Source organism: Triticum dicoccoides, chromosome 2B, assembly GCF_002162155.2.
Source record: "Triticum dicoccoides isolate Atlit2015 ecotype Zavitan chromosome 2B, WEW_v2.0, whole genome shotgun sequence".
NCBI classification, from domain to species: domain Eukaryota; kingdom Viridiplantae; phylum Streptophyta; class Magnoliopsida; order Poales; family Poaceae; genus Triticum; species Triticum dicoccoides.
Window position 1 is genome coordinate 169,873,773 of NC_041383.1, and position 72,089 is coordinate 169,945,861.

The 72,089-nt window shown below is 48.6% G+C and overlaps 1 protein-coding gene and 1 long non-coding RNA gene across 2 annotated transcripts; one reads left to right on the top strand and one right to left on the bottom strand.

Moving 5' to 3' along the window:
• Window positions 1-39,520: 39,520 nt before the first annotated feature.
• On the bottom strand, window positions 39,521-40,558 carry LOC119367469. The gene is made up of 3 exons (XR_005176320.1): window positions 40,455-40,558; window positions 39,857-39,985; window positions 39,521-39,578 (listed from the first exon to the last, which is right to left on the bottom strand). It is a non-coding gene; the product is annotated as an uncharacterized LOC119367469 (long non-coding RNA).
• Window positions 40,559-62,057: 21,499 nt separating this feature from the next.
• On the top strand, window positions 62,058-64,156 carry LOC119362834 (H/ACA ribonucleoprotein complex subunit 4-like). Its single transcript, XM_037628099.1, has one exon. It carries the CDS (start codon window positions 62,074-62,076, stop codon window positions 63,898-63,900), a length of 1,827 nt encoding a protein of 608 aa, XP_037483996.1. The 5' UTR covers window positions 62,058-62,073; the 3' UTR covers window positions 63,901-64,156.
• Window positions 64,157-72,089: the final 7,933 nt, after the last annotated feature.

Below are 72,089 nucleotides of genomic sequence, written 5' to 3' on the forward strand. Positions count from 1 at the left end.
CCGAGTCTGGATTACCTGGCGAGTGCTTCCATTAAGCTGCCGACCCGGCTTAATGTGCACGTACTACGGTGAAAAGGACGACCCAATGTGTCATAGCCCCGATGACTTACCAGAAGACGTGGTGGAAGCCATGGCCCAATCGTTGTTGAAAGAAGGCACGGTGATAAGTAATGTCTTTGGCTTACTATCCTTCCACAAGAAGAACCCGGCCCCTGCTGTGAGTCACCAACCTCTGATGAATACTCTTTAATATATTATGTCTTGCCTTTACTCATAATCTCTTATTATTTTTCACAGGCCAATGATAACTTCTAGAAGGTCAAATATAACCATGAAGCAGCCAAACAAGCCAGAGCGGCCAAAAGAGCTGAAAGGAAAGCCGCCAAAGCAGGAACTTCAAGAAAAAAGAAACCAAGTGCTTTAGATTTACTCAAATTGGATGACACTTCTGATGATGAAGAAGAGGTAATCCTTTAACTCTCCTGACTCCTTTGTCATTATTTTATTAACACTCTATCTTTTCAGGAGGATACGGGAAACATCCAAGCAGTGGACGAAGAGGTAACTATAATATCCTCCAACTCAGAGCCTTTGCCAAAGCAAAAACTCCAAAGGGTGACCCGGAAAGTAAGATTTTCACATCCTCTTGCTTATCAAGATCCTCAATTTCTTTTGAAGCAACAACAGTTTGAAAGCGGGAGGCAGACCCAGAACAGCAAGGATGTAGAACTTTCCTCCAGTTTACCTGACGCAACCAGGAAGCGTCGGACTGAGGTTATCTCCAATTTACGTTGTCATTTTCCTTTGGCGGGTTTATTTCGCCAACCTCTCAATTCATCTGACTCCAATTATCAGGATACCTCTCCTTCCTCCGGCAAGTCTATGCAATCTAACATGTCGGCTTTCAAAACTGCCCCCGGGTAATATATTTTTGCTTACCTTATGTTATTTCTCTTACTCATGCTTTTGTACTCATCCTTCTGTTTTTGTTTATAGCATGCAAGCGAAACCCAGTAAGAAGGCAAGAAAAAGTAAGCCGTCCTGAGACCCGGTCGTGACTGAACCGGAGCTTGGCGCGACTGCTCCTGATAGTTCTACCCACCAGCCGCCGCCTGAACCGACCCATGACATTCCAGCACCAACCTCTGATCTGCCCATCGAAGATACTCTCAACAGTTCTGATAACCCGGAAGCTCCTAGCCCGGTCAAGACATGATGTGTCCACTGATGCATTAGCAAAATTTGATCAAGGCACAGATTCTAATATTTTAATGCTGGGTACAATTGCACTCAAAATACAGTCATCGGAACCTAAGCCGGACGAGGTTAAACCTAATTTTAGGACTCCGCCGCGTCAGGTTATGCTTGGATCATTATCATTCCAAGTTTGATCGGAGTTGAGGCGTCCAGGAGCAACCCATCACGTCATGTGCGTTCAAATTCCTGATGTGATATACGTGGAGTTAAATCAAGGCACTAACGTACAAGACAAATCAACATGGATCAGGAAGCCAGATTATGTGTCGTGTCCTATTATGCAAGTAGTACTAGTTGGTACGTGAGAGTTTTTTTTCTTTAAGGTTTAAAATAGGAAGCCAAGTTGAATTAGGAAAGTAATACTAGTTTAGGACGGTTTGGGGTCAGGTTGACGTCGCCTATAAAACAGGCCGGCTTCGGCCAACGTAAGGGGGAGTTTTTTTGGTTTTGGTCGTCAGATTTTGTATCACTCGGGAGTTGAATAAAAAAAGTCAGAAAACGTCCTGTGATGGGGGACACCAAATATCGTCTTTGTTGCTGATCCGTGAGGATTTTGTTGCTGCTGTGCGTGGAGTCGATTCAATCTACTTGACGCAAGTTTTCGATCTTACGGTCTTGCATCTTCGCTCGACCGGAATTTCTTGTTGCTGCTAGTATCGTGAAAGATCAGGTCGACGAACGACTCGCCATCTAGTCGAGTCTTTATCAAGTGGTATTCAGAGCTAAGGTTGTTCACGGTATTGTGTTGATCAAGATGTCGACCTCGGTCAACAAGGAAGACGAGGTTGTTGCTAATTCTCAGGAAATTGTACGTCCAGTGTACGCGGATGATATTCCTCAAAATATTCGGGATGGTTTTGACCACACATGCAACTACATCAAGCAATGTCATGATGCGCTCGGCAAAAGGATAGATGTCCTGATCACTCGGTTTGATGGTTTGGCAGACATCATCAATATGCCGACATCGAATTCTGCACCACCACAGACTGCTCCAGCTGCTCCACTACATTATGCACCACCAGCTCGCGATGGACATACCGGCGTGCATGATCGCCGTTTGGCGGCACACCCTCATGTTGGAGATGATGGTTTCGATGATGGCATTGACCATGCGGGGTACGCGCCACGACCACGACACTATGAGCCTCGTCCCGAAACATCCGTTCGTGGTGGAGTGCATGACCGAGTTGGTCAAGCTGTGCGTGTGCCTTTGGATGATGGAATTGGGCGCATAAAAATTTCAATCCCTTCATTCTCCGGCAAGTGCGAACCAGAAGGCTATTTGGAGTGGGAGATGCGTGTTGATCAAATTTTTGATGCCCATCATTATAGCGAGGAGAAGAAAGTTCAACTTGCTGGAATTGAGTTCACCGGATACGCGCTAATTTGGTGGAATCAAATTTGTCGTTCAAGACATCGGCCGACGACTTGGCGAGGTATGAAAGAATTCATGAGGCGACGTTTTGTTCCTGAGCACTATAAAAGAGATATGTACAACAAGTTGCAGCGGCTCTCTCAAGGTAATATGAGTGTTGATGAATATTACAAGGAGATGGAATTGCTTATGATACGTACAGGGACAACGGAGGATCCGGAGGCAACTATGGCTCGTTTCTTTAACGGGCTAAATATCGAGGTGCAGGATCGTGTTGAGATGGTGGTCTACTACAACATACAAGATCTTGTGCACCAAGCTGTGCGTGCGGAACAACAGATTAAGCGAAGCCAAGTCAACATTGTTCCCACTACCACTTTGAACACATGGCGACGCTCGCAGTATAAGAGTGAGGATGTCGGTCCTAACTCCAGGGCGACATCATCAAATCGCTCTCATGGTTCCGTGCAAAAGGATGCTTCAAAATCAGGACTGTCGATGGTTGATTCTAGTGCACAGTCGACCGGACGCACTAGTGTCATAGAGTGTTTCAAGTGTGGAGGAAGGGGACATATGAAGCATGAATGTCCTAATGAGAAAAGAGTGTTGCTCACGAGAGATGTCTATGCATCCGCTAGTGATGAAGAGGCAGTTTCTGACACTTCTGGTGAAAAATCTGAAGATGTTGAAGATGTGGTTGTGAGTTTTGAAGCTGCTGAATCATATCCGTCTTTGATGGTGCAACGGGTGCAAGAAGATCGCATTGAGGATAAGGGGCAGCGATGGAATATTTTTCAAACTCAATGCAAAATCAACAACACTAATTGTAATTTGATCATAGATGGAGGAAGCTACACCAACGCGGTTAGCAAGGACTTGGTGGATGCTTTAGCTTTGCCTACCTGGAAGCACCCACAACCCCACTGCATCGAATGGTTATATCAGTCGGGGAAACTGAAAGTTACTCACAAGGTGCGTCTCAATTTTTCGGTTGGTAACTATACTGATATAGTGATTTGTGATGTATTGCCGATGGATGCATGTCACTTATTGTTGGGGAGACCGTGGCAATATGACCGTCATGCCACACATGAGGGACGGTCCAATACATACTCTTTTTGGAAAGCAGGAAGACGACATGTTCTGCGATCTATGTTTATGGCAGAAATCATGGTGGACACAACTGCTTCACTGAAGAAGTCTATGAAATCTACCGCAAAACCGAGGACGGTTTTGTTTCAAGGAGGAGGGGATGATGTGTCCACTGATGCATTAGCAAAATTTGATCAAGGCATAGATTCTAATATTTTAATGGTGGGTACAATTGCACTCAAAATACAGTCATCGGAACCTAAGCCGGACGAGGTTAAACCTAATTTTAGGACTCCGCCGCGTCAGGTTATGCTTGGATCATTATCATTCCAAGTTTGATCGGAGTTGAGGCGTCCAGGAGCAACCCATCACGTCATGTGCGTTCAAATTCTTGATGTGATATACGTGGAGTTAAATCAAGGCACTAACTTACAAGACAAATCAACATGGATCAGGAAGCCAGATTATGTGTCGTGTCCTATTATGCAAGTAGTACTAGTTGGTACGTGAGAGTTTTTTTTCTTTAAGGTTTAAAATAGGAAGCCAAGTTGAATTAGGAAAGTAATACTAGTTTAGGACGGTTTGGGGTCAGGTTGACGTCGCCTATAAAACAGGTCGGCTTCGGCCAACGTAAGGGGGAGTTTTTTTGGTTTTGGTCGTCAGATTTTGTATCGCTCAGGAGTTGAATAAAAAAAGTCAGAAAACGTCCTGTGATGGGGGACACCAAATATCGTCTTTGTTGCTGATCCGTGAGGATTTTGTTGCTGCTGTGCGTGGAGTCAATTCAATCTACTTGACGCAAGTTTTCGATCTTACGGTCTTGCATCTTCGCTCGACCGGAATTTCTTGTTGCTGCTAGTATCGTGAAAGATCAGGCCGACGAACGACTCGCCATCTAGTCGAGTCTTTATCAAGACAACTGACCCAGACGTTGAGATTCTGAAGACTCACTTTGTTGAGCCGGGGCAACCCATTGTTCTTGCCAAGTGCTCTGCTAAGGAGTAACTTCTGGAACACCAAAAGGCCAAGCTGGATATTGCTGATTATACCCATTTAAGTATTGGAGATATAGTCTCTGGCTATCTCAATCAAGTACATAGTAGTCGTGACCTGGAAATTGGCATGGTGAAGCAAATACAGCAAAAATCTGAGGTACAACTTATGCCTCTCTTCTGAATCATAATTACTGTATCAGCCCCCGAGTCTATTGCTTATGAATCAATATGTTGTAGACTTTAGAAAATTGCTTAACACTGATTCATCCGTCTTTTGAAAAAAAATCTAACCCGGTTATTACATGATACTTTAAACTTGCAATACACATTAGCCCCCAAGTGTCAAGTATCTTTGCTTGCAAAGTGCTTGAGACTTAATTTCCATGAGCCGGCAAAATAAAAAATTCTTCAGCACACATTAGTCCCCAAGTGTCAAGTATCTTTGCTTGCAAAGTGCTTGAGACTTAATGTTATTTTATCATGATTCTAATCATAACCCGGTCTTAATGCAGACCACCATAAATCAATTTGAGTTGGAGATGACTGACCTGAAGAGCCGCCTGGCCGCCTAAGAACTTGAAATTCAAAAGGCCAACTCTAGGTTTGAATTTAGTATCTCTGAACAAGAAATACTGAAGCAGAATTTTGAGTCAGAGAAGAAAATCTGGGTTGATGAAAAGGCTTCCCTGGTAACCCAGGCTGAGACAGCAGAGGCATTACTTGCAGAAGCAACGTCGGAGCTATCCGGCTTAAAACACCAGATATCCCAAATGGTCTCGGCAATCTTTGGTAAGTTACCCACATAAACTTTAAACCTTGCAAACCTCCTTTCAATGATTACTTCAAACGTCAGCTCTGGCTCACCTTATGTTTTAATAATGCAGGCCCTAGGAGCACAAACCTCAAGAAGAAAACGTTGATCAAGCTGAAGACAGTCTATACTCTTGTAGAACAGCTCTACACCGGGTCACAACGTGCTTTGGCCGTTGTATCTTTATCAAATGACGTTCCTCACCTTCTGCAAGACGTGCTGAAACGGCTTGCTTTACTACCTCAACGGGTCCAAGAGCTAAGGCGGGCGTCCGCAAGAGCCGGGGCTATATCCGCGTTGAGCCGGGCAAAAGCATGGCTTCCAGAACTTGACCCGGCCAACCTCGCTCTTGGATACCCAAGTTTGAAGGAAGACAGAACTGAATTTGACGACCATAATTTCACCGCCTGTGTCAAAGACATACGCCCCGTGGCTACTCTTATCGGGAACGATACTGATCTCACCAAATGTCAACCGGGCTATGACAGCGAGAACTAAAGAATCCCAACCCCTTCTTATGATGAAGTCAGCCAGATCCCTCCAATTCGTAAGCATACCTTTGCCCCTGAAGTGGACCCAGTCGGTTTAATTGATGATGAAGCCGAGTTTGAAGCTTTGAGCGGCATTGACTGGGCCTCATCAACTTTCCAGGACAAAACAATCGACGGAGGCACGGAGAAGGATAACTCGGAGCCTTCAAGCCCCCCAAAGGAGTGAGCCGCCGGGCGTCTTATGACTTGCAAAACAATGCTTCATTATTCAGACTCGGGGAGTCTTGTAATAGAGTAGAAAAAACCTCTCAATTTTGTCATGCCTTCGCGCATGTTTATGACGCTTTAATACTTTCGTAAGCCGCCATCATTATATACTTCTAGCTTATATTGATCTTTTATTTCCTTGACATGAAATTTACCTATCTTATCCTGCATATAAAATAAATAAGAATTCCTTTGGCGATTTATCGCATCAGGGGTCACATAAAATTTGACAACCCAGAATACGAACCAAAACATCATATAAAGGCCAGGTTAGGATTATATTTGTTTAAACATAATCATAATGATATACCTGCGGTCTCTTTGATGATCTCTCCTGCTTATGCGAGTAAGTCTGACTTCTGAAGGTTGGCACATATAATACCCCACCTGGTACTTAACAACCTAGGGTGATTTATACTAAGCCGGAAAAGCAAAAAACAACCATCTCACAGTGTTGCCAAGAAAGTCTCGAGATAATCAAATAACTATGCTTATCAAAGATGATAGATAATATAAAGGCCTCTGATTCGAATATGATTAGTAAACCGTTCCAAAGGGGTTAAGCTAAGATTCGAATTCGATCATATAGCCCCAAATGGCCTTGGCGATGCCAATCAAGTGGGTATCGATAGCTATGTCCTCTTTGGTTCGAATACGACTATGTTTGAACAGGAAGCCCCCAAGTGAGCATAAAAATTGTTTAATGACGCTGATTCGAATACGATCCATGTCAGACCCAAAGGGGTTAAGCTATGATTCAAATATGATCAAGAAGCCCCCAAGTGGGTTTGGTAGTATGCCAATCAAGTGGGTATCGATAGCTATGTTCTCTTTGGTTCGAATACGACCTATGTTTGAATAGGAAGCCCCCAAGTGACCATGGCTAGATTCAGATATGATCATAAGCCAGACTAAAGGTAAAGCCGGATTCAGATATAATCCGCTCCATGTTGGTTGTTTCCACCATCTGATAAAAAAGACATATAAACTTTTAAGGGTGAAAAAAGGACAGAGGTCCTGCTTTATTGCTTTATATAATATGTACATCATCAAAATATATACATCTTGAGAGCCGGTGGCTTAAGTATAGTAAGGCCGAAGATGGGCTATATTCCACGACCGGTGGGTTTCCTCCTCCGACTTACGTGAGTCCTTATGCTCTCGAATGTCAATGAGGTAGTATGACCCGTTGTTCAGATTCTTGCTGACCACAAAGGGTCCTTCCCAAGGAGGGGATAGCTTGTGCATATCAGACTGATCCTGGATGAGCCGGAGCACTAAGTCACCTTCCTGAAAGGTTCTGCTTCTGACCCGGCGGCTGTGATAGCGACGAAGGTCTTGCTGGTAAATTGCTGAGCGGGCTATTGCCAAGTCTCGCTCCTCATCCAACAAGTCAAGTGCCTCCTGGCGAGCTTTTTCATTATCAGCTTCAACGTAAGCCGCCACACGGGGTGAATCGTGCCGGATGTCACTTGGCAGGACTGCCTCTACTCCATAGACCATGAAGAAAGGTGTATAACCTGTGGATCTATTAGGCGTAGTGTTGATGCTCCACGGGACAGAAGGTAACTCCTCCACCCAACAACCCGGAGTCCGCTGTAAGGGGACCAAGAGCCATGGTTTGATACCCCTCGGGATCTCCTGATTAGCTCTTTCTGCTTGACCATTGGATTGAGGATGAGCAACAGCCGAAATGTCAAGCCGGATATGTTCTCATTGACAGAACTCTTCCATGGCACCTTTGGAGAGATTAGTGCCATTATCAGTTATGATGCTGTGTGGAAAACCAAAACAAAATATCACCTTTTTGATGAACTGAACTGCTGTGGCTGCATCACACTGACTGGCCGGCTCTGCCTCAACCCACTTTGTGAATTTGTCCACTGCCACCAGGAGGTGTGTCTTTTTATCCTTAGACCTCTCGAAAGGTCCTACCATGTCAAGCCCCTAGACTGCAAACGGACAAGTAATTGGAATCATCCTCAACTCTTGAGCTGGCACATGAGCTCGTCGTGAGAATTTTTGACATCTGTCACATTTGCTGACAAGATCCTCTGCATCAGCATGGGCCGTTAGCCAATAAAAACCATGATGGAAAGCCTTGGCCACAAGGGATTTTGAGCCAGCATGATGACTACAATCTCCTTCATGGATCTCTCGAAGTATCTCTTGACCCTCCGTAGGCGACACACAATGCTGGAATGCCCCTGTGACACTGAGGTGATGTAACTCGCCATTAACAATTGTCATGGATTTGGACCGCCTGACGATTTGTCTTGCCAAAGTCTCATCCTCAGGCAACTCTCCCCGGGTCATATAAGCCAAGTATGGCAATGTCCAATCCGGGATGACGTGAAGCGCGGCCACCAACTGTACCTCCGAGTCCGGCACTGCCAGTTCTTCCTCTGTAGGTATCTTGATAGAAGGGTTATGCAAAACATCGAGAAAGGTGTTAGGAGGCACCGGCTTACGTTGAGATCCCAATCGGCTTAACGCATCAGCCGCCTCATTCTTTCTTCGATCAACGTGCTCCACTTGATACCCTTTGAAGTGCCCAGCCACATCATCTACTTCACAATGGTAAGCTTCCATAAGGGGATCCTTAGAGTCCCACTTGCCTGACACCTGTTGAGCCATGAGATCGAAGTCGCCCAAGCATCTTACCTGGCTCAAATTCATCTCTTTGGCCATCCAGAGACCATGGAGCAAGGCCTCGTACTCAGCTGCATTGTTAGTATAGGGGAACATAAGCCGGAGCACATAATGAAAATTTTCACCTCGAGGAGAGGTTAAAACAACTCCAGCCCCCGAGCCTTCTAACTGCCTAGACCCATCGAAGTGGATTGTCCAATATGTATTATCTGGCTTCTCCTCAGGTGCCTGCAACTCTGTCCAATCATTGATAAAGTCCACCAAGGCTTGAGACTTAATGGCAGTACATGGCATATACTTCAAACCATAAGGCCCAAGCTCAATAGCCCATTTGGCGATTCTTCCTGTGGCCTCCCTGTTCTGAATGATGTCTCCCAAAGGGGCAGAACTTACCACCGTTATAGGATGACTTCGGAAGTACTGCTTCAGCTTCCGGTTTGCCATGAACACGCCATAAACAAGTTTCTGCCAATGTGGATGTCTTTGTTTAGACTCAATGAGCACCTTGCTGATGTAGTAAACCAGCCATTGAAGTGGATGCTCCTTGCCTGCCTCCTTACGCTCCACCACGATGGCAACATTGACAGCTCGTGAGTTAGCAGCCACATACAACAGCAGCGGTTCTCTATCAATGGGAGCCACAAGGATCGGTGGCTCAGACAACTGCCTCTTTAAATCTTCAAAGGCAGTGTTAGCAGCATCACTCCAGACAAAGGTGTCTGTCTTCTTCATCATTTGATACAGCGGCAGGGCCTTCTCACCTAACCGGCTTATGAACCGGCTCAAAGAAGCAACACGACCCGCCAGTCACTAAACATCATTGATGCACGCCGGTTTAGCCAGAGAGGTAATTGCCTTGATCTCCTCCAGATTAGCTTCAATGCCCCTGTTTGAAACCAAGAAACCCAAAAGCTTGCCTGCGGATACACCAAATACACACTTCTCTGGGTTAAGCATCATTTTATAAACCCGGAGATTATCAAAGGTCTCCTTTAGATCAGATATCAAGGTTTCTTTCTCCTTGGACTTCACCACTATATCATCCACATAAGCATGAACGTTGCGCCCAATTTGATCATGGAGACAGTTCTGCACACATCGCTGATAAGTCGCCTGAGCACTCTTTAGCCCAAACGGCATAGATACATAACAGAAGGCTCCAAATGGAGTGATAAAAGATGTCTTCTCCTGGTCCTTAACTACCATCTTGATCTGATGATAACTAGAGTAAGCATCCAAAAAGCTTAAACGCTCACAACCCGTCGTAGCATCAATGATCATATCAATACGGGGGAGAGCAAAGAGATCAGTCGGACAAGCTTTATTTAAGTCTGTGTAATCCACACACATCCGCCAGGTGCGGTTCTTCTTGAGCACGAGCACCGGGTTAGCCAACCACTCCGGGTGAAAAACTTCAACAATAAACCCGGCGGCCAAGAGTCGGGCGACTTCATCTCCAATAGTGTGTCGCCTCTCTTCGTTGAATCATCGAAGAAACTGCCTGACTGGCTTATACTTTGGATCAATATTAAGGGTGTGCTCAGCGAGTTCTCTTGTTACACCTGGCATGTCAGAAGGTTTCCATGCAAAGATGTCCCGGTTCTCACGGATGAACTCGATGAGCGCGCCTTCCTATTTCGGATCCAAATTAGCACTGATACTGAATTGCTTAGACGAATCACCCGGGTTGAAATACACAAGCTTGGTTTCAGCAGCCGATTTAAACTTCATCGCCGGGTCATACTCGGTGGTTGGCTTTTTCAGAGAGGTCATATCTGCAGGGTCAACATTGTTTTGATAAAACTTCAGTTCCTCCGCTGCGCAAACAGACTCAGCATAAGTCGCGTCGCCCTCCTCACATTCCAGAGCTACCTTCCGACTTCCATGCACGGTGATGGTACCTTTGTGACCCGGCATCTTAAGCTGTAAGTAAACATAGCACGGTTGTGCCATGAACTTGGCATAAGCCGGCCGCCCAAACAGAGCATGATATGAACTCCTGATTTTGACCACTTCAAAGGTTAATTTTTCAGCTCTGGAGTCATACTCGTCTCCAAAGGCCACTTCCAGTTCGATCTTACCAACTGGGTACACCGACTTGCCAGGGACCACTCCATGAAAAACGGTGTTGGACGTCTTCAAATTCTTATCAGTTAACCCCATGCGTTGGAAGGTCTCGTAATAGAGGATATCGATGCTGCTACCTCCATCATGAGTACCTTACTGAATTTATAGCCACCAACCTGAGGTGCTACTACCAAGGCTAACTGACCCGGATTATCAACCCGGATGGGGTGATCCTCCCTGCTCCACACAATGGGTTGTTCTGACCATCTTAAATAACGAGGAACCGCCGGCTCAATAGAATTTATAGCCCTCTTATGAACCTTCTGGTCACGTTTGCACAAGCTAGTGGTAAACACATGATACTGCCCACCATTCAGCTACTTCGGATGGCTTTGATAACCCGATTGATGCTGCTATTGTTCCCCTTGACCAGATTGTTGTTGATTATGACCACCCTGATGTCCCTGAAAGCCGAAACTGGAACCGCCACCCGGGCCATGAGAACCGCCAGCTCCTGAGCCGCCGCCCGACCCATGATTGCCACCAAATGTGTTAGAATTCTTAAAAGCCTTCATGATCGCACAGTCTTTCCATAAGTGGGTGGCGGGTCGTTCCCGGGTGCTGTGTTTTGGGCATGGCTCATTGAGTAACTTCTCAAGAGATGGGCTGACCCGCCATATTGGGCGGCTTGCCCTTACGCCTCCGTGCATTGGCATTGGCTACAAACTCCGGGTTACCCTCGGCCTTACGCTTGTTGCCGCTTTGATTCGTCGAGTTATGATGCTGTCCTTTTCCCTTACCGTTTTTCGTTCCCTCCCCTGTCTTTTCCTCATCAGACGTGGGGTCCTTGGTACTATCAGAATCGGCATATTTAACTAAAGCAGCCATCAACATACCCATATCGTTGCAATCACGCTTAAGATGCCCCAGCTTCTGTCTCAGTGGCTCAAAGTGACAATTCTTTTCCAACATAAGGACTACAGAGCTAGCATCCATCTTGTCAGATGAATGTATTATCTCCTTAACCCGGCGCACCCAGTGAGTCGTGGACTCACCCTCCTCCTGCTTACAATTCGTCAAATCCACAATCAACATGGATTGCTTGCAAGTGTCCTTGAAGTTCTGGATGAAGCAGGCTTTTAGCTCTGCCCGCGAATCAATGGAATTGGGGGGCAGGCCCTTTAACCAGGACCGGGCCATTCCATCTAACATCATTGTAAAATACTTAGCCATTGCTGCATCACTGACCTCCAACAACTCCATGGCCATCTCATAGCTCTCGATCCGCACTCCTGGCTGTAAGTCGGCTATGTAATTCGACACCTTTCGAGGCCCCTTGAAGTCCTTCGGAAGGCGTACATTGCGTAGAGCTGGCATCAAACAAGGGACGCCGCCGGTTCTAGTGGCCACCCCCGTCTCAACGGAAGCCATTGGATACTCCGGGTAATCTTGATGAGCCGTCTGTTGAGCCGCCTGCTGAGCCGCCCGCTCGTCCTCCTGACGTACCCGATCTTGCACCGGGTTATAGCCACCGGGCGCATTCCGGCGCTGGGCATTGCTCGACAAAGCTTCTGACTCCATGTGCCTGCTGTAACTCGAGCTCCGATTTTGACGAGGTGGTGCTAACCAAGGCGGAGGAGTTGAGTGAATCCTGTCCCGACTATAAGAATAAGTCTCTTGCTGAGCCAGGGCCGTCTGGACAAGTTCCTTGATCCTTCGGGTCTCCACCGCTGTTAGATCATCACCGTCCACTGGGAGAGCCGCCAGACGCGCTGATGCTGCAATTAAATTCTCCATGGGGTTGGAAAAGTGACCCGACGGTACCGGCACATAACAAGGCGGCGCCATGTTTCCACGAGGAGTTACCATCTCCCGAGGCTGAACCGGTCCTCCTGTTCCGGCTGTCATAAACTTATTTGCATCTGGCGGGTTACTTGGGCCGGCTCCGGGTGTAGCAAACAGAACCCGAGGGTCGTAAGTCGGAGGCAAACGGGACTGAGTTTTCTGGTGCCTCCTTCTCATCACCTCATTAGATGCGTGCAGGCTCATCGTAAGCTAGAAAGCCTCTGACTGGAGCTGCTGCGCCCGTGCATCCAAAGCCGCCCATTCCGTGGCTAACCTGGTATCCTTAGCCGCTAAGGTCTCCTTGGCCCTAGCTATTTCTTCACGCACCCACACCACCTCTGCATCATGCTCATCTTTATTCGCAGGAATAACTGTGGTGGTTAACAGGGACATAAGATTATCCATGAGATCTATCAGCACTTGAGCCGGCGGGTGCACAGGGCCTCCTGCCCCGGCTGCCCCTATCCTGGACGTAATTGCTGCAGCGGCTGTAGAATTTTGGCCGGGCTGAGTCCCAGCCATGAAAACTCCTACCCAATTTGGCGACTCACAGGGGTCCGGAATACTGGAGCCATCAGAACAGCCCCCAAGCATGCCATCTTGCACTTGATACAGCGAATCTGTTGAGCCGGCGGACGAATCACCGTCAGAGAGAACGGCCATCTCACCACCACCTTCAGATCCTTCAGAAAGTTCTTCTGCGTGGATGCAACCCACAAAAACACGCTTCGCGCCGGGTTGAGCTTGGGCGGGTTTCGCATGCTGAGCCGTCTCGACGAGGTCGGTGCAGTTGTCCGGCTCAAGGCCCGGCTCACCAATCCGGCCGATGAAGACGTGGATTCCGCCGAAGGGGACCCGGTATCCATACTCAATTGAGCCGCCGTCGGGGCCCCAGCCTTCGTCGTCGATGTAGATTTTGCCGCGACGACTCTTGGTCATCCGGCCTACTATGTATCCCTTGAGCCCCTCGAAGTTGCCCTTCAAGAACTCAAATCCACCGTGCGCTGGCCCCACGGTGGGCGCCAACTGTCGTGGAATTGTCACGTCAGATGTCCTAGTGAAAGGACTTAATCGTGGAGCCATTGCAACTAGGAAGCTTGAAGGGGTTAATTGGGACAAGAGACACGAGAGGTTTATACTAGTTCGGCCCCTTACGATGAAGGTAAGGCCTACATCTAGTTGGGTTGGTATTGCTTGATGTTTCGATGACCACGGAGCGAGATACGCTATGCCCGGTTCTCGATGAGTTGTTTCTTACCCTTAACCACCAGCGGGTCACCCCCTTATATACACGGGTTGGTGCCCTGCGGCTTACAAAGTCCTGGCCGGCTTATAACAGTGTCCGGCTCAGTGACTAGTTAAATCTACCTTACAATACAAGTCATGCCATTGTGTTGGTTTACTACAACGGGCCTCCAGTCGCCGGTGGGCTTTAGGCCCTCCATTGAACCGCCATCTTCATGCTGGGTCTTGGGCTTCTTTCTGGTAAGTCCTCATTTGCGTAACCCGGCCACTCCTGGGTGGCTTACACAAATAGTTATATCCCCAACAGACTCCGTTTGATATTCCTTTCCTTCGAAACACTGAAATAGGCAAAAAAATAGCAATTCGGGCTGGGCCTCCGGTTAGTAGGTTAGTCCCAAAAATGATATAAAAGTGTAGAGTAAAGCCCATAAACATCCAAAACGGGTAATATAATAGCATGGAACAATCAAAAATTATAGATACGTTGGAGACGTATCAAGCATCCCCAAGCTTAATTCCTGCTCGTCCTCGAGTAGGTAAATGATAAAAACAGAATTTTTGATGTGGGATGCTACCTAGCATAATTATCAATGTAATTTTCTTTATTGTGGCATGATTGTTCAGATCCAAATGATTCGAGATAAAAGCTTATAAAACATAAAAATAGTAATACTTCAAGCATACTAACAAATAATCATGTCTTATCAAAATAGCCTAGCCAAAGAAAGCTCATCCCTACAGAATCATATAGTTAGGCCATGCTTCATTTTCATCACACAAAATACTCCCATCATGCGCAACCCTGGTTTCAGCCAAGCAATTGGTTCATACTTTTTAACGCGCTTCAGCTTTTTCAACTCTTACACAATACATGAGCGCAAGCCATGGACATAGCACTATATGTGTAATAGGGTGGTGGTTGTGAAAACAAAAAGGGAGAAGATAGTCTCACATAAACTAGGCGTATCAACGGGCTATGGAGATGCTCATTAATAGATATCAATGTGAGTGAGTAGGGATTGCCATGCAACAGATGCACTAGAGCTATAAATATATGAAAGCTCAACAAAAGAAACTAAGTGGGTGTGCATCCAACTTGCTTGCTCATGAAGACCTAGGGCATTTTGAGGAAGCACATCATTGGAATATACAAGCCAAGTTCTATAATGAAAAATTCCCACTAGTATATGAAAGTGACAACATAGGAGACTCTCTATCATGAAGATCATGGTGCTACTTTGAAGCACAAGTGTGGAAAAAAGATAGTAGCATTGTCCCTTCTCTCTTTTCTCTCATTTATATTTTCCCCTTTTTTTCTTTCTTTTTTCTTTTTCCCCTTTTTTTATTTGGTGGGCTTCTTTGGCCTCTTTTTTTATTGGGTTTCTTTGGCCTCTTTAATTTTTATAAAGTCCGAAGTCTCATCCCGACTTGTGGGGGAATCATAGTATTCATCATCCTTTCCTCTCTTGGGACAATGTTCCAATAATTGAGATCATCACACTTTTATTGATTTACAACTCAAAAATTACAACTCAATACTTAGAACAAAATATGACTCAACATGAATGCCTCCGGCGGTGTACCGAGATATGCAATGAACCAAGAGTGACATGTATGAAAAATTATGGAGGTGGCCTTGCAACAAATACGATGTCAACTAAATGATCATGCAAAGAGCAATATGACAATGATGGGGCATGTCATAATAAACGGAATGGTGGAAAGTTGCATCGCATTATATCTCGGAATGGCTATGGAAATGCCATAATAGGTAGGTATGGTGGCTGCTTTGAGCAAGGTAAATAATGGGTGCATGATACCGGCGAAAGTTGCGCGGTATAATAAAGGCTAGCAATGTGGAAGGGTGAGTGTGTCTATAATCCATGGACTGACATTAGTCATAAAGAACTCATATACTTATTGCAAAAATCTACTTGCCCTCAAAGCAAAGTACTACTATGCATGCTCCTAGGGGAAGGTCTGGTAGGAGTTAACCATCGCGCGATCCCGACCTCCACACATAAGGAAGACAATTAAAAGAGCACCCCATGCAACAAATTTGTCACATAACTTTTACCATATGTGCATGCTACGGGACTTGCCAACTTCAACACAAGTATATCTCAATTTCATAATTACCCAACTAGCATGACTCTAACATTACCACCTTTATATCTCAGAACAATCATCAAGCATCAAATTGATTATAGTGTTTAATGCACTTTTCTATGATAGTTTTTATTATACCCAACTTGGATGCTCATCATTCTAGGACAAAATTTATAACCATAGCAAATACCATGTTATTCTAAAAGACTCTAAAAATAATATAAGTGAAGCATGAGAGATCAACAATTTCTACAAAATCTAGCCACCGTCGTGCTCTAAAAGATATAAGTGAAGCACTTGAGCAAAACAATCTAACTCAAAAGATATAAGTGAAGCACATAGACTGTTCTAATAAATTCCAAATCATGTGTGTCTCTCTCAAAAGGTGTGTACAGCAAGGATGATTGTGGTAAAAAAATAAAGACTCATATCATACAAGACGCTCCAAGCAAAACACATATCATGTGGTGAATAAAAATATAGCTCCAAGTAAAGTTACCGATAGACGAAGACGAAAGAGGGGATGCCTTCCGGGGCATCCCCAAGCTTAGGCTTTTGGTTATCCTTGAATATCTTGGGGTGCCATTGGCATCCCCAAGCTTAGGCTCTTGCCACTCCTTATTCCATAGTCCATGAAATCTTTTACCCAAAACTTGAAAACTTTACAACACAAAACTCAACAGGAAATCTCATAAGCTCCGTTAGTGCAAGAAAGAAAAACCACCACATAAGGTACTGTAATGAACTCATTCTTTATTTATATTGGTGTTAAACCTACTGTATTCCAACTTCTCTATGGTTCATACCCCCCGATACTAGCCATAGATGCATCAAAATAAGCAAACAACACACGAAAAACAGAATCTGTCAAAAACAGAATAGTCTGTAGCAATCTGTAACTTTAGAATACTTATGGAACTCCAAAACGCCTACCAAAATAGGAAGTCCTGGGAAATTTGTCTGCTGGTCTACTTCAAAAAGAATAAATGCAAAATCACATTTCTGTGATTTATTAAAATTATTCTCGTGCATGCAAAAGTTTCTGTTTTTCAGCAGAATCAAATTAACTATCACCGTAGGTTATCCTATAGGTTCTACTTGGCACAAACACTAACTAAAACATAAAACCACATCTAAACAGAATCTAGATGAAATATTTATTACTAAACAGAAGCAAAAATCAAGAAACAAAAATAAAATTGGGTTGCCTCCCAACAAGCGCTATCGTTTAACGCCCCTAGCTAGGCATAAAAGCGAGGATAGATCTACGTATTGCCATCTTTGGTATTCAATTCATAAGTGGCTCACATAATAGATTCATAAGGTAATTTGACTTTCTTTCTAGGGAAGTGTTCCATGCCTTTCCTCAATGGAAATTGTAATCTAATATTCCCTTCCTTCATATCAATAATTGCACCATCGTTCTAAGGAATGGTCTACCAAGAATAATAGGACATGAAAGATTGCAATCTATATCAAGAACGATAAAATCTACGGGCACATAATTCCTATTTGCAACAATAAGAACATCATTGATCCTTACCATAGGTTTCTTAATGGTGGAAACCGCAAGGTGCAAATTTAAAGAGCAGTCGTCAAATTCATGGAAACCTAGCACATCACATAAAGTTTTCGGAATCGTGGAAACACTAGCACCCAAATCTCACAAAGCATAGCATTCATGATATTTAATTTTAATTTTAATTGTAGGTTCCCACTCATCATAAAGTTTTCTAGGGATAGAAACTTCCAACTCAAGTTTTTCCTCATAAGATTGCACCAAAGCATCAACAATATGTTTGGTAAAAGCTTTATTTTGACTATAAGCATAAGGAGAATTCAACACGAATTGCAACAAGGAAATACAATCTATTAAAGAACAATTATCATAATTAAATTCCTTGAAATCCATAATAGTAGGTTCAATGCTACGTAAAGTTTTGACCTCTCCAATCCCACTTTTACCAAATTTAGCATCAAGATCTAAAAACTCTGAATCATTGGGACGCCTTTTAACTAAAGTTGACTCATCTCCAGTCCCATCATTATCAAGATTCATATTGCAAAACAAAGACTTAATAGGAGACACATCAATAACTTTTAGATCTTCATCATTATTTTCATGGAAACTAGAAGAACACGCTTTTATAAAGCAATCTTTCTTAGCACGCATCCTAGCGGTTCTTTCTTTGCACTCGTCAATGGAAATTCTCATGGCTTTGATAGACCCATTGATATCATGCTTAGGTGGGATAGATCTAAATTTCAATGAATCAACATCAAGAGAAAGTCTATCAACGTTCCTAGCCAATTCATCAACTTTAAGCAATTTTTCTTGAAGCAAAGCATTGCAATTCTTTTGAGAGATCATAAATTCTTTAACACTATTCTCAAAATCAGAGGGCATCTTATTAAAATTTCCATAAGAATTGTTGTAGGAATTACCATAATTATTAGAGGAATTACTAGGAAACGGCCTAGGATTAAAGTTTCCTCTATATGCGTTGTTACCAAAATTATTCCTACCAACAAAATTCACATCCATAGATCATTATTATTCTCAATCAAAGTAGACAAAGGCATATCCTTAGGATCAATAGGAGCACTCTTAGTAGCAAACAATTTCATAAGTTCATACATCTTTCCACTCAAAACATTAACTTCTTCTATCGCATGAACCTTTTTACTAGTAGATCTTTCGGTGTGCCATTGAGAATAATTAACCATAATGTTATCAAGGAGTTTAGTAGCTTCTCCTAAAGTGATTTCCATAAAAGTGCCTCCCGTGGCCGAATCTAAAAGATTTCTAGAAGCAAAATTCAATCCGGCATAAATTTTTTCTATGATCATCCATAAATTCAAACCATGAGTAGGGCAATTGTGAATCATTAATTTCATTCTTTCCCAAGATTGGGAAACATGCCCATGATCAAGTTGTTTAAAATTCATAATATCGTTTCTAAGGGAGATGATCTTAGCGGGAGGAAAATACTTAGAGATAAAACCATCTTTGCACTTATTCCATGAATCAATACTATTTTTAGGCAAAGATGAAAACCAAGTTTTAGCACGATCTCTAAGTGAAAACGGAAATAACTTCAATTTAACAATATCATTATCCGTATCTTTCTTCTTTTTCATATCACACAAATCAACAAAGTGGTTTAGATGAGTAGCGGCATCTTCACTAGGAAGGCCGGAGAATTGATCTTTCATAACAAGATTCAACAAAGCAACATTGATTTCACAAGATTCAGTCTCATTAAGAGGAGCAATCGGAGTGCTAAGGAAATCATTATTATTGGTATTGGAAAAGTCACACAATTTGGTATTATCTTGAGCCATCGTGACAAGCAATCCAACACACAAGCACACAAAAGGCAAGAGAAAAAGAGAGGCAAATGGGAAAGAGAGGGCGAATAAAACGACAAGGGTGAAGTGGGGGAGAGGAAAATGAGAGGCAAATGGCAAATAATGTAATGCGAGGGGGATGAGTTTGTGATGGGTAATTGGTATGTCTTGACTTGAGCGAAGACCTCCCCGGCAACGGCGCCAGAAATCCTTCTTGCTACCTCTTGAGCACTGCGTTGGTTTTCCCTTGAAGAGGAAAGGGTGATGCAGCAAAGTAGCATAAGTATTTCCCTCAATTTTTGAGAACCAAGGTATCAATCCAGTAGGAGGCTCCTCAAAAGTCCCACGCACCTAGACAAACAAACAAGAACCTTGCAACCAACGCGATAAAGGGGTTGCCAATCCCTTCACGGTAACTTGCAAAAGTGAGATCTAATAGAGATAATAAGATAAGATAAATATTTTTGGTATTTTTATGATATAAATTGGAAAGTAAAAGATGCAAATAAAAGTAGATGGGAAACTTATATTATAAAAGATGGACCCGGGGGCCATAAGTTTCACTAGTGGCTTCTCTCAAGATAGCATAAGTATTACGGTGGGTGAACAAATTACTGCTGAGAAATTGATAGAAAAGTGCATAGTTATGAGAATATCTAGGCATGATCATGTATATAGGCATCACGTCCGCAACAAGTAGATCGAAACGATTCTGCATCTACTACTATTACTCCACACATCAACTGACTCCTGCTTGCATCTAGAGTATTAAGTTCAGAAGAACAGAGCAACGCATTAAGAAAGATGACATGATGTAGAGGGATAAACTCATGCAATATGATATAAACCCCATCTTTTTATCCTCGATGGAAACAATACAATACATGCCTTGCTACCCTGCTGTCAGTGGGAAAGGACACCGCAAGATTGAACCTAAAGCTAAGCACTTCTCCCAATGCAAGAAAGATCAATCTAGTAGGCCAAACCAAACTGATATTCGATGAGACTTGTAAAGATAACCAATCACACATAAAAGAATTCAGAGAAGATGCAATTATTTCTCATAGATAAACTTGATCATAACCCACAATTCACCAGATCTCGACAAACACACCACAAAAAGAGTTACATCGAATAGATCTCCAAGAAGGTCGAGGAGAACTTTGTATTGAGATTCAAAGAGAGAGAAGAAGCCATCTAGCTAATAACTATGGACCCGAAGGTCTGCGGTAAACTACTCACAACTCATCGGAGAGGCCTTGGAGATGATGTAGAGGCCCTCCATGGTCGATTCCCCCTCCGGCGGAGCGCCGGCGAAGGCTCCAAGATGGGATCTCGCAGATACAGAAGGTTTTGGCGGTGGAAATAGTTTTTCGTGGTGCTCCTAGATGTTTTCGAGGTACGTAGATATATATGGGCGAAGGAGGTAGGTCAGGGGAGCCACGAGGGCCCCACGAGGGTGGGGGGCGCGCCTGCCGCCCTAGGGCGCACCGGGCACCCTCGTAGCCACCTTGTTTACTTCCTAACGTCCACTCCAAGTCTCCTGGATTGTGTTTGTTCCAAAAAGATCGCTCCCGAAGGTTTCATTCCGTTTGGACTCCGTTTGATATTCCTTTCCTTCGAAACACTGAAATGGGCAAAAAAACAACAATTCGGGCTAGGCCTCCGGTTAGTAGGTTAGTGCCAAAAATGATATAAAAGTGTAGAGTAAAGCCCATAAACATCCAAAACGGGTAATATAATAGCATGGAACAATCAAAAATTATAGATACGTTGGAGACGTATCAGAGCGCGCGCATGCCGCTACCATCAAGGCTCTCCTGCAGGCGGAACCAGATGTCGTGGATGTGAACTGGGCGGCGGAGGCGAAGCACGCGGATGCCGCTGCCATCGAGGCCCTCCTGCAGGCGGAGCCGGACGTCCTAGACTTGAACCGGGCGGCAGAGGCTCAACTCGACGCGGAGCGCGTGGATGCTGATGTCATCGAGGCCCTCCTGAAGGCAGAACCGGACGTCCTGGACTTGAACCGGGCGGCGGAGGCTCGACTCGACGCGGAGCGCGCGGATGTTGCTGCCATCGAGGCCCTCCTACAAGCGGAACCGGACATCCTCGACTTGAACCGGGCGGTGCTCTTGTCCGTGCAGAGCGCCCGCACGCTCCGCGTGAACGAGTAGCTGGAGGCCGAGGACAACCACGGTGCAGAGACACGCGTCGGCAGCTACGGCTGGTTCGCGCCGACAACCAAAGACGACGAGGCCATCTCGTTCGGTGAGCAGTGATTGTTTTTCTTTATGTTGTTGTTTTTATGGATCTTTTGCTGTGTAAGAACATATATTGTTATGCAAGTCGCTTGACTTTCATCATTTGGGTCAGTCTACCATTTCAGGCGGTTGGATGAATATCCTACGTCTCCTAACCCTTCTTCCTCACCTCTTCTTCTTCCCCAACAGATCACCGCACGGGCCGTACGGATCCTCCCCAACATGCGCTTGGATAAACATACTCTATGAACGAAAATTATGTGTCAGCGGTAGGATGGTTGAGTTTGGTTTGTTTACATGCGACAACACATGTCAGTGAAGGTGCGTTCCCTTGGTTGGGTTTGTGGCGTGCAGGAGCGACTGTGTGAGGGTGCGGTGTGACCGCGGCATGCAGGAGCGACTGTGTGAGGGTGCAGTGAGACCACGACAGTCGTGCGCAAGACCTCCTTTTCATTTTGAAAACTTTAGGCAAGCTTGGCAAAAATGTGTGGCGAAGTATGGCAATGCAAGGCCTGGACCCAAACAGGATAAGTATGTACATACTAGGAGTACTAGTGTTAAAAAAGAAAGGTGGGGTTTCCCTTCACTAGGAGTATGTTGCATGTCTGAGTGTATCTGATATATCTAGTACAGAGTGCTCCTGGAGCTGTATCTGAGGTCAGTGTCGCAGGCATCTGGCCTCGCATATGCATATGAGCTTAAGGGTGTGCTTGGGCGAATGGATATGTGTGTGTGCTAGCTAGCTATCTTGCTAGCTAGCATGCATGCGTGAGAGAGAATGGCCAAGAGGCCATAGTGGCGCTTGTGGCCGTGAGCCTCCCCTGGATGGATGGATGCTCATATGTATGGTGTGGCTAGCTTACTATCTAAGCTAAGTGGTGGCATGGGCAAGGCATGGTGGGGTGTCATGCTTGTCCCCTCGGTCACTTCATAAATAGTGCCAAGGGACAAGTGACACTATACATGATGGCTAGGGTGACACGCGAACAGTGCTCAGGTACAGCCGTCTCGTCGGTGTCTTGTCGGTGCCGGGTCGGGCTGCAGTCGATAGCCGACTGGTTGGTGCAGTCGGCAGCCGGCAGCCGGCCGGGCAGAGCAGTCAGACGGGGAGCCTGCAGGAGCAGCCGGGCAGTCGGACTGAGGGGCTTTGCTAGCCCCGATGTCTTGGATTATTGTCTCGCCGTCTTCAGGGTACCCGTCGCCAATTACTCTGACAGTAGCCCCCAAGCCTCCGGGCAACTTGGCAAAGTTGGGCGGAGGTTTTTTGGCGGGTGTTCATGAAAATGATCATGCAAAAGACAATGTTAGTCCACACAGATATATCAAATGTTTGCTTTTAGTATTGCAAGTTTTATGTAGAGGGTGCCGACTTGGTTTCGTCCGAGCCCCCTTAATCTTTTTCGTGTTCCCTCCGCTTCTTGGCTTGTGCTCTCGCTCGCCGGACAGCCGCTCTGTGGTCTGTTGCTGAGAGTGGGCCGTGAAGCGGAGTGTATAGTACTCAGAGTCTGGGAGCAGATACTCATAAAGGAAACGGTTGGGTCGCCCGAAGCGTTTTTCTTCCTGGACGTTTTTCGCATGGGTGGCCTCCAACATTCACTCTTGCCAGCCGGACAGCCTCTCTGCGGTCTGTGATTGAGAGTGGGCCTTTGGTACCGCGCACGCTACTAAGCCGTGTGCGGGAACTTACGTCTCAGGCCAAGCGGCCAGCCCCCGGGCCAACTCTGGCTGGCTCCAGGGCGAACAGTGATGCAACTGTAACAAAATGCGGAGATAGCCCCTCGAGCATCGCTCGAGGTTATCCATGCTTGCGTGGTGCAAAAATATGCGGGTGAGAAGCTCACATTGATTTTCATGTAGCTGAGGCGAAGTTTGCCGAAGACAGCCGGCGCGGCTCAGCGCTCACAAAGTGCGCTGGCGCATCCGTTGGGTGTAGCCTTTGAGCCCCTGGGTGCTCGAAGGGGGGTCCCGGCCGATCAGGCTCGACCGGCCAGGCGGCGAGGCGTCTTGCAACACACTTTTTCTTCTTTTTCTTTTCTGTCGGCTGCTGGCAGCCGGACGAAACTCTTCTCTCGTCTCTTGCTTTTGTTTTTTGCAATCTTTCATGGGGGCGCGTCAGCGCACCCACTGGGTGTAGCCCCTGAGATTCGGGCCGACTCCTGAGCAGTCGGGCCAGATCTCCCGGCAACTACTTTGTCTTCTTCCTCGCGGGGGTGCGTCAGCACACCCACTGGGTGTAGCCCCCGAGATTCGGGCCGACTGTTGAGCAGTCGGGCCTGATCTCCCGGTAACTACTTTGTCTTCTTTTTTCGCGGGGGCACGTCAGCGCACCCGCTGGGTGTAGCCCTCGAGATTCGGGCCGACTGCTAAGCAGTCGGGCCGGATCTCCCGGCAACTACTTTGTCTTCTTCTTCGCGGGTGTCGGTGTCAAAACCGGCGGATCTCGGGTAGGGGGTCCCAAACTGTGTGTCTAGGCGGATGGTAACAGGGGACAAGGGACACGATGTTTTTACCCAGGTTCGGGCCCTCTCGATGGAGGTAAAACCCTACTCCTGCTTGATTAATATTGATGATATGGGTAGTACAAGAGTTAATCTACCACGAGATCAGAGAGGCTAAACCCTAGAAGCTAGCCTATGGTATGATTGTTCTTCGTCCTATGGACTAAAACTCTCCGGTTTATATAGACACCGGAGAGGGCTAGGGTTACACAGAGTCGGTTACAATGGGAGGAGATCTTCATATCGTATTGCCAAGCTTGCCTTCCACGCCAAGGAAAGTCCTATCCGGACATGGGACGAAGTCTTCAATCTTGTATCTTCATAGTCCGGGAGTCCGGCCAAAGGTCATAGTCCGGCCATCCGGACACCCCCTAATCCAGGACTCCCTCAGTAGCCCCTGAACCAGGCTTCAATGACGATGAGTTCAGCGCGCAAATTGTCTTCGGCATTGCAAGGCGGGTTCCTCCTCCGAATACTTCATAGAAGATGTTGAACACAAGGATAGTGTCCGACTCTGCAAAATAAGTTCCACATGCCACCGTAGAGAGAATAATATCTGCACAAATCCAATCTGCTAACATATTCCGCAGCGTGACATCACGCCACGGCCAAGCCTTTATTCTAATCATTTTACTGTTCCACCTCAGCGCGTTTAGCGAGGCGGTTTCCTTGGCACGTCTTGTCAAAGCAGAGATCGTGTCCCCTTATTCTGGGATTCTCATCAATACGGGCGTGGGTAACCCAACCGCACCATTAATCGCGGCGCTTGGGAGATAAGCAAGTTTTATTAGGCCGGTGGGGACTCGTAGTTTCGGCCGCCCATATAAGGGGATAAGGATCTACCCTTTCCATTTACGCCTTCTTCCTCCTTTGCTTATCCGTCCCTGCGCACTCGAGCTCCAATGCCCAAGCCCGCACTTCCCACCTCAACCTTCTCCCATCATGTCCGGAGCGAGAGGTAGATGGATGGCCTCCTCTGTCTCGGAGGGGCAAATCAAAAAGTTGAGGAAGGTCGGATACTTGTCTGACGACATCGCGCACCGGCTTCCGGATGAGGGGCAACTCATCCCCACCCCTAGGCCCCATGAGAGGGTTGTATTTCTCACCCATTTCCTCCGCGGACTGGTTTTCCTCTTCACCCGTTCGTCCGGGGGCTCATGTTCTACTATGGCCTGGACTTCCCGATCTGGCCCCGAACTTCATCCTCAACATCTTGGCGTTTATCGTCGTGTGTGAGGCCTTCCTCCGCATCCAGCCCCACTTTGGCCTATGGCTGAAGATCTTCAGCGTCAAGCCGAAGGTCGTGGGCGGCCGCCAAGCGGAGTGCGGAGGCGCCATGGAGGGCAAGGTAGCCAACGTCACATGGCTCGAGGGCGCCTTCGTAGAGACCATCAAAGGGTGGCAATCGGGGTGGTTCTATATCACCGAGCCGCGTGACCCTGAATGGGCAGCGGCCCCCGAATTCCGATCTGGCATCCCCACACAGCTCACATCTTGGAAAGAGACGGGCCTGTTGTGGGGTAATTCGGCAGAAGTGACCGAACTTCAAACCTGCATCAAGGACCTGATTGGCAGGAAGGTTAAACTTGTCATCGTAGTCCAGGTCATGCTCTTCCATCGGATTCTCCCGTGTCAACGACGGGCTTTCAACTTGTGGGAGTTCGACCCGGCCCAGCACCAGACTCTGTCCCGGCTCTTCGACACAAAGCATGAGGATGCCTGGAAGGTGCTATTCAAGAGCTCCGAGGTCTCCCCTCCCGTCACCGAGGATCGCGGATTCTGTGCCAAGCGCCAAGCCAGCGCGGTGAGCTTAATTTTCCCATTACGGGGTACTTGTTTTACATAGTTTGACTCTATGCGGGATCTAAACTCCCATCCCTTTCAACAGGACTGGCAGAAGAAGGCCGGGCAGATCAACTGTCTGGCTCCTTTGCCCGAAGACCCAGCGGATGCTCGTTTGACCAAGCTGCTGGTTCCGGCACCTCATGTGGTGTCGGATAAGAAGGCCAAGAAGAAGGCCACGGGGACTCGAAAGAGCTCCCGGCGCCTGGTGGTGTCGGATTCATCACCCGACAACCCCGAAGCACCCTCCGCCTCTGAGGACGAGGAGGAGGAAGAAGAAGAAGCCTCTCCCCCTCCAACGGGGGGAGGAAAGAAAAGGAAAGCCACCCCAACTCGGGAGGCCGGAGGGTCCAAAAAGGGGAAAACCCTTCTACCGGACTACGCCTCCGATGCCGAAGACGACGGGGAGGAATGGCCATCCAGGGTCAAGCCCCTGGCAAAATCGCAAGTGTCCGGATACCAGAATAACTTATGGCGCTCCTCTATTATTTGGTATTTTCTAACACCGAATTCAATTATGCAGTCCGCCCAAGGCTCAGCTCGGCGATTCGTCAAGCGGCTCCCTGAATTCGTTGGATGTGAATAGCGCTTCACTTCCGACGGCCTCCTCCCCTCTCCCTACGGACAACGCCGAGGTGGAGTCCCAAAAGGGACCGAACCAGGAGGAGGTGGTCCTAGAGGCGCCGCAAGGCGACCTCCCGGACTCCAGGCCCAAAGGGGGTAAAGCCCCAGAGGGATCTAAGTCCAGCCCTGGGCCGGACATTGCTCCGGAACCATCAATGGTTCCAGAGTCCGACAGGCGGCGCCTTCGTAAGAAGGGCAAGCCTACGACACCAGCGACCTCCGTCCACCCGGAGGCGCTAGACAATTTGCTGGAGATGCTTAATGGCGCCTCCATCGACGAAGAACACCGCACTGTTATGAGTGCGGTGATTCAGAAGGTTCAGTCCGCCAAGAGCGGGCTGACAGAAGCCTATACAAGTCTGTTAACAAGCTTTGAGGTATGTATTCAAAACATATAAAAATGTTACCGCATAGACAGTAGCCCCTGATGCTCAGTTTGGCGTTCGGAAAGAAAAGCCGAGCTAAGGATCTAAAAAGATATACGCATGAGTCTAACATAATTAGGTCAATATGGGAATGCAGGCTGTGCTGCTGACCTCTGCCGCACTGACTGCAGAGGTCAATGCATTGAAGGAGAGCCTCGAGCGGTCCGAGAACAAGCTCGGCCATGCCAAGAAGCAGCTCGAGGACAAGGAGGGTATGTAATACCGCATGTAAATGTATATAGAAATACCTGGTTGTAAATAATGACAGGACCAACGTGAATGTTGCAGGGGCCACGACCGAGGTGGCGACCCTGAAGGAAGCGGTGTCCAAGGCCGAAAACAGTGCGGCCTTGGAGCGCCCTGAGCGAGAGAAGCAGGAGGCGCGGGTGGCGGAGGTGCGGCAAGAGCTCCAAGCTCTCGTGGAAAAACACGAGAGTTTGGAGCATGACTCGAAGACTTGAGAGTCCGAGCTCGCCTTGGCTCTTGAGAGTGCCAAAACCGCTAAGGCCGAAGCCCAGAAGGCCCTCCAGGAGATCGAGGCGATAAAGAAAATAGCGATGGGTAAGGCATTCTTTATGCAAAGCAAGAATATAAAAGTAAATTATCTGTTACTTACCCGAATCCGGAGCTCTCCAGGAGCGTTTGCCGATCTGCCCCGTAGTGTGTCTGATGCTGCCACATTCTACCAGGCCGAGGAGGGGAGCTCGACGGAAGAGGTGTTCTGGTCTCAATATGCTGAGGCCGGACATCCGGTGCCCCTGAGCGACCAGCTGAAGCAGCTGGTCGAGCTCCACAAGGTTGCCGAACAGGCCATGAAGGCCCTCATAGTTCGGCTGTGGCCTAGAGAAGCCATGCCTGGGAGCTACTTCGGTTTGGTGCGGCGGCTGGTGGACGCTTGTCCGTGGATTGAAGTCATCAAGCGCTCCGTCTGTATTGAAGGTGCCCGTCGGGCCCTTGCCCGTGCTAAAGTGCACTGGGGGAAGCTGGACGCTGAGAAGCTTTTGACGGACGCGCCACCGCCGAGCAAGCAGTATCGCACGCCCGAGATGTATTATAAGGGCGTCCTAAAGGGTGCCCGCCTTATAGTGGGTGAATGCTCCAAAGATGTAATTTTTTAGTAGACTCGCATCTGTTATCCTGTACGCTGAAAACTTTGTTCATATGCGTTAAGCAACGCTTGTTAATTTAAAATATTACCTTCTGTGCGGCCGTTTATCAAATCTGAGAGATGCAAGTCGTCGGCTTCTACCCCCATGCCACGAGTGCTGGGGTGTTCGGGATAAACCTGAGCGCTCTTGTTCCCATTCTTGGGTCCATCTAGGGAGGCGCTCAGCACAACAAACCAGGACATCGGACTTATAATGCTTTAACACTCTCACTTAGCCATAGAATTCTATAATTTTAAATTTCGGCGAAGCCCCTAGTATTTGGAAGACCGAGTTCGGGGCGCTATCCACGCCTAGGCAGGATAAGTCCGGCTCCTCGCTCTAAGCGGCATAAGTCTTTAAGGACTCGAAAAACCTCGCGAACAGCGACCGGTCTCTCGCACTATCATGACGGTCAGTTTTAGCTTTCTCTACTGAGGTGTTAACCCAGCTCAACTGGGGCACAATCGCAGTAGTTCTCCCAGCGCTACCTTAGCCAACATTGCGGAACGTAAGGTACCAAAACATGGGAGCCGGGCAAACCCAACTATTGACCCAAGACATGATTCGGAGCCGATGCATATAGTGCTATAAGTTCGGGGTGCCGCACTCATGAGAGTGTTCGGTCTTCTCACACCATGTTATGGGGTGCTTAAGCCCCTGGTGTATTGGCCGTACCAAAGTGTACGGTCGCGTAATTTCATGACTGAACATATTTGTATAAAAATAGATGAATACAATAATAGATAAGAGCTATGTATTGTTTACTAAAAAGGGTTGCTATGAAAGCAGAACGATACAAATAGTGCGGTAAGCAAGAGATGGGATTATTTGACATGTCCCCCCTCCAGGGGCAAGCTGCGGGACTTTAAGTAAAACAGGTATTTAGCTCGTTATAGAGACCACCTTGAAATTTGACGTGGCTTGTTCTCTCCCTGGCTGTTGCATCGTGTGCTCGGCGAGTGTGTTGCCGGACAGGCATTTCGAATAGTTGGGTCCTGAAAGTATAAAAAAAGAAACGGCGGAATAGGGAGCCCCTTAGTGTGGTTTAGCCGCATTCTGGGCGTGCCGTAGTTGTGCCCCTCCCCTTATGCCCATGGTATTTCCAAAGCGTAATTATGTACGCGTGGTACCGATATCACCATCTGGCGAGGGCTGGGGCTGGGGCCGCACTGCTATGCTTGCTCGGAACGTGCCAGCCGGCTTTGTTGTAGGTTACTTCGGGCGCACTTGACGTTGTCCGGTCGTTTAACACCCGGATTGGAGAGTTGCCTTGAGAGGCTGCTTTGTACTTCCGCCGCCAAGGCCGCTATGTGCTCCTCCGTTCAGAGAGAGCGTTCGTTGTTTCCATTTACCGTAATGACTCCGCGAGGACCTGGCATCTTGAGCTTGAGATATGCGTAGTGCGGCACCGCATTGAATTTTGCGAATGCAGTTCGCCCGAGCAGGGCGTGATAGCCACTGCGGAATGGGATTATATCGAAGAATAACCTTCCCTTCGGAAATTATCCGGGGATCCGAAGACCACTTCAAGTGTAACCGAGCCTGTACAGCTGGCTTCTACACCTGGTATGACGCCTTTAAAGGTTGTCTTTGTGGGTTTAATCCTTGATGGATCTATACCCATTTTTCGCACTGTATCCTGATAAAGCAGGTTCAGGCTGCTACCGCCGTCCATGAGGACTCTAGTGAGATGAAATTCGTCAATGATTGGGTCTAGGACCAGTGCGGTGAATCTGCCATGACGAATGCTAGTGGGGTGGTCCCTTCGATCGAAAGTGATCGGGCAGGAGGACCATGGGTTGAACTTTGGGGCGACTGGCTCCAACGCATAGACGTCCTTTAGAGCATGCTTCTGCTCCCTTTTGGGGATATGGGTTGCGTATATCATGTTCACCGTCCGCACTTGCGGGGGGAAGCCCTTCTGTCCTCTGTTGTTCGGCGGCCGGGGCTCCTCCTCGTCATCGCTATGCAGCCCCTTGTCTCTGGTTTCGGCACTTAACTTGCGTGTCTGCTTGAACACCCAACAATCCCTGTTGGTGTGGTTGGCTGGTTGTTCAGGGGTGCCGTGTATCTAACACGAGCGATCGAGTATCCGGTCTAAACTGGATGGGCCCGGAGGGTTTCTTTTGAATGGCTACTTCTGTTGACCGGGTTTAGAGCCTCTGAATCCGGCATTGACTTCCATATCCTCAGTATTGTCGCCGTTAATGCGGCGCTTGTGATTGTTGCAACGTGACCTGCCATTGTTGTCCTTGGTATCCAAATTCCCAGGGCTCTTGGTTATGTTATTGCTACGAGCTAGCCAGCTGTCTTCTCCCGCGCAAAAGCGGGTCATGAGTGTCGTGAGGGCTGCCATGGATTTCGGCTTTTCCTGTCCTAGGTGCCGGGTAAGCCATTCGTCTCGGATGTTGTGCCTGAAGGCTGCAAGGGCCTTGGCATCCGGACAGTCGACTATTTGATTTTTCTTGGTTAGGAACCGTGTCCAGAATTGTCTGGCCGATTCCTCTGGCTGCTGGATTATGTGGCTTAGGTCATCGGCGTCTGGTGGTTGCACATAAGTGCCCTGGAAGTTGTCAAGGAATGCGGATTCCAGGTCCTCCCAGCAACTAATTGACTCTGCTGGCAGGTTGTTAAGCCAATGCCGAGCTGGTCCTTTAAGCTTGAGCGGGAGGTATTTGATGGCGTGTAGATCATCACCACAGGCCATGTGGATATGAAGGAGATAATCCTCGATCCATACTGCAGGATCAGTTGTGCCATCGTATGATTCGATGTTTACGGGTTTAAAACCCTCGGGGATTTGATGATCCATTACTTCGTCTGTGAAGCATAGTGGGTGTGCGGCGCCCCTGTACTGGGCTATATCGCGATGTAGCTCGGATGAGCTTTGTCTGTTATATTCGGCCTGGCCGTATTTATCATATTCGGCGTGACGGTTATCGTCACGTGATGTGGGGCGCCCATGCGATCCGTAGATTGATCTTGTTTGCCTTGCCTTATCCTCCAATATGTCTCGCAAGTCTGTTGCGTTTCCCCGTGCTCTGGTATTCTTAGAGCGGCGCCGGGGTGCGGCTTGGATTGAGGGCCGAAGGGCCTCTCTGTCGTGGCCACGGGGTGGCCGATCGGGCGCATCGTACGCTGGTGATGTAGGTTTAGTTGCTTCCTCCTCTAGTTGGGGTAGCAGCCTGCGCTTTGGGTAACTCTTGGAGGGCCGTTCGAGTTTATACTCTTCGGCCGCCAAGACTTCAGTCCATCTGTCGGCTAGCAAGTCTTGGTCAGCTCTGAGCTGCTGCTGTTTTTTCTTGAGGCTGCTCGCCGTGGCCATAAGCCTGCGTTTGAAAAGCTCTTGTTCGACGGGATCTTCTAGCACGACGAACTCGTCATCGTCGAGGCTTGCCTCGTCTTCGGAGGGAGGCATATAATTGTCGTCCTCGACCTCTTTGTCCGCCGCTCTCTCATGAGGGTTGGCTCCTTCGTCCTCCTGCGCTGAATCCTGCTGGAGGGGGTTGTCTTTGGCACTGTCCGAGGTGTTGACATCTCCGGTGCCGGACTCGCCGTTTTTGCTTTGGCGGGATTTAGAGCGGCGCTGCTGACCTCGGCACTTGGGTTGCTTCTTGGAGGGGTCGTCCTTCGTTTTCTCATCGCCATCCCCTGCTTTGGGGGTGTCCACCATGTATATGTCATATGACGAGGTGGCCTTCCAGTGCCCTATAGGTGCTGGTTCTTGGTCGTCTCCTTCATCGGCGTCCATACCGTCGATGTCTTCGGAGTCGAAGTCGAGCATGTCGGTTAGATCGTCGACAGTGGCTACAAAGTGGGTGGTGGGTGGGTTTCGAATTTCTTCGTCGTCCGCATCCCAACCATGCTGGCCATAGTTCGGCCAGGGCTCTCCTGACAAAGAGAGAGACTTTAGTGAATTCAGGATATCGCCAAAGGACGACTGCTGAAAGACGTCCGCGGCGGTGAACTCCATGATCGGAGCCCAATCGGGTTCGATCGGAAGGGGTGCGGAAGATTCGGAGTCCGGAACGGAGCCCGGCACCTTGGAGTCACGGGCCTTACAAAGGACTAGGCTGGTATTCGACTCTATCGCCGTAGAGATTGCGGCTCCTGGGGTGGCGTCCAACCGACCGTCCCCGACTGGCGCAGTCGGCTCCGAGCTAATGGTCGGAGCGGACACCTGAGCGGCGCTCGGGGCGCTGTCCGGCGGCAGAGCTAGATCATGCCCATCGTGACAGTGCGACGCGCTCGGCTGTGGCTCGAATCCGTCGAAGATCAAGTCCCCGCGGATGTTGGCCGTGTAGTTTAGGCTTCCAAATCTGACCTGATGGCCAGGGGCGTAGCTTTCGATCTGCTCCAGATGGCCAAGCAAATTGGCCCGCAGTGCGAAGCCGCCGAATACGAAGATCTGTCCGGGGAGAAAAGTCTCACCCTGGACCGCGTCGTGGTTGACGATCGAAGAAGCCATCGGGCCTAAGGGTGACAACACAGAGGAACTCTCAATGAAAGCACCAATATCGGTGTCAAAACCGGCGGATCTCAGGTAGGGGGTCCCGAACTGTGCGTCTAGGCAGATGGTAACAGGAGACAAGGGACACGATGTTTTTACCCAAGTTCGGGCCCTCTCGATGGAGGTAAAACCCTACTCCTGCTTGATTAATATTGATGATATGGGTAGTACAAGAGTTGATCTACCACGAGATCAGAGAGGCTAAACCCTAGAAGCTAGCCTATGGTATGATTGTTCTTCGTCCTATGGACTAAAACTCTCCGGTTTATATAGACACGGGAGAGGGCTAGGGTTACACAGAGTCGGTTACAATGGGAGGAGATCTTCATATCGTATCGCCAAGCTTGCCTTCCACGCCAAGGAAAGTCCTATCCGGACACGGGACGAAGTCTTCAATCTTGTATCTTCATAGTCCGGGAGTCCGGCCAAAGGTCATAGTCCGGCCATCCGGACACCCCCTAATCCAGGACTCCCTCAGCGGGGGCGTGTCAGCGCACGTGCTGGGTGTAGCCCCCGAGATTCGGGCCGACTGCTGAGCAGTCGGGCCAGATCTTCCGGCAACTACTTTGTCTTCTTCTTTTTCTTCTTCAACCGGCTGGGCGGGCGAACCCCGACACAACAGTTGGACTCTTTACAGCCGGCCAGGCAGCTAGCGGTCGGACGCACATCTGGCAGTCAGACGTACGTTTCTTTGATTTTCTCTGCAGGCTGTGGGCAGCCGGACGGCTTTCCACTCGTGGCCGTGTTGATGGAGCAGTCTACCCACATCTCTCTTTCTTTTTTCAGAGTCGGCGTACTGCGCTGACCCGGCCGGCCTCCCTCTTATCTCTTTTTCTCCTTTTTTCGAGGTTGGCGTACCATAGCTTTATAGAAGAGAGAAAGTATTTACAAGAGATTACACGGTCGGTTGAGAGCACACAGGGTCCCACAACCAAACCCTCCACTCATCTAAACTCTACCCTACTACTCGCACCACATTGAAACTCCCGTGGCTCCCGCTCTAGACCACAAGGCCAACTCTTGTCAAATCAAGTCGACCGTACCACCTTCATTCCTAATGTCATTACGCCCAAAGACCCTTCTGTTGCATTGTTTCCAGAGATTCCAGCAGATCGATATGACCACCGAGTCAAAGCCCCTCCTTAGCCTTTTCGGGATATGCTTCCTCGCATCCTCCCACCAATCATCTACGGTGGAATGGTGTGTCGGGCAAAGATCTATATTGATGTTCATTTTGAGAAAGCAGCTATGCCACACCTGCCTCGCAAACACACACTGCATCGTGATATGATCAACCGTATCCTCCTGCTCGCAAAGGTAGCATGGCTATCTTTGGTCCTGTAATCCATGTCGAAAGCGTCGGTCAGCCGTCCAGAGTCTGTATTGTACCGCTAGCCACATGAAAAGCTTGCACACAAGCGGTGCCCAACACTTCCATATGCCAGCATAGGCTTGAAACCGGATACCTCCCATGCAAAGCATCGTGTAAGCTGAGGACGCCGTGTACACGCCTTCACGGTTCCATGACCAGATAGGTTTGTCCTCAGAACCCGGCTCCAGATGGATCTCAATCAGGATGTCCCACAGCCGAACGAACTGGGCCAGTTCATCCGTGTCTAACTGTCCAGCGATGTCATTGGTCCAAGCATGCAATCGCAGTGCATCCTGCACACTCCTGCGATTCACCACTTGCGTTCGGACCCGTTTGTAAATAAGTGGTGCCAACTCACCGATCGTAGCCCCACCGATCCACCGATCCTTCCAGAACATGACCTTGGAACCCTCGCCAACCTGCCATTTCACAAGGCTAGCAAACGCTGCGCTTGCTTGCTTGTCAGGAGTCCAGTTTAGGCCCTGCCACGGCCGCGTGGCGTCAGTCCTGGACAGCCATTCCCACCTCATCCGGAGCACGATCCCTTGCTTGTGTAAGTCGATGACCCCCAGTCCACCGAGCACCTTTGGCCTGCACACACGTTTCCAAGACACTAAACACCTGCCACCATGGATTTCCTCAGAACCAGCCCAGAAGAATGCACGGCATCCTTTGTCCAACCGCTCCAATGCCCATTTAGGTGCCTCGGCAACAATCAGATGGTGAGTCGGCCTAGCCCTCATGACCTGATTGACCAGAATCAGCCTCCCTGGCCGGGTCACAAAACCCCTGTGCCAACTCGGAACAATGTGCAGAGCAGCATCCACAACAAGTTGCCATTCCGAATGCTTCACTTGCTTGATGCTGAGCTGTAGACCCAAATATTTGCAGGGAAAGGTTTCCATCTTCCAAGGTAAAGCCTCCTTCACAAGTTGTTCACCACTTTCCTCTGCCCTAATCATAATAGCAGCAGACTTGCTATAATTGATTCTCAATCCCGAGGCTTCTCCAAAGACCGCAAGCGCTTCTTTAACAAAACACAGATCAGCCACCGTGGGTTTGATGAAGAAAACAACATCGTCTGCGTAGAGGGATAACCTTTGCAGTGGGGTGCAACCATTCATGCTGCTCAACACCTCGGAGTCATGTGCTCTTATCACAATCTCAGTTAGCACATCCATGGCAATGACGAACAAAAGAGGCGATATAGATTCACCTTGCCTCAGGCCCTTTGCATGCATGAACTTCGGTCCGGCCGATCCGTTAACCACAATCCTAGAGCTAGCTGAGGTAAGAAGGGTACCAATCCATGAAATCCAGTGCTCCGAGAAACCCTTAGCCCTTAGAATCTCAAAGAGAAAAGGCCAAGAGAGCGAATCAAATGCCCTTGATATATCAAGCTTCAAGAGCACGCCTTTGGCCTTCCTCTTGTGCAATTTTCGGGCCATTTGCCGGACCAACAGGAAATTGTCATGAATGTTCCTTCCTTTTATGAACACTGACTGATTGATATGCACAAGCTCCCCCATTCTCGGCCTTAATCGGGTAGCCAGTAACTTAGATGCGATCTTGGCCAAGCTGTGTACAAGGCTGATTGGTCGGAAGTCATTGATGCCACGAGCCTCCGGAAATTTAGGGATGAGGGTTATGATCGCCTGATTAAGCCGCCCAAAACCATTGCCATTGCCCAGAAAGAATTTTTGTAGCGCTGCAATGAGATCTCCTTTGATGATCTCCCATGCCGATTGAAAAAACAGACCAATAAAGCCACCGGGTCCCGCTGCCCGATCCGATGGCATCTCCTTCACCACCTGCCATATTTCCTCCTCGGAAAAGATAAGCTCCTGATCCATAAGATCCACCGACTGGATCCCCAAGGCCTCCAGATCAAGCGAGTGCTCGCGGGCCACATCTTTTCCCAATAACTCTCTATAAGCGTTGAAGAAGGCCCTCTCCTTGCCCTGCTGATCTGCAATAACCTGACCGTCAACGTGAAGAGCTGGGATGAAGTTCTTCATCCTCCGTCCGTTAGCCACCAGGTGGAAAAGCTGTGAGTTTGCGTCCCCTTCCTGAAGCCAGGTGATCCTCGATCATTGCCGAGCAATCGTTCTCTGCAACGAAGCCAAGCCCAGCACCAGCTCCTTCAGATTGCTCCTCAACCGACGCTCCTCCTCATATAGCATCCTGTCCTCTTGTGCACTGTCAAACCGCATAATAACCAAGTTTGCTACTACTATCTGAAGCTTGATGTTGCCCACTCTCTTCTGTCCCCAGGCATCCAGCGCTCTCGCCGTGTTCCTAAGAAGCACATCCAATCTGTGAAACGGGTCCAAAATGTCATTATCACAGGTCCACGCCTCCTTTACCACATCCAGGAAGCCATCGAGTTTTGTCCAAAATTTCTCAAACTTGAACCTCCTCTTGCAATGTAACCGTTCCTCCATAGCTAGATATAGCGGACAGTGATCCGAGGATGAGGTGGATAGTGCTTGCATTAGACATTCCGGGTGATCCAATTCCCAATCAATTGACACAAATGATCTGTCAATTTTGGTAAGAGTAGGCACCTCATGCTCACTACACCAGGTGAATCTGCGGCCATGTAAAAAAGCTCCTTGATTGCATTGTCATCCACAAAACGTTTGAACCTGCCCATCATCCTGTGATCAAGGCGAGCATTGCTCTTGTCCTGGGCGTAGAGGATCATGTTGAAGTCACCAATGACGACCCAGGGCCCTGGACAAAGATGTCGTCTAGCAGTGAGCTCCTCTAAGAAGATGATCTTCTCGGCGTCCCCCTGAGGCCCATACACCACCGTCAGCCACCACGCCGGCCCTTCGACCGGGGTGACATAACCCGTGATAAAGTTTTTGTCATTGACAAAATTTGTCAATTGCACCTTGGTGGAGTCCCACGCCACGAAAATACCTCCACGTGTGTTAGCAGCAGGAAGATAAAAGAAACCATCATACGCCGGCCCAAGGCATTGCATTATTACAAACTGATCGACCACCTCCAACTTAGTCTCTAAGATACACATGATGGCAGGATGGATCGTAGCTACAAACTCCCTAAGAGAATTCCGTTTCGCAGGGCTATTGAGTCCCCTAACGTTCCAGCACACCAGCTCCATAGCGTTGTACCACATAGGAAAGGATGGTCTCTTTTTCTCTTCGGTCGGGCAGCTGGACATTTTTTCCTTAGCCAGCCGGCTGGGCACATAGCCCTTGACTTCTCTCTTTTTTACCAGTCGGCTAGCAGGTAGTCGGCCTCTTCTGCACAAGCAGCCGGCCACAGTGACCAGACGTCCATTTTTTTCTTTCTTCTTATCGGGAACCCGGCCGTAGCACGCGGCTGGAAAGGGAGCCTAGCAACCGGCGCAGGGGAGGCCGGCTGCGGAGGCCGAGTTGCGCGCGAGGCCGGGACGGGAGGTGGCGAGGAGGGCCGGCACGGGAAGACGGCGGGTGCGCGTCGCAGCCGGGAGGCGGAGCAGGCGGCCACGGGCGCGGGGGAGCCGGCTGTGCGCGTGTTCGCCGGCTGGAGCAGGGCCGACTGGCCGTAGTAGGCGGCGCGGGGCACAGCCGACGCGAGGCGCAGCCGTCAAGGTGACGGTGAGGCCGCAAGCGTGCGACCATGCGGCCGCAGGCAGTGGAGAGCAGCAGCGGGGCGGGGAGGCTCGGGTGCGGCCGGCCGTGGCGCGAGCCGGCTAGCGCGGGGCGGCGACCCGGCAGGCGCGCGGAGGCCTGGAGCCAGCGAGGCGGATGCTGGGTAGGCCGGAGCCGGCCGCGGCGCTGGCAGAGCCGGGCGGGGCCGGGTGCTGGAGAGGCCGGAGCCGTGCGCGCGAGGTGGAGTGGCGCGTGAAGCGGGGAGCCGGCGCGGGGGGCAGAGCACCCAGGCTCGTGGAGGAGGCGGGGGTGGTGCAGCCGACCGTCAGGTGCGGGGCGCGGGGACGGGTCCCGCGTGCTCGGAGCCGGCCAGCGAGCAGCCGGCAGGCAAGGCGCGAGGGCGGGCGGAGCCGGACCCAGCAGCGGCGGCGAGCTGGTCGCGGGAGAGACGCAGGCAGCGGACTGCCTGGAGCCGCGCGGCGCGGGCAGAAGGAGCCAGGCGCGGGGCGAGAGGAGACGGACCCGGCGCTGGAGCGCGAGCGCGTCCGGCCAGGCGCACGCGACGGGGTGGCGACGAGGAGGGCCTCCGCGGCCGGGGCTAGTCGTGGGCCGAGCGGAGTCTGACCATTATCCGGCCGTTAGTCTGACAAATGTATATGCAGTGTCCGACATGTATCTGGGATGTGTATGACTGTTGTTTGACTATCATCTGGCTACCATACGTGGATTATCCGGCTAGTGTGCTATCATTGTATGGCTTGTGGATAGGCAACGATGTAAAAGTACCCCAACTACCCTAACTTGCATGGAATGTGATGATTTAGTACCAAACTTGCAAAATGCAACTCCATCATACCCCAACTTGCACTGGATGTGATGATTTAGTCCCCGGCCTATCACAGCTCAACAAGTGGCAACCATGTGGCTGGACCGGTCTTCGCCCGCACTTTTGCAAGAAACACCTATCTTCTTTAATTAACCCGCAGTATTGGATGTTAAGTGTAGTTAACTGCATATCTCCCTGTGGCTGGCGCTGGGCCACCGGACCTGCCGACCATGATGCAGGAGCTCTGGGACGACGCGCTCACCCCCAACGCCACGCTCCGGTGGCTCATTGACGTATGGTTCTCCCGTCGGTACACCCGCTTCAAGAAGCGCTCGGCTGACTACCACAGCCGCGCCGCCGACCTTGTCCACGGTCTCCGCGGCACGACCGTCCCGAGGAGGCATCCCTTCACTAGAGAAATGACTACAGGACTCCATTCTTAGGGAGATGAGGGATGGGCATGAGCTAGTTATGGCAGCTAATGAAACATTACTGATATTGCGTGCAAGTAATGTCCAGCTTCAGCAAATTCTTTAGTCTTGACACAACGAAAGATAGATTAGTATTTGTCACTCCTGAGCACTTGCTCAGGCTCAACTCTCTTAAAGAGACACAAGAAATTCCAATGTATTTTAGTCCATCAGCCATGAACTTGCTGCCTTCCAATTTCAGGGTCTGCAATTTAGGAAGCATTTGGAAGCATCTTTCCATAGATGGAGTAACCTGCCAAAAAGAAGAATGTAAAACAAACTGGAGAAGGTCAGGTTATGCCCAGATGATGCTACTACAATTAGATACTTACATTACAGCAGTACGACAGATTCAATTCCCAGAGATTTGGCACTGCCTCCACAACTGATGAAACTCCCGCATGAGTGACATTCCGACAGGTTGACATATCGAGCACCTGCAAGAGTAGAAGTGTTATTTTCAAGTTTATTGGCCACAATACTTGGGAAACTTTGTTGAGTGCCTACACATGTTCTTATGTAACTACTTGTTCTACATCGACATGTATGGATGTGCCAAACATTCTATATTAACTGCAAATGCAGCGCTAGTATCCTAGCGACATTACATTATAAAATCTACACAAAGAGTTGATGAACCTAATAGTGATCAAATGAAGGTGACATGACACACAACACTAACACACGAGACAAAATGGTCTAGTTTGATGATTACCCGTAGTGATTTGCTGCATTCATTCTCAAGACCACTAAGGGCATCATCATCTATTCCAACACATCCCACCAGTGCCAATACCTTAAGATTGGGTAGCTTCATGATGGCTGGAAGGCAGTCTTTGGAGATCTGCAATGCAAGATAAGTATTTATTAGTCCAACGAAATTAGTGTGTTTGTCTATTTGGCACCTCAACAGAAAGTAGCCTATTACTTATTCCCATCCTCAAAAGGTAGTTTTTACTGCAGTAGTCCAATTCTTTGACAGAAAAAATCAAGTCACTGCGATAGTCCAATTCCATGAGCATTTCTTGCAAAAGAAAATATAAACAGAGTTGCTAAAAACATCAAACCGTTGTGCTAATATCTCCTACAAAGATCGAAAGGGAAAACTGCCAAACCGTATGGAGAAATTCACGTGAGAGACATGTACATCTAAACTTTCCAAGAAAGCACCAAAATCAACTTTTTTTTCTCATTAATTAAAGTGTTTCTCGAATCAGGAAACGCATGAACGGGGAATCCCAAGCCATAACTCCTTTCATCCAAGAAATGGAATAGGGCGTGATGGAGAGAGATCAAGAAGAAGCATGGCTCACCATGGTGTAGGAAAGATGCAGGGTCCTGAGTTTCTTGCACTTGAGGGCGAGGAGCTGGACCCCCAAATCCGTGATCCCGAGGCACCAGTTGAGCGTGAGCTCCCGCAGGTCCGGGCAGCCGACGACGATGCAGCCGAGCCCCATGTCCGTCATGGGCTTGCTGCGCGAAAGGCAGAGCCTCTGCAGGCCCCGCGCCCGCGCCAACTCCCCGGCCGCCGCGTCCACGAGGTCGACCCCATTGGAGTGGTCGAGATTGGCGAGGCCGGGGCAGGCAGCGACGAGTGCGGCGAGGCCGGGCGCCCCGAAGCCGCGGGAGCGGGAGAGGTCGATGTCGCGGAGGGAAGGCACGGGCACGGAGGAGAGGGCGGCGAGGGCCGCGCCGGGCACGAGCGGGCAGAGGGTGAGATCGAGGCGGGCGGCGGTGGGGTAACGGGCGAGCGCGGCGCGGAGGAGGTCGGCGCGGTACGGGCGGAGCACGCGGCGGTGGCGCGACTCGGCGGCGTGGGAGGCGTTGAGTCGAGCGCAAAAGACTTGAGCGCACGTGGGTCGGCGGCCGCCACCCGGTCCAGGACCAAGAAGAGGAGCGCGGGTTAGTTACACAAGACGACAGGGTGTTTTTGGCAAAAGTGAGAGCAACGACCGGTCAAGCCACCTGGCTGCCACTTGTCGAGCTGTGATTGGCCGGGGACTAAATCATCACATCCAATGCAAGTTGGGGTATGATAGAGTTGCATTTTACAAGTTTGGGACTAAATCATCACATTCCGTGTAAGTTAGGGTACCTGGAGTGCTTTTACCTCATAGGCAACGTATCTGGGATGTGTTTGGCCAATGGTTTGACCATTGTTTGACTCGCATCTAGCTAGCTAGCATAGATGATATATGAAGCAGAGAACACCCGTTCTGGCCAAAGCAAAGCGCAGCGCGGAGGGGAGCAGACACGAGCGGCACGCGGACGGACGCGGCCGACGAAGCAAGGCCTCGCACGCGGCGCGCACGAACGGTCGGCCGCCGTCGCAACGGTGGTGGTGAAGAAGGCGAGGCCGACGACGAGGGCGCGCCGCCCCTCGCGGCCACTCCGGGGGCATGTCGATGTCGAGCCCCCGACCGCTATCAGAGAGACGGCTTGACGCCACGGCGGTGAAGATGAAGATGGTCCCGCCCGGACAGCAAAACCAGCAGCAGCGCGGTAGCATAGTACCGCCCCACTGTGGGCGCAAATGTCGTGGTATTCTCACGGGGGGGTGCAAGACGACATATGCCACAAGGTGGCTTCGTGTGAGGGCAAGACTGCTGCTGATAGGCCCGGGAGCGGGTATGCGAGTAGCACGCGGTGGTTTACCCAGCTTCGGAGCTCTATGGAGAGATAATACTCCTACTGCTGCATGTCTGAGTGTATCTGATATATCTAGTACAAAGTGCTCCTGGAGCTGTATCTGAGGTTAGTGTCGCAGGCATCTGGCCTCGTATATGCATATGAGCTCAAGGGTGTGCTTGGCCGAATGGATATGTGTGTGTGATAGCTAGCTATCTTGCTAGCTAGCATGCATGCGTGAGAGAGAATAGCCAAGAGGCCATAGCGCGCCTCCACTAGAAAAGAGCATGAACATACCTGCGGCAATACGGAGCTCCTCCTTCTTGACGGCAAGCTGCTCCTTGAGCTCCCGGTATTTGCCCAGGAGACGGTTGAAGGCGCCGACCCGGTAGGCGCCGAGTTGCTGAAGAAAGCGGTAATCGGAACAAAGACAACATTCTAAAAGATTCGGCCCAACTACCACGTAGTTGGCCCGAACCTCGGGGGCTACACCCAGTGGGTGCGCTGGTGCGCCCCCACGAAGAAGAAGTTGCAAAGCAAAAAAAGAGGCTTACCGGCACGTCGCGCTCCAGGTCACGCGTTCGCTCGACCTCGGCCTGGGCGAAGGCGTCGAGCCGGTCCGTCTGGCCGCGCAGACGGCGGCTGACGGCGTCCATCGCTGCCTCCTCCTGGGTCTGAGGTCTGAAGACCACGACGCCCCCGCTCCGTGCCCGCTGCGGCGCGGCGGCCTGACCCCCTCCTTGCCGGGGCACCAAAGCGTGCTCCCCACTGGCCGCTCTCGACGCGGCCGGCACCTCCTCCGACGCCCTCTCCGGCGCCGTCGACGACCCGGACGCCGGGACATCCTGCATCACCGCCACCGGTCCCGACGCCGTAATGGCCTGCTGCGCCACCACCGACCCAGCTGCCGCGGTGGCCTGCGGCACTGCCACCCGCAGCGCCTCCTCCAACACCGGCGGCGTCCCATGCGCCGCCATTCGCAGCGCCTCCTCCAAGACGGCGCCACCGCCGCTTCCATCGGCCCTCGCCCGCTCAACAACGTCGACCCACGGCGGGGTCTCGTCCTCCACCTCCACGACCTCCTGGTCGAGGATCACCACCTCAGCCCGGCCCTCACGGTCGCGCTCCCTCACCGACGGCAGCTCGAAGACCTTCACCGCCACCATTGAGCCCTCCGACATCTTGCGCCAGGCCGGCTCCACGCCGGCTCGCGCCCATGCCGCCGTCGCGTCGGTCCAAGCCCGAATCGACGCTGCCTCCAGCTCCGCCTCGGCCCTGTTCCTGTCCCGCCAGGCCAGACCCTCGGCGTCGGTCGGGTCCATGCCGAGGTCCAAGTCGGCTCGTCCCTCCTCCTCAACCTGGTCGACAAGGTCGGACCAGCTCCTGCGGAACACGGTCCCCTCGGCGGCCGCGGCGTCCGCCGCCGCCCTCGCCAATGTGATCGGCGACCTAAAGAAGAAGGTAGAATGAGCAAAAAACAAAGCTAGCTCGACCGTTCGGACGCATACAGGAGAAGAAGCTTACCCCGTCAGGACCAGGACCGGGGCCGGCCTCCCATGCCTGGTGCCGCGCTTCCTCTTGGCCGGCCTCCCGCTCCTGGCCGGGTCTGCTGCGCGCTTCGGGGCCTGGGGCCGCGACACGACGCTGTCTTTTTCGTGTGGGCGGCTCGGCGCCGCCCAACGTGACGACCCGGCTCCACCAGCGTCGTCGCCTCCACCGCCCAGCGCCCTGCCGCTGTCAACAACTCGAGAAACACAAAGAAAAAAGACAAGACTTACCCGCGCGACGCCCAGCATCGGCTTCGGCCTCGGCCTCCTCCTCCCCGCCGTGGGCCGCGGGCTCCTCCAGCGCCGCCCGCTCCACCTGCGATGGAGCCCGGGCGTAAGGATGCCGGATTGCATTCAGAAGCACCTCCCGTGTTGCGTCAGGACAGACGAGGAGATGCGCAGCAGCAAAGTAAGGTGACCAAACACTCACCAGTGGCACCGGATTCGACTCGCTGTACGGCACCTTGCCGAACCGCCGGTCCTTCTCAAGGTTGGCCTTGGAGATGTCGTTCACTCGGCGCGTGATCTGCTCCGCCTTCAGGCGCGTCGATCCCATGCGGTTGGGATCTTGAAGACCGGCATTTCGCCGATGAGGTAGGAGCGCCTCTACAGCGGGAGAACCCGGCGCATGATGAATGCGGCGATGAGGTCGTTGCCGGTGAGCCCCTCCCGCGTCCTCATCACTGCCATCCGCTCGCAGAGATTGAGAATCTCCTGCGACGGGCGCCTGGGAGAGTAGCCCCAGTTCATCTTCGCCCGCGGCAGCGCGATGGCGAAGGCCGGAAGATTGATGCGGTCCGCACCCAAGTTGCGGACATAGAAGAAGGAGTTCTGCCATTTCTTGGCAGAATCCTCCAGCGGGTTCTTGGGGCAGTCCGACCCCGACCGCTTCGAGATGACGGCGGCGCCGCAGTCGGCGAACTCTCCGGCCGTCGGACCCTGCTGCTTCAGGGAGAAGAAGCGTGCCCAGAGGTCGATTGTAGGCTCGACCCCCAAATACCCCTCGCAGAGGGTGACAAAGCCCAAAAGCTGGACGACATCGCCGCGCCGAGATGGTGAGGCTGGAGGCCGAAGAACTCCAGGAACGTGCGGAAGAAGGCGCTCACCGGCAACCCAAATCCGTGCTTGAAATGCGTGAGGAAGACCACGCGCTCCGTCTCCTCGGGTTGTGGCCTCTGCTCGCCGCGCGGCAGACGGACGGCGACATACGTCTCCCGCGGCAAGTGCCGCGACGCGCGAAGATGGGCGATGTCCTCAACGATGACGTTCGAGCCCATCCAAGAGCCCGACGGCAGCGCCATCAATGAAAGCAAGAGAGGAAGAAGGAACATGGACGACGGCAAGGTTCCGCTCAGAGCAACGGGCGTCACAGCGCAACGGTTGCAAGAAGCAGAGCAAGAGAAAAGGGGCAGGAGGGCGCGAGTGATAATAATGTCCGCCGCCCCCCTTGCTCCCAATTTATAACCCTCGGTTTGAACGTGGGGGAGTGGGATTGTCTGCGCTCGCCCTTTCCACTACCTGCAATAAGAGCGCACGTACGCTCGCAATAACTGCCCGGGGAAGAGCAACCGGCCCCCGGACGCCGCAATAAATCCGTGCGCATGGACCAAGGGCGCAGGAAGGCAGGCCTCTGCCCGTCTTCCAGTCCCGTCATGCACGTGTCCTGTCAGGCCCCTCTGACTTCCGGGCACCACGTGGCGCCCGCGCGAAGCCCGAGGGATTGCCCCAAGATTCGATGAACTCCTCGGTTCCTGTCCCCGCCAGGGCACCGCGATCCGGTTTCCTAGAAAACCGGCACACAGTGGGTGTTGCCGGACCCAGCACTCGCAGAATCCGCCTTGCTTAAGCGGGAAACTGTGAAGGCCCACTCATCCGAAGACAGCGGACCTTCATAGCTTTGGGGACTACTGTCGACGGGATGAACCCCGGGCAGGCAACGGAACCCGGATCCTTTTCAAAAACAACGGGGTCGGCGTCGCTCCTCAAGCCGGCACGCGCTTGGCCGGGTCGCTCGACCCGGCCAAACCCCGCAACCCGGCCAAACTCTCTGACCCGACAAGACACGTCTACTCGGCCTCAACAACTAGTACAAGACAGCCGAACCCGGCACAACCAAGGTGTAACGCCCCGGATACAACTTTCCATATTCGTAACTCCAACTCTTGCCTTTTCCGGAGATGCGATATGATATTTCCTTCGTGGTTGGGTTTTTGTCTTTTGTTTTACATTTTATTCTTGTCATGCATTTCATCATCGCATCATTTGCATTGCATCGGCACTCGTTGCCATCTTTATTTTTTTTAACTTGCATCCGCTCGTAGTTGCCGCGTCCCCCCCTTGCTTTTGTTGACCGCCCCGAAACCAACCGTGTTTTCGTTTCCCTTTTGTCCGACCACCTAACCTCTCTTGCCAGCTCGCAGCCCCCTCGCGCGCGCTTCCGAAACTCCCCCGAACCCGACCCGGACTGTCATGACCAATGGGTCCGGATCATCTCCAAACATCTACAAAACATCTACGTTTTGTTAATTGGGCTCCCTAAGTATTTTATTTGCGACCGTCCGATTACGATCGTAGGGATGAGGTAGCCCCTAACCTAATCCACCTAATGTATATATATTGTCCAACCCTAAATCTCAGGGGAGCTGTCCCATCCTCCCAGCCGCCGCCGCCGCACCCATTTCCCACCTCGGGATCCTCTCATTCCCCCTGCACCAACCATCAGCCACACCCAGATCCAATCCATCCATCCCATCGACCCATCTCGAGTTAACGACCGCCGACGCTCAAACCCCGCAGGAGCCCGAGCTCCACCTCCTCGCCCCCCATCCCCGTCTCCTGGATCCCAGCACGCCCGAGCTCTCAGCTGCTCCTTGCGCCAACCACCACCGGAGCGCAGCCGCCCTTCCGCCGCCGTCGAGCGCCGGCTGTGCCCGACCTCGACCTCCAGGCCGCCCGCTCCTCTGCTTCAAGGACCTCCTCGTCCCCAACCAAGAGCGCCATCCGGTCCTGAGCACCGCGCCATGGCCCCGTCGTCAAGGCTGCTCGCATCCCCTCTATCCCGTCGCCTGGATCGAGCGCCGCAAGTTCCCTGTCTCCAGCGCCGCCGCACCTTGGAGCAAACTTGGTGGCATCGTCCTCCTCTGAATCCCGCTGTCTTCTCTCTGCTCTCTGGCTCACTTCATCTCTCTTCCTTTGTGGTTCTATAGAGACCTCCCCATGGATCCTCGTGGCTGAGCTCTCCCCGTCGCTAGTTGCCTCGCCGACCCGCCGCTTCTCGCGCCTACCGACCCCACCATCTCGCCTTCGCCCACTGCCATCCTCTTCCTGGAGGTCCACCGTCGCGCCCTTGTTTTGCCCGAGCGAGACGAGCAGCGCTCGACCCCGCGTTGACCACGCCCTGCCCCGCTTCAATCTACGCCAGGCCCAGCGCACCTCAGCCGCATCCACCAACCGGGCCTTGGCCCATGGGTGAGCTGCCCCCCCCCTTCCTGTTGGGCCCGTGATTCAGATTCGGCCCGACTAATGTTTTTTCCCGTGCTGCGATTTTAACATTATCCAGTGTATTACAGTTTTGCAGAAAACCCCTCATATATCATACATTTAATAACTCACAAACCGTGCATCAGATTAAAATGATTCAAACATGTAAAATGCTTAGAATTTTGTGTAGATTAATAATTTGCCACTTTCATCCATGTTAAATATGTTTAAAATGTTGTTTGCACTTAGTTTGCTAAATGCCATGTTAAAATGATTTATTTCATAACTAAATAACCGTAGCTCCAATTTTAATAAACTTTATATGTAAATAGGGTGGAAAAATGCCTAGTTTAACATGGTGGACTTTATTTTCCTGTTTAACAACAATAAAATATGTCTTAGGGCAGAACAGGACCAAATTCATATTATGCTCATGGGGATTTTCCGGAATTGTTGTTTGTTGTTCCGGCCTCATTTAAACTTGCGTAGATAGGTAGTTTTATTATGCCTCACCTCTTGCCATGTTTAACTACATTTAATATTGTTGTGTAGCTTATAACGAGATCAAACTAAATAATTGCTTGTGGTGTTTAGTCAATATGCAACTCGTTGCATATTGAGCTCCACTTAACTTGTAGTATTGTTTGTTGCACTTTGCCATGCCATGCCTCATTAAAGCGAACATGCATCATACTTGTTTGGGCATCATGCCATGTTTATGCTTGTGCATTTACCATGTTGTTTGTTTGTTTCCGGTGTTGCTTCTTAGTTCCGGTAATGTTGCGATTGTGAGGATACGTTCGACTACTCCTGTTCGTCTTCTTCATGGACTCGTTCTTCTTCCTTGCGGGATTTCAGGCAAGATGACCGCTACCCTGGATCTCACTACTATCATTGCTATGCTAGTTGCTTCATTCTATCACTATGCTGCGCTACCTATCACTTGTTCTTCAAGCCTCCCAAATTGCCATGAACCTCTAACCTTTGACACCCTTCCTAGCAAACCGTTGCTTGGCTATGTTACCGCTTTGCTCAGCCCCTCTTATAGCGTTGTTAGTTGCAGGTGAAGTTGAAGATTGCTCCATGGTGGACAGGATTATGTTGGGATATCACAATATCTCTTATTTAATTAATGCATCTATATACTTGGTAAAGGGTGGAAGGCTCGGCCTTATGCCTGGTGTTTTGTTCCACTCTTGCCGCCCCTAGTTTCCATCATACCGGTGTTATGTTCCCGGATTTTGCGTTCCTTACGCGGTTGGGTGATTTATGGGACCCCCTTGACAGTTCGCTTTGAATAAAACTCCTCCAGCAAGGCCCAACCTTGGTTTTACCATTTGCCTCACCTAGCCCTTTTCCCCTTGGGTTTTCGGAGCCCGAGGGTCATCTTTATTTACCCCCCGGGCCAGTGCTCCTCCGAGTGTTGGTCCAAACTAGAGCATCATGCGGGACCATTCCTTGGCAACTTGGATTCGTCGGCTCCTGTACGCTTCGCTTATCCGGTGTGCCCTGAGAACAAGATATGTGCAGCTCCTATCGGGATTTGTCGGCACATCGGGCGGCTTTGCTGGTCTTGTTTTACCATTGTCTAAATGTCTTGTAAACTGGGATTTCGAGTCTGATCGGGTCTTCCTGGGAGAAGGTATATCCTTCGTTGATCGTGAGAGCTTGTGATGGGATAAGTTGGGACACCCCTGCAGGGTATAAACTTTCGAAAGCCGTGCCCGCGGTTATGGGCAGATGGGAATTTGTTAATGTCCGGTTGTAGATAACTTGACACCAGATACGAATTAAAACACATCAACCGTGTGTGTAGCCGTGATGGTCTCTTTTCGGCGGAGTCCGGGAAGTGAACACGGTTTTTGGGTTATGATTGATGTAAGTAGGAGTTCAGGATCACTTCTTGATCATTGCTAGCTTCACGATCGTTCCTTTTGCTCTCTTCTCGCTCTTATTTGCGTATGTTAGCCATAATATATGCTTAGTCGTTGTTGCAACCTCACCACTTTACCGCTTCCTTTCTCATTAAGCTTTGCTAGTCTTGATACCCATGGTAATGGGATTGCTGAGTCCTCGTGGCTCACAGATTACTACAATAACAGTTGCAGGTATAGGTTATATGATGATCTTGACGTGAGAGCGATGTGTGCTTGTTTGGAGTTCTTCTTCTGCTTCTTCTTCAATCAGGGGATAGGTTCCAGGTCGGCAGCCTGGGCTAGCAGGGTGGATGTCGTTTGAGTTTCTGTTTGTGTTCATCCGTAGTCGGATGTTGCTCTTATGTATTGTGATGTTGTATTCATGTGGCATTGTATGCCTTTTGTATGTATCCCCATCTATTATGAAATGTTGAGGTAATGATATCCACCTTGCAAAAGCGTTTCAATATGCGGTTCTATCCTTGGTGGGACCTTCGAGTCTCTTTAGGATAGTATCGCATATTGGGCGTGACAAGTTGGTATCAGAGCCTCGACCGACCATAGGAGCCCCCTTGATTGTTGCCCGTTGTTGAGTCTAGAAGAAAACTATTTTGAGTCTTAGGATTATATATATCGGAGAGTAGGATTCTTTTTAGTCCTCAGCCCCTTCGTCACTCTGGTGAGGTCTCTTGACGTAGATGTTTTGACTTTCCTCTCCTCAAATTTCACTAATTTTTTTTAGGATCACACGGGTATCTTGGAATCGTTTCGATGGTTTTGTGATGAGAACATTGTTCTTGGTGCCTCCTGTCTATTATGTGGCATTGACCCGGGGAGTTGAGCTCCGAGGTGTTGTCGTCACAATTTTATTGTTGCAGTTCTGGAATACCTGAGTTTTGCCGACATCGAAAATCTCTTTTATGCAGTTGTTGGTGAGATAACCTCGACGTCACCCAGTACTGGGGAGTTCGGGAGTATTGCCATAGCTCGTATAACGGATGCTTTTCGAAGGTTGAGGTACACGATTTCCGGAGTTTTCTTGGTTATGTGTTGACGGATGGATACAACTGGATGTAGGGATTGTTAGTTTGGGTGAGATATATTGCTTCCCCTGTATCCCCAACACCAGATTGCATAACCAGAAAGTTTCGGGAGTTCTATAGGTGGGAATTCAAGTAGCTCTTAGAATATCTTTCCGACAGATGCATGATATGGGATTGGGTAAATCTCTATCATATGTATTTGTTCCGGCTTATTCTACAAGCCAAATCCTTTGTTTTGTTTTATTTGTGGTATTCGAGTTGCTTCGAAGTCAAATGTTGAATCCATACCTTTCCTAAACGGTGTTCTCATATTGCTATGTTAATACTAATCCTTCTTGATCATCGAGGTCGTCATGTTAATTCTTTTTCAACCGGTGTGCTTCTCTTCAAGTGGTTCCGATCATTTTCAACATCCGCAAGATCAACTCTAAGTTTTCTCACCGGTGTTTGTTTCATCCATTCCAAGTTGTCTTTGTTTTCCCCGCCCTCCCACCCTTTTCTTCAAGGACTCGGATTTCTTAATCGGGTATCCATTTGATTGATGAGAAGTCTCTCTATTCTTTTCCGTCAATGCTCTTATCCGGTGATTCTCAGGAAGATACTAACGGAGCTTCAAGTTCATCATCCTTCATTGTTGTTTCTTCTCCGGTGGATCCATTTCAAGCTTTCAGTGTTGATCATATTCCTTTCCTCGTTCCTAATGCTTTCTCATGTCGATGCACCTCTTAATCACTCACCTCTTACTATTCATTTGTTCCGGAGTGTTGAAGATATCTCAGAAGATTGGTGTCTCCATTCTTAATCCGTTCAAGCTATTTGGAGATTGTTATCTCATTCAAGCCATTTAATTCAACCGGTGCAATTTCTCTTTAAAATCATTTTCCAACGGTGTTTTATTTTGAGTGGACCCTAACCCACAGGTCTTTTCCCAGGATCTTATCTGACTCTTCTAATTTTCCCGGAGCCATTCACAAATTCTTTTCAAGTGTGACGTAAGAATGAATTTCATCAGTCAGATGTTTTCCAAGATCGATTTCAAATTATTTTTCCTTGTTGGCTCAACCTCTTTGTTTTTCATTCTCCCGGAGTATCTCCAAAAATTCAGGGTGGTTCTCGTCATCATTCTCAACATGTGAAGACCGAAGAAGTGTTTCCTCTAAATCTTGGTCCATTCTCTTGAAGATTCATGGTTCTAGCTTCATGCCATCCTCATAATTGTTTTCGATTGTGAGAATTCTTTTCACCCATCCAAAGCATTTCATGAGTTCTTTCCATTTTATTCCTACGAAGGCCATCATTTCGGGCTTATTCATTCTCAGCTTTTAGCTCTCCTTCTCCATATTCTACCGGTGCATCATTCAAGTATTCTCTAATAAGCTCATGATCTCTTTGTTCACTTGTATCTAAATCCCCTCAAGTATCTTCATTCTTTCCGGTCAATTGTGCCTTTGCTACTTTCATTTTCAATTCTTACGGTGGTTCGTCCAACATTCCTCTTTCGTTGTTATCATACCAATTCATTCGTTGTTTCCAAATCCCACCGGTGGTTCCATCTATACCTTCTCAAGTTTGCGCTATATCTTTCTTAATCCTTTTTCAATGGGAATAAGTAGTATGCCAAATCTGTTGCTTGTCATCAATTAAATTTGATGAAGGATAAGCATACAATAAATCTTATTCTTATTTCCTCGAGGTGACTCAATTCTTTTTACGGAGATTATTCATGATGAATAAATTCTTGATTACAAGTGATTCATCTTTCTTTCCGGAGTTGGTCATCATATCACATTCTCGGTTCGAGAGGCTTCATCTTTCTTTTCAGAGTTCCAAGCTCTCTCAGTTATCTCGTCGCGAAGCTCCATCTAAATCATTGCAAGGGTTCACCTTGTGTTTTCAACCTCTCTTTCTTTCTATCATCCTTTTATTACTGGAGTTCTTCATGGAGGCTCTACATGGTGGTTCATCAAGGATTCTTTTCATTCTTCTATTGTTCTTCAACATTTCTCACGAAGTTATGACCCGCCAAGCTATACTCTAAATAAACATGGTGCCCAACACATGTTTTTGTTTTGAGGAGTTCAAGCATTCTTCATCTTGCATCTGAAGTGCAAGTATTCCTACCTTATCTTGTGAGATGGTGATATGTCACTCTTGACAATTTCCTTCATGTTTCATGATTCACATGTTGTCAAGAATGACGTATTTTAAATCCATCAATCTCTTCTTTGGAGTTATCTTGGTATAGATTTCACCTAAAGCCTTCCCTAAGGAATGTTGCTATTTGTGGTGCTTATCAATGTTCCGAGTTTTCTCCTATCCTCTTGGCGAAAGAAGTTTTCATCTCTTGTTTGATCTCAAACAAGCAATTGTTTTTCATTAGTGGTAGAATTTCACCTCAAGTGTTGAGATGTTTCCATAAGCCCACTACAAGCTTATTCTTTTCGTTGTTGGTTTTCCAACAACTTCGTTATAGCATTTCTTGTAAGCGTGTTCTTTCAAGATCTTGTTTCCCTCCGTTCATTCCATTCCATTCTTTCATTTCTTCCGGAGGCATTGTGATGTTGCTCTCTTCGACCAATCATCTCGTTTTCTCAAGATCATGTTCTTTTTCCTTGCTCATCCATTTAACTGGAGTGTCGTGTTTTCATTCGAGTTATCTCATCTTATCAAGTTTCGCCTCCTTCCTCAACCGGAGAGCTGTCTGAAATCTTTCTTACCCCTTGTGCCATTCTTTCAATAGTTCCGGAGGTAGTGTGTTGTTGATTTCATCAAGTATCATCCCATCTTCTCAAGTTCATATTCTATTCCTTCCATTTTAACCGGAGTGCTGTCCGAATTTGATGTTCCTTGTTCCTTGTTTATCTCGTTTCAACCAGAGTGGTCTCAATTCTTTCTTGTCCATTGTACTCGCCATTCATAGCTTTGCAACCTCCAAGGTACACATGGTGTTCCTTGTTTCTATTTTCTACCGCAGTGTTATCGATTGTGTTCAACTCCGTTGTGTTCTTTCTCTCCACTTTTCAACCTCTCAAAGTTCTTTGGTTTCACTCATTTGTCGAAGAAGCAACTTAGTTTACCTCTTATCTTCCTCTTCCTTTTCCCTCCCGTGCCATCCTAGATCTCGGGACGAGATCCTCTCGTAGTGGTGGAGTGTTGTAACGCCCCGGATACAACTTTCCATATTCGTAACTCCAACTCTTGCCTTTTCCGGAGATGCGATATGATATTTCCTTTGTGGTTGGGTTTTTGTCTTTTGTTTTGCATTTTATTATTGTCATGCATTTCATCATCGCATCATTTGCATTGCATCGGCACTCGTTGCCATCTTTATTTTTTTAACTTGCATCCGCTTGTAGTTGCCGCGTCCCCCCCTTGCTTTTGTTGACCGCCCCGAAACCAACCGTGTTTTCGTTTCCCTTTTGTCCGACCACCTAACCTCTCTTGCCAGCTCGCAGCCCCCTCGCGCGCGCGTCCGAAACTCCCCCGAACCCGACCCGGACTGTCATGACCAATGGGTCCAGATCATCTCCAAACATCTACAAAACATCTACATTTTGTTAATTGGGCTCCCTAACTATTTTATTTGCGACCGTCCGATTACGATCGTAGGGATGAGGTAGCCCCTAACCTAATCCACCTAATGTATATATATTGTCCAACCCTAAATCTCAGGGGAGCTGTCCCATCCTCCCAGCCGCCGCCGCCGCACCCATTTCCCACCTCGGGATCCTCTCATTCCCCCTGCACCAACCATCAGCCACACCCAGATCCAATCCATCCATCCCATCGACCCATCTCGAGTTAACGACCGCCGACGCTCAAACCCCGCAGGAGCCCGAGCTCCACCTCCTCGCCCCCCATCCCCGTCTCCTGGATCCCAGCACGCCCGAGCTCTCAGCTGCTCCTTGCGCCAACCACCACCGGAGCGCAGCCGCCCTTCCGCCGCCGTCGAGCGCCGGCTGTGCCCGACCTCGACCTCCAGGCCGCCCGCTCCTCTGCTTCAAGGACCTCCTCGTCCCCAACCAAGAGCGCCATCCGGTCCTGAGCACCGCGCCATGGCCCCGTCGTCAAGGCTGCTCGCATCCCCTCTATCCCGTCGCCTGGATCGAGCGCCGCAAGTTCCCTGTCTCCAGCGCCGCCGCACCTTGGAGCAAACTTGGTGGCATCGTCCTCCTCTGAATCCCGCTGTCTTCTCTCTGCTCTCTGGCTCACTTCATCTCTCTTCCTTTGTGGTTCTACAGAGACCTCCCCATGGATCCTCGTGGCCGAGCTCTCCCCGTCGCTAGTTGCCTCGCCGACCCGCCGCTTCTCGCGCCTACCGACCCCACCATCTCGCCTTCGCCCGTTGCCATCCTCTTCCTGGAGGTTCGCCGTCGCGCCCTTGTTTTGCCCGAGCGAGACGAGCAGCGCTCGACCCCGCGTTGACCACGCCCTGCCCCGCTTCGATCTGCGCCAGGCCCAGCGCACCTCAGCCGCATCCACCAACCGGGCCTTGGCCCATGGGTGAGCTGCCCCCCCTTCCTGTTGGGCCCGTGATTCAGATTCGGCCCGACTAATGTTTTTTCCCGTGCTGTGATTTTAACATTATCCAGTGTATTACAATTTTGCAGAAAACCCCTCATATATCATACATTTAATAACTCACAAACCGTGCATCAGATTAAAATGATTCAAACATGTAAAATGCTTAGAATTTTGTGTAGATTAATAATTTGCCACTTTCGTCCATGTTAAATATGTTTAAAATGTTGTTTGCATTTAATTTGCTAAATGCCATGTTAAAATGATTTATTTCATAACTAAATAACCGTAGCTCCAATTTTAATAAACTTTATATGTAAATGGGGTGGAAAAATGCCTAGTTTAACATAGTGGACTTTATTTTCCTGTTTAACAACAATAAAATATGTTTTAGAGCAGAACAGAACCAAATTCATATTATGCTCATGGGGATTTTCCGGAATTGTTGTTTGTTGTCCCGGCCTCATTTGAACTTGCGTAGATAGGTAGTTTTATTATGCCTCACCTCTTGCCATGTTTAACTACATTTAATATTGTTGAGTAGCTTATAACGAGATCAAACTAGATAATTGCTTGTGGTGTTTCGTCAATATGCAACTCATTGCATATTGAGCTCCACTTAACTTGTAGTATTGTTTGTTGCACTTTGCCATGCCATGCCTCATTAAACCGAACATGCATCATACTTGTTTGTGCATCATGCCATGTTTATGCTTGTGCATTTACCATGTTGTTTGTTTGTTTCCGCTGTCGCTTCTTAGTTCCGGTAATGTTGCGATTGTGAGGATACGTTCGACTACTCCTGTTCGTCTCCTTCATGGACTCGTTCTTCTTCCTTGCGGGATTTCAGGCAAGATGACCGCTACCCTGGATCTCACTACTATCATTGCTATGCTAGTTGCTTCGTTCTATCACTATGCTGCGCTACCTATCACTTGTTCTTCAAGCCTCCCAAATTGCCATGAACCTCTAACCTTTGACACCCTTCCTAGCAAACCATTGCTTGGCTATGTTACCGCTTTGCTCAGCCCCTCTTATAGCGTTGTTAGTTGCAGGTGAAGTTGAAGATTGCTCCATGGTGGACAGGATTATGTTGGGATATCACAATATCTCTTATTTAATTAATGCATCTATATACTTGGTAAAGGGTGGAAGGCTCGGCCTTATGCCTAGTGTTTTGTTCCACTCTTGCTGCCCCTAGTTTCCGTCATACCTGTGTTATGTTCCCGGATTTTGTGTTCCTTACGCGGTTGGGTGATTTATGGGACCCCCTTGACAGTTCGCTTTGAATAAAACTCCTCCAGCAAGGCCCAACCTTGGTTTTACCATTTGCCTCACCTAGCCCTTTTTCTCTTGGGTTTCCGGAGCCTGAGGGTCATCTTTATTTACCCCCCGGGCTAGTGCTCCTCCGAGTGTTGGTCCAAACTAGAGCACCGTGCGGGACCATTCCTTGGCAACTTGGATTTGTAGGTTCATGAACGCTTCGGTTATCCGGTGTGCCCTGAGAACGAGATATGTGCAGCTCCTATCGGGATTTGTCGGCACATCGGGCGGCTTTGCTGGTCTTGTTTTACCATTGTCGAAATGTCTTGTAAACCGGGATTTCGAGTCTGATCGGGTCTTCCTGGGAGAAGGTATATCCTTCGTTGATCGCGAGAGCTTGTGATGGGCTAAGTTGGGACACCCCTGCAGGGTATAAACTTTCAAAAGCCGTGCCCGCGGTTATGGGCAGATGGGAATTTGTTAATGTCCGGTTGTAGATAACTTGACACCAGATACGAATTAAAACGCATCAACCGTGTGTGTAGTCGTGATGGTCTCTTTTCGGCGGAGTCCGGGAAGTGAACATGGTTTTTGGGTTATGATTGACGTAAGTAGGAGTTCAGGATCACTTCTTGATCATTGCTAGCTTCACGACCGTTCCTTTTGCTCTATTCTCGCTCTTATTTGCGTATGTTAGCCACCATATATGCTTAGTCGTTGTTGCAACCTCACCACTTTACCCCTTCCTTTCCCATTAAGCTTTGCTAGTCTTGATACCCATGGTAATGGGATTGCTGAGTCCTCGTGGCTCACAGATTACTACAACAACAGTTGCAGGTACAGGTTATACGATGATCTTGACGCGAGAGCGATGTGTGCTTGTTTGGAGTTCTTCTTTTGCTTCTTCTTCAATCAGGGGATAGGTTCCAGGTCGACAGCCTGGGCTAGCAGGGTGGATGTCGTTTGAGTTTCTGTTTGTGTTCATCCGTAGTCGGATGTTGCTCTTATGTATTGTGATGTTGTATTCATGTGGCATTGTATGCCTTTTGTATGTATCCCATCTATTATGAAATGTTGAGGTAATTATATCCACCTTGCAAAAGTGTTTCAATATGCGGTTCTATCCTTGGTGGGACATTCGAGTCTCTTTAGGATAGTATTGCATATTGGGCGTGACACAAGGCTTCCTCAACAAGCCAGCTCCACCCATGGTGTGCTCCACAATCCAGCCACGGGCCAGCTCCCATCCCATCCAGGCCGTGCAATGGGACGAGTCTTCAGCCACTGATGACCTAGGCAATGGTGCCCCGCCCATGCCTCTGGTCAACCGGGGCGTGGCAATAGTGCCCCTCACCTACCCGCTGACCAGGGTCGGCGTGGCTACAGTGCCACCACCATCACCGCTGACGATAGCAAGCGGCGACCTGACGGAGTGCCACTGTACACGACTTGACTCGACCATGCCCTGTCGATCGACAAGATGGCGCACAGTCCCCCTAGGCATGCGGGGCCCGCACCTAGGGAACCCAGTGAAGCACAGGCCCCCAGCGGGTCCCGGCTCGGGTCCCCGGACGCTGACAACCTGGACCCACCAACTTGTAACATTACCATTGTATCCCTGGGGGGGGGGGGTTGGCCTATAAAACCCCCCAGGAGCCCACGCACACGGGCAAGGTAACAAGAGACATATAACGTAGAAAGGAACTAGCCACCAAACAGCAACATCCACCCGGGGAGAAGGAGCAGCCTAAGCCTTGGCCAGCCTCCCTTCCTCCTCCACACAGCTCTAGGAGCAACATTGTACTGTCCAAACATCAAACTACACTCGGCAGGACTAGGGGTGTTATCTCTCCGGAGATCCCCGAACCTGGGTATGTCTTGCGTCCCGCGCTCGCTCATACCAACCCTGCCTCTGGAGCCCACTAGTGCCCTCGAGCCTCCTCCTTTCTTTAGCCATCCCTTGGCATCTGTCGTGCGCCCACCACGACAGGTTCACCTGAATAAGTTCTGTATATAGACCAAAGCTATTTTGTTTGGTTTTGATGCCTCCTTAATATCTTCTGTTCTGGTACTACTAATGTAAAAACTCAATTTTTCAGCAAGCTATGAAAAAATGGTGGAACCGCCACCTTCTGAAGGTGGCGAGGCAACTATAACTACAATGCCAGCTCTTGCTGCAGTGGGTCAATACCTGTCCAGTAATAGTGCCAAAAGCACGTTCCTACGTAATATTGGGTTGGTTGTTAAGGCAATCTCGTCCAAACTGCCTAATGATCAAGATATGCAAGCTCAAAACAATGTTGTATGTGCGCTTCAGACACAAGTCCATTCCCTAACAGAGACCCTTTGTGAAACAAGGAGAGACATTGTTCGATGTCGTCAAGATATGCATGGTTTTGAAACCAGACTATCAGACATTTTCTATGTTGTTCAGGATCCTAGGAGAAATGAAGGCGAAGGTTATGGTGCTCCATCGGACAATACATCATGAAAATGTAACAGTCATGTCAAATGAACTGAGCTTCTAAACTTCTGGTGGTGCATTTATCTGCTAGACTGTTAACTTTTATGCCAACCTTCCTTTTGTTTTATAGTTGTAATTTGTTTTGGTGCGATACAAAATTTGTTCTCAATGTGTAGCCACCGGCTGAAGAAAACAGCAAGCCATTTTTGTATAATGTAGGGTGTTCCCTATATTTGCACTGGTGGCGATCTTTGACGCCGAGTGGATGTAATCTATGCAATCGCCTTAATAGCCTAGCGTTATTTCGGACTTATTTATTTCCTAGTCTTCTTTTTCCCTGGTTTGCTAGTGGCCGCAACAACCATGGGCCATATACGGACCGTGGTAACCTTGACCCTGCTACAGGCCGTAGGATCCATGGGTCTCCTACGGGCCGTCGATAAATGGGCCTCCAACAGGGCTGTAGAATAGGTGGGCCTCGGGCCGTCGAATAAATGGGTCTTCATGGGTCGTAAACAGGCATAATTGGTATCGACCCAACACGGTAACGGGCCGTTAATAGGCCGGAGGACAGCAAAGCCTTAATTCTGTCACAGGCATAATGGGTCGTTAATGGGCCGGAATATAGGACGGGCTGGAAACGGCGCAACGGGTTAACAGGCCAGAAACGGTCCGACAATTGCCATGGGCCTAATTGGGCCCATTAGGGGAACAGGCCAGTAACGGGCCGGAAGTAATCGAGGGCCGGAAAGGAGCCCAAGAACGTATGGGCCATCAATAGGCCGAAAGCTAACACGGGCTGGAAACGGCCCATGTGAATCATGGGTCGTTATTGGGTGCAAAGAAATTTACTGTTCATTATGGGCTAGAGTCACCGTGGGCCTCTAAAGGGCCTAAAGATACGAAGGCCTCATATGGGACGAAAGACATCGTGGGCCATACATGGGCTGAAAGTGAAATGGGCTGGTGTTATATTCGACGGCCCACATGACATTGTTGGGCTAATTTCCGTTAGGCCCTAACAGGTCGTGAGTTACTGGGTCGTAAAATGGGCTATTTGTGAAGAGACCGTTAACAGGCTTTTCATGGGCCAGCCCGCTAACTTTTGACCAAGTCAAACGGGCCGGCTTTGTAAGCTAAATGGGCCAGTGGTGGGCCGTCGCACGTGTCGACATATCATAGGCGTCTATCTGACCCACTGACGAGCTGACACGTGTTTCATCCGGCTAATCAGAATTTTACACGTGGAAATTTCCCATTGGTCCGGGTTGTTAACGGGTTATCGGATCCAAAACCCGACCCGATAGCTTAAGGGCGTTCCGTTACGGTGGATGCCACATGTCAATCACCCTTGATGAAAGCACTTCTGTGACGCGTGATTTATCGTCATGGAAGTGGATACTTTCGTGATGATAATTTTGGTAATGTCATGGAACACTTCTACGACAGCACAGGTATGACTATCTTGATTCTATCATAAAATCGCCATGAATGTACATGCATGACAAAAAACGCGACCTACTGTGACAAACACGTATCATCATGGAAGTGTATTTTTTTGTAGTGCTTGGTACCCTAGAGCTTGTTCCTCTTGGGTGCTTGGGCACCCTAGACGGTTGGTGGTGTTCGGAGCTTAATCATTATGGTATAAAGCTCCGGGCAAGCGTCGGGGTCTCCAATTAGGTTGTGGAGATCACCCTGAGCAATTTGACGGGTACCGATGACCGTCCGCAAGGGTTGCCAAAGTGCACGGGTTCGGTGACTGCCCTCAAAGGTCCCTTAGTGGAATCACGACATCTTGCATTGTGCGAGGGCGTGAGGAGATTTTGGTGGCCCTAGTGGCTTCCTGAGGAGCATTGTGCCTCCACACCGCTCCAAACAGAGATTAGCATCCGCAAGGGTGTGAACTTCGGGATACATCGTCGTCTCTGTGTGCCTCGGTTATCTCTGACCCGAGCCTTTTACTTATGCAATTTACTTTGTGATAGCCATGGTGTTTCATGTTATATATCTTGCTATCACCTAGTTGTTTATCTTCCCTAGCATGAGTTATTGGTGCACATAGGTGAGCCTAGTTGTTTTAGGTTTTGTGCTTGACAAATTAAACGCTAGTTTTATTTTGCATTTGTTCAAGCATAAACCGTAATTATTTTAAAGCACCTATTCTCCCCCTTTAGGCGACATCCACGATCTTTCAGAGTTGCAGAATAAGTTCCTCCGGTATAGCCCTTTCCGGTCTAGAATTCCAGTTGCCGGCAGCTCCCTCTTTATGTGAAACTTGCAAAATAAGAGAGAAAAGGCATAAGAATTGTATCATAAAGTGAAATAACAATCCGTAATGCAATAAATATCAATATGAAAACATGATGCAAAATGGACGTATCACCCGCATGATATCAGCATGTGTGGGGGCGGGGGAGGGGGATACACTGATTTGAGGATTCTAACACGGACTCTGTTGTCCGCAAAATTCTCCACTCTTAGCGTGCTAACAATGCGAAGTTAAAAAGCTCGATGTCCTTGAAGCCTAAACCACCCATATACTTTGGCACCGTGAGTAAGGCATGCCCCAGTTATACCCAGTGAGGTTTTTCGTTTACCTTGCTTGCTCCCCACTAGAAATTCCTGACTAGGCTTTTTATATTCTCACAAACTCCCTTTAAATTTTGAAAACAATCATTAAGTAGGTTCGAAAAACCTCCATTGATTTTATTAGCGCACCCTTCCCTATTGCACCCAAGATATGTTCAATCCACCCTTGTATTTGTTCCAGACCCTATCCTTCACGCACTTGAACATTCCGTTCTTATTTTCGTCCCACCTGAGAAGGTAGATCAAGCTAGCGATCATTAAGAGTTTTTATTAGAATCTCAAGTGCAATTTTCATTACTTCCCTCATACCTTTTGGGCACCATTTAATAAAATGAATTGAACTCTTGGACAAATCAACAAGTTGCCCGATGCCTCACAATATATTGAGTACCTCCCCAATCTCTGTTGCTCCGCTGTACTAGCCTTTGCAAAAAAGCAAGTTGTCGTCTGCAAATAAGAGATGATTGACCAAGGGTGTTGTGGCGCCACTATGATGCCCGATAGTTTTTCCGAATTTCCTTGCTCCTCAATAGGCAAGACAGACCGCTAGTAAAAGCAAGTACAGGGAAATATGCCAGGCGAATTTTCTATATGACGCTCGTTGCATCGAGTTGTTGTTATTTCACACAGAGCCAACCAACGAGCAATCAAACTGGGCTAGCCCATTTAGTCAAGTTATGTTTCTCCAGTTTTCCTGGTTTTAGGAACTTTCTAGAAGGTTTTGGTTTTCACAAACTGATAGATGTTTTTTTTCATTTTTATTTTTTTCTTCCCTGGATTTTATTGGTTTTCTTTTTGGTTATATCTTATACTTTTTCTTTTTTATAAAAAAAGTTCACATTTTATAATTTTTGTTGTTTTAAATAAAATTCTCGCACTTCTAAAGAACTGTTCGTGTTTTCAAAAAATGTATACTTTTTAGAAAATATTCTAAATTTCTAAAAAAAATTCAGGTTTCCAATTTTTTTCCCACTTTCGAAAATTATTTGCAGTTTTTATAAATATGATATTTCATAAAATGTTCATGTTTTAGGAAAAATAAAATTTGGAAAATAAAAAAAATCGTTTTTCCAAAAAATTGTGTTTTTTCAAAAATGTTCGGAATTCAAAAAAATCTTTATGCTTTCAAAAAATATTCAGAATTTTTATAAACTCCACGTATTCTTTTTTTTTTTGAAGAAAACTCCACGTATTCAAAACCACGGTAGGGACAAACTCAATTACTTCGGTCCCTTCGGTGGTTTTGGTCTGGCCCATGCAGATCCAGTAGGATAGATAAATGAGCCCTCGTTTGGGGATCTGCTGGAACTGGGCGGCCCAACTCGAAGCCCATCGGTCCAGCCCACGCACGCACCACTTTCACCCGCTAAACCCTTCCTCCTTAAAACCCCTTTCTTCCTCTCCCTCGCCGCCACGGCGCCGCTTTCCGTTCCCGCAAAAACCCTAATTCCCCCCTCCCCCCCACCCCACCCGCCGCCATGTCGTCCACGCCGCCGGCCGTCGCGTCCCCCGCCTCCGAGCACACCAAATCCAAGAAAAAGAAGAGCAAATCCAAGGACGCCTCCGCCGACCCCGCCGCCGCCGCCGCCGATACCACGTCGCTGGCGGACGCCGAGGCGAAGACTGATGGGTACATGATCAAGCCCCAGGCCCTGGTCCCGTCCCTGGACACCTCCACCTGGCCGCTCCTCCTCAAGAACTACGACCGCCTCAACGTCCGCACCGGCCACTACACCCCGCTCCCCTCCGGCCACTCGCCGCTCAAGCGCCCCCTCGCCGAGTACCTCCGCTACGGAGTCATCAACCTCGACAAGCCGTCCAACCCCTCCTCCCACGAGGTGGTGGCGTGGATCAAGCGCCTCCTCCGCGTCGAGAAGACCGGCCACAGCGGCACGCTCGACCCCAAGGTCACCGGCAACCTCATCGTCTGCGTCGACCGCGCCACACGCCTCGTCAAGTCGCAGCAGGGCGCAGGTAAGGAGTATGTGTGCATCGCCCGCTTCCACGCCGCCGTTCCAGACACGGCCCGCGTGGCCCGCGCGCTGGAGTCCCTTACCGGGGCTGTGTTCCAGCGGCCTCCGCTCATCTCGGCTGTCAAGCGCCAGCTCAGGGTGCGGACGATTTATGAGAGTAAGCTTCTGGAGCATGACGCCGAGCGCCACCTTGCTGTGTTCTGGATCTCTTGTGAGGCTGGAACCTATGTCCGGACGCTCTGTGTGCACCTTGGGCTGCTCCTTGGCGTCGGTGCACATATGCAGGAGCTTCGCCGTGTCCGGTCAGGTATCCTCGGAGAGCAGGACAACATGGTCACCATGCACGATGTGATGGATGCCATGTGGGCGCTTGACAACCACAAGGATGAGTCTTACATAAGGCGTGTGGTGATGCCACTTGAGGTAATTCTTACTAGCTACAAGAGGCTTGTTGTGAAGGACTCTGCTGTTAATGCTATCTGCTATGGTGCCAAGCTTATGATTCCTGGGTTGCTCCGGTTTGAGAATGACATTGATGTTGGGGAAGAGGTTGTTCTCATGACTACCAAGGGGGAGGCGATTGCCATTGGTATCGCTGAGATGCCTACTGCTGTTATGGCAACTTGCGACCATGGTGCTGTAGCGAAGATCAAGAGGGTTGTGATGGACAGGGACACATACCCAAGGAAGTGGGGACTTGGTCCGGTGGCACTGAAGAAGAAAAAGATGATCGCTGAGGGCCTCCTTGATAAGCATGGGAAGCCAACTGAGAAGACCCCAGCTGAGTGGCTTCGAAATGTGGTACTTCCTACTGGTGGTGATGCCATGATTGCTAGCCTTGCAGCTGCTTCTGAGCCCGAGAAGGTGAAGGTGGAACAACAGGATGTGGTGCCAAGTGAGGAGGTCAAGGAGAAGAAAAAGAGGAAGAGTGATGAGGATGATGTAACTGCTTCTACACCTGCAAAGAAGATGAAGGTGGAGGAGGTCACTGAGGCAGTGGAAGGGGAGAAGAGTGAGAAGAAGAAGAAGAAAAAGAAAGAGAAGGGAGAACCAGGATCAGCTGTTTCGGAGGCAGTGAAGGAGGAGAAGAACAGTCTGTCTGATGAGGAGAAGGGTACCAGCGAGAAGAAAAAGAAGAAGAAGAAGAGCAAGGAAGGCGGTGATGATGTCGCTCCAGAGAGTGCAGAAGTTGAGAAGAGCGAGAAGAAAAAGGACAAGAAGAAGAGCAAGGAAGGCGGTGATGATGTCGCTACAGAGAGTGAAGTTGAGAAGAGTGAGAAGAAAAAGGAGAAGAAAAAGAAGAAGAAAGACGCAGAGGAGGCGGCACAATAGGTAGAGCTAGTAGTTTACATCGGCTGGTAATGTTATTTGGTTGCAATTGTAGGGGAGTTTGAACTACCTGTTTTATTTGCCCTGTACCCCTTGCAACCGTCTATGGTTTTGTAGGCCTAATGTACTATGTTAGGTTACTGCCATTCAACCAAAATGCTATGGTAATTAGAGAGATTTCCCATTAAATTTCTTGGACAATGAAGCTTGTTTGCTATATCTGTTATCAGTTGATGCAATTAATTTTGCTCCCATCTCATTTTAGTAGTCCACTCTACTGAAATATCTGGCTTGCTAATTCCATCAATCTGCTGTTTGCTGATACTTAGCTGAAGTAGAGTTTACCAGCCCTAATATTTTCACCACACTGCTGTGAGAGCATGCTTTCATATGTTGATATATATACTCCCTCTGTTCACTTTTATAAGACCTTGAAGACATTTCAGACAATGTACAAAACAGCCCATTTTGAGTTGTCTAAAATGACTTACAAAAGTGAACGGAGGGAGTACATGCTTGCAACCATCCAGAAACCTATCATCATTCCGTGCACTGAGTCTTAAATTCTATGAGTGGCATATATATGTTTATGGTAGGACCAGAAGATATATGTGTGTTCCTGGCATGATTATTGAAATATTGATTTATCCTGTGTAACACAAGTGGTATATATGTGGTGCATAACAGCCTAGTTCATCATATTATAGTACTCATATTCGGATCGGAGAGAGTGTCATTTGGTTTCAATTGTGGGAGAGTTTCTTGCTCTGTACCAGTTGCGACCGGCTATGGTTTGGTAGTCCTAATGTAGTATCTTTATTATTAGGTTATAATGCCACTCAACTGAAATGAGGCATGCATTGCATTGTCTGTTTCAAGTTAATGAAGTGAAATTTGCTCTCGTCTCACTTTAGTAGTCTGCTGTAGTCAAATGGCTGGCTTGCCAATCTTCAATCTACTGTCTGCTGATATTGTTAACCTTATATAAGTAGAAAAAAGTCTAGTCAGAACATTTCAACCACGTTAATGTGCAAACTTCATTTTCTACGTTCTCAGGCATGTATTCCTGTGTCTGTTATCTGAATTCAATGAATTTTGTTCTCACCTCATCTCAGTTGTCTGCAGTCTACAGTTCTGATATTTCTGTTTCTTTTTTGTCAATATGATCTACCTGCTGTTATTCTGGAGCCAAAGTGAAATTGCTTAGTCCATGTGGATGTGGAAACTTAGTTTCCTATGTTTGAATACATGCTTACATTACCCATGAGTCAATATTTTGGCCCTGAAATCATTGTCTGCACCGAGAATCTTAAATTCTCGGAGTGACATGTTTGATTGAATTTGCCATTTTCACTTGTTTAGTAGATGCAGCTCGGCATGTATTGTGTTCCTCTCGGCTTGTTCATACCAGCATTTGCTTTGCTGTTTAAAGTGCTGTATGTGTGGTGCATAACAGCATACCTGATAAAACTCTGTTATAGATGGCATGACCAGACGAGGCGTATTTTCCTTCGGTATAGATATGTGGCGAACGTCCACTGGGGGGTGAGATCCCAGCGAACGCCCCCATAGCAGTCTGGATTTGACGGTGGCTGATTTTGCCAAACTCCCCGCAAATTAAACAAATTGCCATGGCAGTTTGGTAAAATGCCACCCCCAGCCGTGGCGATCGTTCGACAGGGATTGGCGTCCATTTTCCTTGGCATTGAGCTGGAGAAATAGTTGTCATCTTGCTTCTTCAGCTATTGTGAACTCCTATGCTGCGCAAGTATATGCCTGTATGGAGCCGACGTTTTCTGGTCTGGTTGGTGCGCGCGCTCTGTGCATTGTTTTTATCTATTGCTGTGCGACGTTTTCTGCAATGTTATTTTTTTGGAACCTTTGTTGCTTTTAAGTTCAACTCTTAGTTGTTGCTAGCCTTCGGATTTGCTTCAAAACGACTACGCGATTCCTCACCCAGTTTCTAGCCATCCTTTTTGCCGAGCTTTTGTTGGATCTTCATCTCCATTCTTCATTGGTGATAGTGGCGGTCTTTGACGGAATTGGCAACGACAACGATGTTGAGCCACTTGGGGTGCGTATTCGATTTCAACCAACATTACATGAAATGGAAGTGCTTCTCTGTCCCAAAGAACAATGTGCATGAAAGACCTAGAAAGAAAAGACATGATCAACAAGTTGTACGTTTGACCATTTGACCAACACATAGAGCATGTCTGGTAAAATGACCAATACATGTTGCATACCGGCCAAATGACCAACACAAATAGAACAACAAAAATTTACGAGCTCTTGGAGTGCCGCACCATTTAAAGTTGCGGTACTTGTTGGTGGCCTCTTGATGAATGGTGAATCATCGAAAATGAACAACTTCTAGTTGCCGTTATGGATCACTCCCGCGATAAGGATTATAGTGCTTTTGCTCATGGAACCAAACATGCATACTTGTCCAAAAGGTACCGCCCCTTTGCTCCGTGGCATAAATTAGATCAATGGTTGTGGCCAATCACACATCAACCAACAATTCATCATCTTTCATGTTGATTCCCCTCCCCCTCCCCCTCCACCCTCCCCCCTCATCTTTTTTGGGTCGACACCTCGGCGGTCAGAAGTCGTCCGGATCACCATCTGGCTATTGGTTGGTGTGCGTCTGTTGGGTGTCCGACATCTGGGTGTGCGTCGGCTAGGTGTCCGACATCAGAGTGTGCGTTTGCTGGATGTCCGGCTTCGGCTAGGAGTCGTCAAACAACTTGCATGTCTTCATGGCCGGCGTTGTCGTGAATGATGTTCATCAGTGCCTCCTCATCCGTCACCGCACTTGGTTGAGACACTCCGGCAAATAGAGACCGTGCACCAAAGGGTGAGGGAGACACATCCGACATTCACGAACGGACAAGCGCAAACGACTGTGACTCACTGAGGCTCTGTGAAGGTGTAGTCCCTGTTAAGGTCAATGCTGATGACACTTGATGGCCGATGGTGACGGTAACGTCGGCTAGGGCGGTGATTGCATGACCGATACCAGCCGTGTGAATCACTTTTTGCGGAGGAGGTGTTGGGTGACAATCGTCGTCATACGTTCTCCCTCTTCTTCTGTTTGTGGTGGTGGGTGTTGTGTGTCGATGTATTGTCCTTGCGTGCGGCCACCGCCAACTGGTCCTCCCGCTCCGGCGTGACGACGGTCGTCTCGATCGTCTCCATTGCAGCGGTGGACGACAAACGGGCGAGAATTGGGTGGTGGGCAGCAACGAACAGAGCGGGGCAAGCGGGAAATGGCAGGCCTTCATGCGGAGGCAGTGGTGGATTTGTCCAAATGCATAGACTCCACCTTTGCTTTGGCTGGGTACGGGGTGTCAAATGCGTACGTGACAGATGTTCGGACTCCTAACAGACGGCTTTTGGTTTATGAAATTTCAGACGGCTGGATGAAGCTGCAAACGTTTGATGCACGACATTGGATGGCCAAAAACATGCGGATAACACGGTGCAAAACATTTACGAGGGATTTGATGAACCAACGTTGGAGTTGCCCTAACTGCCGTTGGAAGTTGGAGCAAGTACGCTTTCTGTCCCTTTCCGAGGGATTGTAAATACCCATGACCCGAGCGTGCGCCTAGAACCACGTCTTGGTGAGATGGAGGTGCGTGGGCAGATACAATATTTATGGTTATGAATTTAGTTCATGATTCCGATATTCCTAGGCGTTTTAAGTTGAAAACTAGATCAGGCTGGCGTGTGGCTCTGGTACACGAGTCGTATATTTTTGCACGTGTTTCCCTGCCGTGCCCGTGTGCACCAGTACCACTCATTTTTCACCGGAAAATGTTCATTTTAAACCCTGAACTCGTAGACGTTCGGCGAAACGAACCTTCAAGTCAAAATCCCGGTCGATTGCACTCTGAACTATGCAATCCCGGTCTAAATCAAACCCTGACAAATGTCAACCGGGATTTGTCTAGCTGGTGGGCCAAGGAGCACCCGTCCTCCGCGCTGGGCCAGCCCATTTATATTTTTGTTTGCTAAAAAAATTATCTTTCGCGGTTGGTGGACAGCGAGCAGGAGCAGGAGCAGGATGTGGAGGACAGCGAGAAGGAGCAGGTGGTGGTGGATGTGGAGGACGACAGCGAGGGGGAGGTGGCGCCTGCCGACGACGACGTGTACGTGGTGGCGCCGGTGATCCCGCAGCTCGGCGACAGGAGCATGCCAATCGAGGCGGAGACTTACATCCGCGTCGGCATTCGCCACTCCGACCGCATCAAGAAGATGAAGGACATGCAGAAGTGAAGATAGAGAAGTTAAGTTTCTAGTTCAGTGTCTAGTTCATTATGCACTGAGAAATGCAGTTAAGTTTGTACTCAGGACTGGAGAAATGCAGTTAAGTTTCTATGTTAAGTTTGTATGTGAGGTACTGGACAAATGCAGTTATGTATGCACTGTCAGAGTTTTTAGTTAAGTACTGAACAAATGCAGTGATCAAATGTACTGAAGATGTTCAAGCATAAATGTTTTCAACTCTGTTGTCCTCTTTGTTTTAATCCAAAAAATTATAGTAGCAGAAATTGTGCCTCAAATTAACAGAAGCAGAAATTTAGGACAAGTGTGGCACAAATTTAGCTCAGTATCACAAATTTTGTAATCAAATGGATGGCCCTTTCTTAGCATTTAGTGCCTCCTTGTATGCAGCAAGATTGAACACAAAATGTTGTGGAACTCTAGGTTGAGAGCTTGGTTGTGAGCTCTGTTGAGAGCTTGGCTGTGAGCTTTGTTGAGATGTAGGTTCATTGATCCTTAGGGTTTCTGGTTTTCTTCTAACTTCCAACTTCTTTGGCCTAGGTTGCACAGCCATTGCCTTGCCTTTTATATCAGTAGCCTGCAAACAAGTTTTTCATTAGTATAAACAAAAAAGCAACCAAGTTTTCATTAGTAGAAACAAAAAGCAACCAATTTTTCATTAGTACTAACAAGTGTCATCTTAACCTGCTTTTCAAACACAACTTTCTGTGTCTGAAGAGCATCAAAAGCCTCTTTGTCTTGCTTCTTTTGTTTTGCAACTTCTCTGACCAAATGAGCATTTCCATGATGTTTAGCTCCATCATTGTTCTTACAGCTTGATCTATTATGTCCTTGCCTTTTGCAAGAACTACAAGTGATCTTGCCACCTACTTTGCTCATCTTAGTACCCTTAGGTTTTTCTCCTTCCTCTCTCCTTCTTTCTGTTTTAGGCCTTCCAGGCAAGCTAATGTGACCAGGTGGTTGTGGCTTTGGATTTGTTGAAATAGGCCAACTCTCCTCACCCTCCAAAGGTTGTAAGCAATGATCATATATATTGTTGTACACTTCTATGGAGTAGCAAGGAGCAATATAATCATCAATTTTCTGTCCTGTTTTATAGATAGCACTAATGGCATGGCAGCGGGGTAAACCTGACAGCTGCCAATATCTACACGAGCAAGTCCAGAGCTGCAAGTTAACAGTAAATTTGAATTTCTCATGCTCTTGCACTTCAAATCCATCTTTCCCATTCCACAGCACATGGCAGAAACCTGATCTCCTTATGTTTTGCTTCAGTTTTTTGAAAATGTTGGGACATATAGTTCCTTTCCAGTTAACTGACTTCCCTCTATTTTCTTGTACCCTCACCATAATTTTGCACCTGATCCACTCAAGCATTGAGACAATAGCAAGGTACCTAGCTAACAGGATGTAGTTGTTGAAAGATTCACACATGTTGTTATCAACTGAATCACAATTAGACCCCAGCTTCATGTAGGCCCTACTCCAATGTACTGGATCAGTGTTCATCATATCTTTTGCACCCTCAACAGTAAATTGTGCTAGCCTGGCCCTGTTGTAGTTGAAAATCACTTTGTTTGGTGATTTTGCACATCTCCAAAACCTTTTTTGAAGATCATGGTCTGGGTGTTTTTTCTTCCAATTAGCATATATGTGTCTTGCACACATTCTATGCTCAGCTTTAGAAAAAATGTCCTCCATTGCCCCTATAAGTCCCTTTTGTTGATCTGACATAAATACATATCCATCTCCTTGATTGCTTATTTTCAAGTCCTGGTTTATTTTGGCAAGAAACCAGAACCATGACTCATAATTTTCTTTCTCCACAACAGCCCAAGCAATAGGATACATCTGGTTATTTGCATCTCTTCCTATAGCACACAACATCTGTCCATAGCAAGCACCTTTGAAAAAACAACCATCAATGCCAATAACTTTTCTACAACCTGCCAAGAAACATTTCTTCAAGGCATCAAAACACATGTAAAACCTTTGAAATGCATATGACCCATCCTTTTCATTATGGTCCAACTTCACTGCAACTGTGCTTCCAGGATTAGTTCTCAGCAGCTCTAACTGATAATTAAATAATTTTGAGTACTCTCCTTCAGTGGAATGCAATAGTTTCTGCATGACCATTCTCTTTGCCTTCTTGCACTGTGCAACTGTCACATCAGCAAATAAGTCCTCAAGTACAGTTTTCCTCAAATCTTCTAACTTCCAATTTGGATTTGCTCTTATAAGCCTGCCATATTTTGTAGCAATAACAGTTGATGTGACCAGTTTGTTATCTCTTCTTGGAATGCAATGGTGCTCATCTACAAAGGTAGACACATGTAGCCACTTATTTCTAGTAGTTTTAGAAGCATAGATCATCCAGTTGCAGCCAGGCCAAGTACACTTTGCACCTACTTTATGATTTTCATCCTTTGTGAAAGCAATATGCACATGTTTCTTAATGCCATATTTTATTAGAGCTTTCTTCATCTGATGTCTTCCTCTAAAAACCATTCCTATCTCAAATGTAGGAATTTCTGATTTGCTGTCATATTTTCTCCATTCACTTTTCCTTCTCACTAGCTGTGTGGCCCCCTCACCATCACTTTCCTCATCAAAAGAACAGGAGCAGGATGTGGAGGACAGCGAGAAGGAGCAGGTGGTGGTGGATGTGGAGGACGACAGCGAGGGGGAGGTGGCGCCTGCCGACGACGACGTGTACGTGGTGGCGCCGGTGATCCCGCAGCTCGGCGACAGGAGCATGCCAATCGAGGCGGAGACTTACATCCGCGTCGGCATTCGCCACTCCGACCGCATCAAGAAGATGAAGGACATGCAGAAGTGAAGATAGAGAAGTTAAGTTTCTAGTTCAGTGTCTAGTTCATTATGCACTGAGAAATGCAGTTAAGTTTGTACTCAGGACTGGAGAAATGCAGTTAAGTTTCTATGTTAAGTTTGTATGTGAGGTACTGGACAAATGCAGTTATGTATGCACTGTCAGAGTTTCTAGTTAAGTACTGAACAAATGCAGTGATCAAATGTACTGAAGATGTTCAAGCATAAATGTTTTCAACTCTGTTGTCCTCTTTGTTTTAATCCAAAAAATTATAGTAGCAGAAATTGTGCCTCAAATTAACAGAAGCAGAAATTTAGGACAAGTGTGGCACAAATTTAGCTCAGTATCACAAATTTTGTAATCAAATGGATGGCCCTTTCTTAGCATTTAGTGCCTCCTTGTATGCAGCAAGGTTGAACACAAAATGTTGTGGAACTCTAGGTTGAGAGCTTGGTTGTGAGCTCTGTTGAGAGCTTGGCTGTGAGCTTTGTTGAGATGTAGGTTCATTGATCCTTAGGGTTTCTGGTTTTCTTCTAACTTCCAACTTCTTTGGCCTAGGTTGCACAGCCATTGCCTTGCCTTTTATATCAGCAGCCTGCAAACAAGTTTTTCATTAGTATAAACAAAAAAGCAACCAAGTTTTCATTAGTAGAAACAAAAAGCAACCAATTTTTCATTAGTACTAACAAGTGTCATCTTAACCTGCTTTTCAAACACAGCTTTCTGTGTCTGAAGAGCATCAAAAGCCTCTTTGTCTTGCTTCTTTTGTTTTGCAGCTTCTCTGACCAAATGAGCATTTCCATGATGTTTAGCTCCATCATTGTTCTTACAGCTTGATCTATTATGTCCTTTCCTTTTGCAAGAACTACAAGTGATCTTGCCACCTACTTTTCTCATCTTAGTACCCTTAGGTTTTTCTCCTTCCTCTCTCCTTCTTTCTGTTTTAGGCCTTCCAGGCAAGCTAATGTGACCAGGTGGTTGTGGCTTTGGATTTGTTGAAATAGGCCAACTCTCCTCTCCCTCCAAAGGTTGTAAGCAATGATCATATATATTGTTGTACACTTCT

Excerpts from the sequence above, each read along its gene's own strand:
- LOC119362834 (XM_037628099.1), top strand. The coding sequence starts at position 62,074 with ATGTCGTCCACGCCGCCGGCCGTCGCGTCCCCCGCCTCCGAGCACACC.